The sequence below is a fragment of the Solea solea genome, chromosome 3, assembly GCF_958295425.1.
Source record: "Solea solea chromosome 3, fSolSol10.1, whole genome shotgun sequence".
Classification (NCBI taxonomy): Eukaryota; Metazoa; Chordata; class Actinopteri; order Pleuronectiformes; family Soleidae; genus Solea; species Solea solea.
Window position 1 is genome coordinate 3894156 of NC_081136.1, and position 51878 is coordinate 3946033.

The following is a 51878-nucleotide window of genomic DNA, read 5'->3' on the forward strand; positions in this document are numbered from 1 at the left end:
TGACATCCCCAGTGTATTTTCCTAAAGAGCGCTTATTGTTTTCTTGTGAATATTTTGCTGCGATCAGTCAGATTCTCTTGCATCTGTTTTTAGACGTTGCCTGGAAACAACTGGAAAACATCCTCTGAACCTTGGCTGACCACCGCTGACCATTCCGCCACCGCGATGGCAACAAAAAGAGATGGTAAACCACACAAATGCGCTGCTCACGTTGAACCAAAAACTTAAAAAGATTGAGTGGTAACAATTCATGGTGTGTTTGTTTCTGTTTCTGACAGGAAACAGTGGGTCGTCCGCGTCCTCCAGCCTCCTGCGTCTGTCCTCCATCGTTAACAGCATCACCAACGACGAGAAGATCAGCTACAGCGAGGACGTCTAAGAAAACTAGAGTGCAGACGTTTTTGAAAAATCGAAAATTCCCATCGTTTATCTCCAAATTTGTTCCATGATAGTCAGCGATTCCGGCCTCTGTTGTGTTTTTCATTTGTACATATTTTATAACAACATGATGTTTGGATTTATTTATTTTGTATTCAAAGGCAGATAAACTCGTAAATATTTGTACATAACTGACTTTGAAAATAAACTTTTGCATCACAGTAAAAAAAAAACACTTGAATCCTCATTTTTGTCCAACTCACTCTTGTTGTTGTGTCTTTGACAAACATTAGCTACAAAATTTGAACATAAACATCATGTCGTGGAAACTGAATTTCATCTCCTAGTGATCTCCATTCATTTCCAATGGAATTATTACTCTTTTTATATTGTTTTGGTAATTTTCTTTACCCTTTCTTACTCGAAACACAACGAAAAGCCATTATTGTGCCCTGACTGCTTAAACCGCATGTTTTGATCGTTCTCCTCCAATGTTTACCTAATTTGTACTGCTATCTATCTTTGTGTGTGTTTGTAGAAGTGATGTGAAATTTAAGAGGTTCCTTGAATGCATCCTGGAAGCTGCTCTCATTAGCTGTGAACACACTGTGAACCCTGTGTTACTTTCACTAGCTCTCATGCGCTGGGTATTGTCTCATGAATGCGGTTTTAGTTTAGTTTAGGCACAAAAAGGACCAAACTGGGGTTAGAAATAAGGTTCAAAATCATCCTGTCAATGTCTTTTACGTACAAATGTTCTCATAAGACTGTAGCAATCCATGTTATTGAAGCTTTTTTTAAAAACAATGTAAAAAAAATATAGAAATACCTCACTATAAATTAAAAAAAAGAATCTGGAAACCTTTAAAGGACCTCCCATGTCACAAACCTACCTAAATGTATTGCATTGTCTTGGAAAAAAAGAAAACTGGTTCCCTTATTTGAAATGCAATTGATAATTTTTCTTGATTTCTTAGATAATTTGAAGTGTGTCATCTGCATATCCATGAAGCCTCATATTTGTCCAACTGATGTTGGAGAAACATTGCCATGTCCAGCAGATGTGAATGTAAAGATAAAGTCCTGACGTAACTGATAACCATATCAATGATATAACATAAAGACAGGATGCCTCAAACCCAAAGCAAAGTAGAGAATGAGGACACTTGTGTCCAAACCCCTTGACCTCTAGTTGAGAATATTGTCTCAAATATGAAATGTCAATATGAACTCTATGAAATGAAACTCTCATATGCCAACATTTGACTTCTGGCACAAAATGTACAAATATAACTTTTCCCATTGTTTGCAGGACCAGTCTAAGAAAATGTTCACCGGTTGACTGATTCAAGCTCGAGACCCTGGTCCCCCCAACATTCACCGTTATTATTTGTCCATAAAATCTGTCTAAACCGCTTCGGCTCGTTTGCCGTCGCTGCTGCTTCTCTTTGTTGTGACTGGTATCCAGCAGCAGGTCTGATCCCACAACAGTAACTCGACTCTCTCTCTCTCTCTCTCTCTCTCTCTCTCTCTCTGTCACATGCTGGGGACATGGAAAGTTGGGCAGCAGGCATGAGTGCAAAGCCCAGCGGGATAATAAAGTTATCCGAGCCGTCGAGTCTGACTTTGTCATCGCATACATGACATTAGAAAATTGTATTAGTAAAGTTTTTTTTGTAACAAAAAGTTCCTCTCAGGTGAAAACATGGACAAAAAGTGTTAACTAATGACCATAAATTACATATATAAACACTTATCACATGTTAGTGTTGAGTTTATGTGAATTTTTTAACACTTACTGCAGGGGTGTACTACAGTTTTCAGAATTACTGCTTCTTATTTGAGCCTAAAATGTGCTAACAGTTATTTTGTGGACGTTTAACTCTCTAAACCAAACATATTATTATTGTGAATTCTAGCAAAATCTCTTTCAGAATAAAGGCTCTGAATCCAGTATGAAATTGTCAGATTTTTTAAATCACCTGCCGCTGGCCGGTATGAAGTATAATACTTTTCCCTTTGCTGCTTGGTGTAATTGTTGACGTTTATTTTCTATTTGTTGGCAGTTTTATTGTCCCGGTTTTCTCATAAATGATTGCATTTACTGCTATGCTTGTTTATATATAGCGCTGTAATGTCCCTCTGAAATATGTGCTCATTTGTGTTCTTAGTGTTTTCACCGCTGTGGCTCAAAGTGTCTGTTATTTTATGCATCGTCTTCAAACTTTGAAAATTTGTCACTAAAGTATTGCTACGTTTTTATTTGAAATGTGTCACTGATTTTAGCAAGATTACGTTGTAAAGATTCAAATTAGGTTGTTACCACTTTCTGGCAAGATCGTGCTACTGCTTAATACCCATTTTTACTACTAGTATTCACAAATGGCAGGGTTACTAATTTTTTACTGCCATCATATATGTGTTTATCATGCTAATAACGTACATAATATCTAATGAAGTGGACCAGAATGAATACAAACACATGTGGGCTCACTATTTGGCAAGCAACACAAGTCAAAATGCTTAAAAATAACCCACTTGAGATAGAAGATGATTTTTACTGAAAACAACTACACGGAGGGTTATTGTTCACTTTTTTTTTGATGAAAGATGATATGAGTGCCTTTTTCTTTCGTGCTGGGGCTGAAATACACACACACACACACACACACAGAATCAGAGTGAGTGGGTGAGTGGGTGAGAGTAGAGGAGCCCATTAAAATCACATTACTGTTTGGAGAGATCCTGTTTCTGAGAGGTTTCCATAGAAAACAGGATATTTGGTAAAAGACATGAATTGTTGTGTTGAAAAGAGTAACATAGTACTCTGTGTGTGTGTGTGTGTGTGTGTATGTGTGTGTGTCTGTGTCCTCTTGAGAACCTTTTCTGGCATCAACACTGGCCTTGTCAGGACCAGTAGTCCTCATGGAGACAAAAACCTGATCATAATGAGGCAGATCCTCATTTCTGAGTAACTGGTTAAGTTTAGGGCTAAGATTTTGAATTGTGGTTAGGTTAAAGTTAGGGTTGGGCTTTAACTAGTTGTGGTTATGGTTAATCCCCATATGAACATTTTCCCCTCTACTTTAACTTTTAAATCTTACTACAAATCTATGATTCTAGATCAGGCTTTATGACCTGGTGAGGATTTGAACCTTGAACCCTCCGTTTACAAGCCCAGTTCCCTTTCATTGTGGATCTATATCAGGGGTCACAAACTCAAATGACCTGGGGGTCACTGAGTAGGGGGTCGGTCAAGTGAAAAAAAAAGTCAAACTTTTTGGGGAAAAAAGACACATTTATGTTGATATGTCACATAATTTCAAATTTAAAGTGGTTGTTTTGATACGGAACAATAAGTAATGAACAATATAAATGAAAATAAATGGATTAATAATAAAAACAAAAACTCATTATAACTTCATATAAAGTGGGGCCACATGATATACATTGGCGGGCCACATGTGGCTCACGGGCCGCAAGTTTGAGACCTCTAAACTATATGATTAAAAGTCAGAATTTGCCTTAAAAAGTCGTGTTTGGGCATGGAAGTTATGAAGTTAGTGTGTTTAAAATGTTCTTAATGATGTTTTATGTTAGTTTCCTTCTATATTCTCATTTCATCTTTGACGTTTGTTCTATTTCTGCTCTGAAGACACAGATTCCTGACTTTGACTGATGACACCATATAATTCTCATTTGGGCTGCCAAAACGGCCGCTGTGTGTTTAAAGTCGACGAAAGGCAAGACGTTTCATATAAGACGAGGATTAATGCTCGGATTTTATCCACACTTTCCTTCCGTATCCTGCTCAGAGATCGAGTGCAGTGGTGACGCTCTCTCTCTCTCTCTCTCTGCTCGCTGCCAAACAAATGCTGTTGCCACTCAAAACTCTTTTTTTTTATGAGGATCAAGAAAAGGACGGGGATTTAGTGTGGATGAAAAACAAAAAAACACAGAGTTAAAGAGAAAAAATGCAATGGGACTGTAGCTAGATTTACTATTATTGAATTAATGTAATGATTATTTCTGACTAATGTACATTTTTACTCTCAGAAACTTGATCAATGAGTCACAAAAAGTTTATTTTTTGTTTTGTGTATTTACTTTTTATGTAGTTTACACAGTTATTATTCATGATACATGTGTTTTCTTAAACTTATGTAACTCTGTGGATTGTTTCTTATGAGAACATTTCTATATTTCATTGTAGTAATTAACAGAAAGTGGGTATATTTTCTTGCTTTATAGCCTTTTACATGAAATGCATTATATAATACATGCATTAACTATTCAAAATAATATCAGGTATTACTAGGTATATGGTCAGGTCATAGTTGCTATATTAAGTACTATAAATCTAATAAAATTAGGCCTGAAATCTTTGGGGTAAACTGTAGAATTACGTTTTTTTACTGACATGATTTAAAGTGCTTTACAGATTATAAATTTGGACTGGATTGGAGAATTTCAAAATAAAAGTGTCTGTTTTAATAATGTGATTGTTATTATGTAACAGATGTAAATGTAACAAAACGTCACAACTCTATAGTCCATATAAATAGTTGAAAAATGAAGGTGAACTTATTTTAATTTGGCAGAAATGAAAGATTAATCGATGATAGTGTTAAATCCCCTTTAAACAGGATCAGCCATTTTGGACCGACATGTTTTCACAGTAGCCCATAATTTCCTTTTTTGTCATCTTCTTCTTGTGTGTGTGTGTGTGTGTGTGTGGCATTTGTACACAGTTCTTTCTGTGGCAACAGTACAGCGCCACATACAGGCCTGGCAGATATACTACAGTGTTTAGAGACGTTTTGGGGGGTGGTTGTGTGAAATTTAAAAAAAAAAAAATGTTTTTTTAATGTGTGTGTGTGTGGATAAGACCTCAGCTACAATGTCACCAATAAATGTGACTAAACTCCACAGCGTTAGAGTCGTTTTGGGCCTTGGTTGTGACAAAGAATGTGATTAAAAGTCATTTTATGTGTGCGTGTGTGGACAAGACCAACTTTACTAAATCTTACATACTGCACCTTTAAGGTTAGTCAGTCAAGAATCATTTGCAATTTGATAATTGTGTTGTGTCAAACTGCAGAGCGGAGCATTTGCATGGAGATAAATTTACAAAGAAAAAGGGAGATTTATAAGAGAAGCAGATCCACTTTGCGGCGGACGCTCGGTGATTCATTGTCGCAAGTGACTGGCGTTAGTGCGCATGCAGTCACAGCGCGAGGCCGTTTGGAAGAAATAAGGTTTTCAGACGTGAGGGAGAGATGGACATAAAAGTTCAACCTCGTGCCCTTCACTTAACTCTGTCCCTGACCCTGAAGAACAACACAACAGCAAACTCTGCCTGTTCCCAGGGGAGAGACGCGCACGAGCCTGGTCTGTGCGCAAAAACCACTGCGCCAATATAAACCCCCAGGTTTTCTCAACGTCCAACTCGAGGTCTTTTTGATGTTCTCAGCAGCCACGGGGCGATGTCTTCTTCAGCTGTGCCTCCTCCAAACTCACACTGCAATTCACAGGCAGCAGGTACGAGCGCTGTTTTCTTAGGTGCGCGCGGTTCCCATGCACACGAGGAGAAGAGGAGGAGGAGGAGAAGAGGAGGAGGAGGAGGGAGAGCCAAACGTTTTGACACATTGTGAGAAATATCCGCATTGTATCCTTGTAAGCTGTCAATGAAAACACAGTGACCCCGAAACCTTCTGATTTCTGTGTGCAAAAGACAACAAATGCGCAAAATCCAGTCTTGTATAAAGTAAATGAAATGGATACTTCAGTAAAAGGACAAGTATGTTACCAGAAAATGACTTTGGTAGAAGTTGAAGTCACTTTTTTATATCATATAACTTAAGTAAAAGTGATTGTAGGACTTAAGCAGCACTGCCAAAATCCAGAAAGACTCTATAATCAAAAAAGTGCATAATAAAATAATAAAAGAACTATACCTGTGTTAGCAATAATGTTCTACACTGAAATCGTAAACAAAAATTGGTGATTAAAACACGTCATTCACACACTTCTAAGTGCATAAAAGCACAAATATTACACGGTGTTACCTGTAAACATCTTTTAAATAAAAGTAAAGTGTGGATGAAATCAAACATTTGCACAATAATTAGCATCAACATTTATTTCTCTTTGAAATTAGAGGAATATATGTCATATTTGACATGTATTCTACACACAGTGCTGCGTTCATGGTCAGTGTGACTGTAGGAATTTGTGTAGGAATCAGCCTGGGCCACTAACAGGTTGCTCTTGGGCCACATGTGGTCCACGAGCCGCCATTTGAATCAGCTGACCCTGTTAAATTAGATTAGGTTTCATTCATTGATCCCACACTGGGGGAATTCACTGTACTGCACTATAATATAACATAAACGATATAAATTATTAAAATTTACTATAACAATGCCGTGAGTAAACGGCGTGGATGAAAAAAACATGCAAATAAGTGTTTATAAGTTTAAAAGAGAGAAAAAAAAAAAATATATTTGTACATATCTTTAGTTCGTCAATTAAAAACAAATAATCATAAACTTTACGTGTATAGCACGTTTTAAAACAACCCCTTTTTCAACCTTAAGGCTGAAGCAATAAAAGCAGGCAGTTGTAATACAAGTAATTTATGAACTAATAAAATGAGAGTACAATGAGATAACGATATAATAAAAAAACAAATAAGACAAATGTGCAATTAAGGGCGCGTGTTATACGAAGAGGTGATTTTAATCTGAATCATCATCAGAACTGTTGTACGTTCATAATCTGTTCTATACATTCCATTCCATAAAAACACAGGACATTGAATAAAATGTAGTAAAAAAAAAAGTGCTGATAAATGGTAGAATAAATAATCTATATTTTAATCTATAATCTGCATCTGCATTTATTTTTTTGTTGTTTGAAAGATGTCACTGATTAAGCGGAGATTAGGTTGTTAATGCTTACTAAATAATTAATAAACAGCGACAGTATAGATCAGTGATAACAACATTGATCATATCGATACTGTGTCACTTTCTGGCAAGTTTACAACTGTTTACAGATGGCAAAAAAACAAGTGTGAAGTAAGGTTGTTCATGTGTTACTATAATTATATAGTTGTTTATAATCACTGGCTAAATGCTTATAACATATTTAATATCTGATGAAGGGACATGTATAAATGAGGTGAGTTCAGACACATTTGGGCCCACTATTTGGCAATCAACATCACTGTTGATGCCCTTTTTTTGCTCACATTTTTAAAACATCTTTATGATTTATACTCTGTCACTTTCTGGCAAGTGTACAAATGTTTACGGATGGCAAAAACAAGTGTAAATTAAGGTTACTCATGTGTTACTACAATTATATAATTGTTTATAATGACTGGTTAAATGCTAATAACTTATTTAATATCTGATGAACGGACGTGTTAATGAGACGAGTACAGACACATGTGGGCTCACTATTTGGCAAGCAACAAATCATTGTTGCCCTTTTTTGCTCACATATTTATCTTGTTAATTATTTCTAATGTGCCTTGGGTAGTTAGGACAGTGCGCTATAAATAATATATTAAACTATGAATCTTTTACTAAATGGAAGAGACTTTTTTTGCGGCCCTGAATTCCTCACGTCTCATCCCCCGCCAGCGCTCTGCCAGAATCAAAACCCCTGCACCCTAATGACCATCTGTTGTGTGCTGAATTGAAGCACTTCACTTGTGTCAATAACCTTTAACGGTTAAAATTTGTCCCTCTGTGGCAAACTGGTGCACAAGGGGAGTTGTCAGTCGTGTAATTGCCTGTTTTAATGAGCGCCGGCAAACATGGGATGGCCTCAGCTCACAGTCGCAGCACCTCCAGTGACGAGCCGGAGGTGTTTAGAGGGCAGCTTACCGCTCTCATGTGAACTCACTGGGCTTGAAATGTTACACCTCCCCTTTGCAGCTGGGCTGCATCTGCAACGCTGTCGTCCACGCCGTAAAGAATCGGGGCCTGCATTAGTCCTGCGAGTGCTCAACCTCTTTCTCTGAACAAAACTCATTTTTATGTCTTTATAGGGAATTGTTATGTTCATAGATGACCATGAAGTAGGCGTCTGAGGGCCTTGGTTACAGATATATATATCGAGGAAAATTACTGTTTATATGAAAGGGCGTATATATGTTCACCCCACAGTGCAGCATCATTTGCCGCATATCAAGCTTGATCCGCCCCCTTCTCAAATTTGCCGGAACAGCCGAGTCCAATATAGTGTGAGGGATTTATAAGCATCATATTGATATCAATGACTAAATTTGATCCTGTGTGATTTTTTTATATGATTTTTTTTATAACCGGCCTGCAAAAAAGTACAATACAGAATTGGATAAATACAAACTACAAACAGAAGACAGACAATGATTTTCATCCCCAGGAAAAGGAGCAAGTAAAATAAATAAGCAAACAAATAATAATAAAAAAGACCAAAACATACCAATATATACACACATATACCTCTGTGATTTCTAATCATAGATGTCAAATTTAGGGCAGCAACTATCCCGATTATTTTCGTAATCAATGAATCTTTTGATTGATGTACTTGTTTGGTTCGTAAAATGTCAGAAAATATGAAAACCAAAATGATTCCGTTTTAGTTATTTCTTTGTTATTTGGAGCAAAGACACCAGAAAAGAATGTGGTTACATCTGTCATCAGTTAAGATTTGTAAATTGTGTAAATTCGGGGTAAGATGCTAATGTTCACCTGCTTTTCCTGAAACATTCCCATGCTTTGTGAGTTCATCATGGCCTTGTAGGACAAAGGCTGTTGGAGGGAGTGAGTGGTGATGAGTGGGAAAACACCAGTAAGTGCAGATGTGGGAAACTCTGCAGGGTACTAGGGGGGTGAGAGGCAGTGGTTTGGGGATTGGGGCAGGGAGGGAGTAGATCTAACCCCTGCCTGCCTTCTAGCTGAGCCAATGGGCCATGGTAATTAGATCTGGCCAATGTGGGCCCTGGGCTCTGGCCGGGGGCATATAAGGGGGGCCCCAGGGCAACAGACCCCTCATATCACTCAGAGGTCTCCTCTCTTTCTCACCCTACTCCTCTAGTCTGCCCTCATTCCTTCCTTTGGGTGCCCATCACTACATTCTTCAGTCTTCACTAAGCCATGGAGGTCTTCTCACCGTCCCAGGTCTACTACGACAGAGCTTGCGCCTCATCTCCAGACAGCCTGGAGTTCAACTCCAGCATGGACCTCGCCCTCTCAGAAGAGGACGAACACGTCCGTGTCCCCGGGGCGCCTCACCAGCCGGGCCACTGCCTTCAGTGGGCCTGCAAAGCCTGCAAGCGCAAGTCCAGCTTCGTAGACCGCCGGCGGGCCGCAACCATGCGGGAGCGCCGACGCCTGAAGAAAGTCAACCACGCTTTTGAAGCGCTGCGGCGCTGCACCTCGGCCAACCCCAGCCAGCGCCTGCCCAAGGTGGAGATCCTCCGCAACGCCATCCAGTACATCGAAAGCCTCCAGGATCTGCTACGAGAGCAGGTGGAGAACTACTACGGCCTTCCGGTCGAGAGCGGCTCGGAGCCCGGGAGTCCGTTGTCCAGCTGCTCTGATGGCATGGTAAGACCTCTGACCCACAGCTGCAAACATCTGCTTATGGCTGTAAAAGAACATGTCCTTGAGAGAAATGAAGACTACTGCATGTGAGACAGGACTTCATCTTGTAGGAACTTAACTGGAAGGGCTGATTATGTTTGACAAAATGAATCCAAATGTACCACGCAGTGATCAAATTCAAAGTAAAACCTGGATTATAATGTGTTTCAATTGGACACTTTTTGTACTTAAGGTGAAGAAAGGAACTATTTTTTTTATTCACTGACACAGGCAAAATTATAGAAAATAGTGGATGAAAAAGTGAGTAAAATGACCTAACACCTCAATTACAAGTCCTCTCCCTGCCTTGTCATACCCATAATTCTTAAAAACAAACATCTGCGTTGTCCTATACATGTCTCTGTTCTCTGCCGCTTATTATTACACATGAGATTGAGTTAGTTTTTCCCTCGACAAGACTCTGAAGGTGACCGTGTATCAGTTAATGCCGGACGGAGTAATCGCTTTCCCACCAGCGGACGCTTTATAGCCCTATTAAACCGAGCTAAATCCACCGTACTGACGTCTGGCGGGGAAGAAAAAAAAAACTTTCTTTTCTGCATTCCATCCTGACTGCATGTTCCTGCGCCACTGCCAGGATTTTCTGCAGATTTACTAGGAGAAAGTGTCATCTTGCACAAACTGGTGTTGCTTCCACTGATACAATCGATTGGCCACGCTCAGAGGAAAAGAGAGTCCACACAGACACACACACACACGCACACATACACACACACTCTCTGCCACTTTGGCTTTAAGGTGGATGTGAAATGAAGGAGCCCATAACTTTGGAATTCAGGATTTATTAGCCTGTCCAGTGTTTCATGACGGGCATTGGTTGTTTTGTTTTTTAGTTGTTGGCACTATCTCTTCCACTACATTTACATTTATATACCAACACGTCACATTATATGTGTCTTTTTTATCTTTTGCAAACAAGAATTGAAGGTTAACATTGTATGTTTCTCATGTCTTTCTAGGTTAGCAGCAACAGTCCAGTGTGGCAACAGATGAATGCACATTACAGCAGCAGCTATTCGTACGCAAAGAACGGTAAGACGAGTTGATGTGCATTCTTGGCAAAAACGGTGTTTCAAAAAGTACAACAATTGCAATGTTTGACTACATTTTTTAAATCGTATTTGTCTTTCCTCTTCTCTCAGAGAGTTTGGGTGGTAAAACAGCCGGAGCCTCGAGTCTCCAGTGTCTCTCCAGCATCGTGGACCGCCTGTCCTCCGTGGAGTCCAGCTGTGGACCGTCCGCTCACAGAGACACGACCACCTTCTCCCCCGGCAGCACCAGCGACTCGCAGCCGTGCACGCCGGAGAGTCCCGGGTCGGGACCGGTCTACCACGTCCTGTGAAAGATTTAAAAACGTTTCTATTGTACATGACAGTGTAAATATGTAATGTAAATCCCCCCCCCATTTATTCTGTTATACCCAAATGAGACATATTTAATAATGACAGTTATGTGATATGTGATGTTGCATTATTCCAACATTAAATGGTATTTATGCATTATTTCCTTACTTTATATATATATATATATATAAATATGTTGTTGCAAACATTAAATCTTTTTTACTTTGTACAAAATGTGGAGATTTTCTTTCTGTCTCAGTTTCTTTGTATTTTTTTTAATTTTATTTTAATGTCATTATTCAAATCCTTCACTTTAGGAGCTTAAATAAGACTTAGGATAAATAGATAACCACACAGTTACAAAGTGCTTTATGGAAAATATATTGAAAGGAAAGTAGAAGCAATTAAAAGCTTTTAATTAAGGATTATGCAATTTTTTACTCCTACTTTTACTAGTACTATTACTACTGCTACTAATAATAAAGAAAGCAGGAAGCAGTAGTTGCACAGGCAGGGGAAACAATATGTTTAGTTATTAATTTATGTCGTGCTCAAGAAATGACTAAAAAAATATTGAATCTTGAATCTTCAGTTGGGGAATGATGACTCAGCACTCTCAACTAATAAAAAACCTTATTTATATAAAACACAGTGACTAAGGGCTTTATTTTAAACATAATTAGTGGTAATTAAAAAGCTGACAAGATGAGTAACACAACATTATTAATAATAATAATAATAACAATAATTGTTAAAATTTGTCTGCATATTGTAGGAGGAGATCGTTATAATAATGACAAAAACAGAAAAACATTAAATAATGATAATAAACTAGTAGCACTTTTCAAAACACATAAAAAAAAGCAGTAAAATAAGAATCTGAAAGATCAATATCATGATTTGAATAATTCCACCAACAAAACACTGATTTAAAAAGAGGATAATGACAGACCTCCTCGGGTATTTTGTTCAACAGAGTGGGTAAATAATAAATAGAAGAATCATTAAAGAGATTGTTGTTTGCTGAAATAAATAAATAAATATGAATTTCAAACAAATCCTCATTAAAAAACATCCAAAAAAAAACCCCAACAAGCTCAGACTCACGCCCATAATTACCGCCACAAACACGATTCATCATCGTGAGTTAAAGAAAATAAAATTAAAAATGACCTAATGTTGATTCATCACAGTTTAGTGGGTTTTTTTGCAGCCGTAAGATAAAAACAGCAGCAGCTCACATCCATCACTGCAGTTTTACACACTCACCGCTATTTGCATAATAACAATAATAATAGTATTAATCAATACACGTCCCAGAGTCTCCTGCTAACAAGGTGCGGACATGATCAGCTGATACTTACCAATCACCTGATCGATCACACACAAAGAGAAGTGCTGCATGAGAGTCACAGCAGCCATGAAAATAAAGAAATATAATGTGTGTGTTCTTGTATTTATTGCCTTTTGAGGACCGTGAATAAGCACTACATTGTCAGGACCAGTCGTCCTCAAGGAGACTAAAACTTGGACCTAACCTTATTTCTGAAGGAACTGGTTAATTTTAGGGCTGGTTAGGTTAGGGTTAGAGTTAGGCATTAACTAGTTATGGTTAAAGTTAGGGATAACACTTTGTCAAACTCAAACAACTTGGGGGACACTGAGTGTCCAAATATGTGGGAAATTATCTTGAAATCTTAACACAGTTTTCTATCACAATAACGATATTTATGATGCTATTTCACATAATTTCAAAGTAAAAGTGTTTGTTATGATATGGAACGATATATAGTTCTCAATAAAAAAAAACATATTTATAATGCAAATAGCTTACAATGATATTTAGTATTATATTCTGTCTATAACCTTTAATCTAGCTACAGGTGGAGGAGGTCATGGGCCAGTTCTCAACATAACTTAATCATTTATAAAGTCATTTAAATCTTCTAAATCAATGGTTCTCAAACCTTTAATATCATAAATCACCTGATGATAGTGTTTACCAACTGTACTGTACCAACAGTAGAACAGTATTTCTGATTTCCACCAGAGGTTGAACTTGCATACCACTGGTGGTACACATACCACAGTTTGAGAACCATGAATGCTGTGTGTGTGTGTGTCCATGTCTGTAGTAGGCTGTGAGGACATGTTTTGATCCACACTTATCTCTGTGACAACATTTTGTCTGGTCCTCACAATCTAAAGGGGCTTTTTTGAGGGTTAAGACTTGGTTTTTAGGGTTAAGGTTGAAGATAGGAGTTTGGTTAAGGGTTAAGTATTAAGCCTATGAGTGTCCTCACAGAGAATGCTGTACAAGAATGTGTGTGAGTGTATGTGTGTGGCTGTTTGTTCTTTGCAGCCAAATGTGAGTCATCATTAACACTCCTGATTACACCATCAGCGCTCAGAGTTGGGAGCAAATGGCCTCTTATTGTACTTATATTGTGTGTGTGAATGTGTGTGTGTGTGACGTCAGTCAGGTCTTTGATCATGATGTCGTTATAATCTGTGTTTTTTTGAATCACATCATTGAAGAATCTCCTGTTGTTTCTTTTATGCTTTGGTTTTTTTGATTAAACGTTTCCTACTCTTCATATGTTCTGTTTATCTATCTATCTATCTATCTATCTATCTATCTATCTATCTATCTATCTATCTATCTATCAGGCAGGTAGGCAGGAAGATAGGTATGTAGGTAGGTCGGTAGGTAGTAGACAGATGGATAGTTAAATCAATAGATAAATAAAATGTATATACAGTTAAATAGGTGCATTATTTATATTATTCCAGCAGTAGTTTGTGTTTCAGTTTCTTCTGTGGCTGCTCACAAACACTCTGAATGTCCTTAATGTCATTTCCCATTGCTGCTCTGTGTGTGTCTCCCCCCCCCCCCCCCCCTCTCTCTCTCCCTCTCTCTCTCTCTGTGTGTGTGTGTGTGTGTCTCTCTCTGATTCATGAGTTTGTTCCTCTCTGAGCCTCGAGCGTTCACACAAAACACTCCAAGGCTCCAAGGTTGTCGAGGTCAAGCGTGAAATAAGGTAAAAGTAAAGGTGTTATAGAGAAATAAATGAGAGTATTTGTTCTGTTTGGACCTCCTCGGGAGAAAATTGACCTATTTATTGATAAATTAAGTCTGTAATTACTCAAAGAGCAGCGCAGCCACCACTGTAGTACTCTGGACGACCACAAGGGGGTGGTGTTTCTTATTTTTTACCACATTTAAAATGTTCATTTTTATTTTTGTTTTCTTTTTTTTGGGGTCTTTATAACAATCAAACTCCAGGGAGTTATTTAATGATTATAGCCTCTGAATGAACATTATTATATTGCACCTTTAAGATTCAGTCATTCACGAGGGGAAAAAACAGATTTTAGAGAGTTTAGAGACTTGAATTTGACCGGAGGTAAAACTGTGAGCAGTTGATGATGATATATATATAAAAAAAGTTTATTTTGTTTATGAACCGTGAGATATCCTTCTCTACGTCTATAAGCTGAATAAACAATTCTTAAAGTCTTCGGAGAAGATGTGAGAGGGCGATAAAGACATAATTGTGTTTTTTTTTTTTATATAGTCACAAGTTTATAGGGTTTTATTTTGTAGTTCACTTGGCTTCCTGTTTTATTTTGTATTTCTCAGTGTTTTTGTGGTCATCTGGCATCCCCTCCAGTAGATGGCGCCCTAGGTGGCCTATGCTTGGACTGGGATGTTCTTACTGGAACGCACCAAAATAGGTGGCGTTCCAGACCTTTTCCTCTCTTTATTGATGGTTTCTTTTGTAATTCGTCTTCCAAAACCTCTGTCGTTCCCTTTACCTGCAGATGGAAGTCGACCACTGAGTCTTGACCTCAGGAGTTCTGTTGCTTTAAGGGTTGTGTCAGGGTGTCGCTGCTTGGTTTGAAAAAGTGATTGGCCACACCTGTTAAGTATTGAAACCAGGTGTTTCAACCAGGCTTTGGACTCTAACCATCTTATCCCCAGTGAAGGAGACAGTGAATCTTAACTCTCAAGACATTTTTTGACAATTCTCTGCTTCCAACTTTGTGGCAACAGTTTGAGAAAAAGGTCCTTTTCTATTCCAACATGACTGTGTCTCAATGCACAAAGCAAATCACTATAAAGACGTGGTTTGACTTTTGAGCTTGGTGTGGAAGAACTTGACCGGCGTGACCGGGACGCACCTTCGGGACAAACTGGAACAGAGATTGTGAGCCAGTCCTTCTCGTCAACGCTCCACAGAATTAATGGACACAAATTCACCATGGCAACACTTCAAAAATCTTGAGGTAAGACTTCCATGGTGGAGATGTTATAGCTGGAAAATCTCCATAAAGTCCTGTGAATGTATTTGAATACGTCATTACTTTTTACTTTCTGCAGTGAAGACAGCAGCGTCTCTCTTCACGGTCAAAGCCTTTTTCAAAAATGGCTTAAGCACTAGTGCGGTACCCACATATGTCTGTCCATCTGTGGTCAAAGTCATCTCGGGCAAGAGTCCTTCGATGACTTTGTCCGCAGAGAGACAGACAATCCTTGAGTTAATGGAGAGATTTGTGAGGGGATTAAAGTCTGCAGTGAAGAATGCGGCGCTGCCAGACCAGGTTTTCCCGTCTCAAAAAATAACAATGTGCCATCTGTTCACTGCAAAATGATTCATTTATTTATTCTTGCGTATTTGACCTTTGACATATAACCTACCAGTGAGGTACGTGTGTGTGTGTGTGGATTGTTATAAACTGCAAAATGAATCGCCCCTTTCTACGGATCAATAGCGCTGAATGTGAAAATCGATGTATTTTATTAAATAATCCAGTAAACAATTGTAAAGAACGGCCGTGGTGAAGAAAATCGATGCTCTAACCGCTCTGGACGGACACTCGAGACGGCGGTAAAGGGGACAAAGAAGGAAACGCCGACAACTGTGTCCACTGTACACAAGCACATAGATTTATTTATACAAATATATTATGTATAACAATTGCATATCAACATTTTGTTTGTCGTGTGTTTTTTTTTTTTTTTCAATCTTTACGTTAAATACAGGAACATCAGCTTCAAAAATGCAAGTCAATTAAGAAAGAGTAAAAGATACAAAAAGAGATCGGCTTTATTTTGATGAGCGAGTGAATGAGTGAGTGAGTGAGTGACGGACAAAATATCCCATTGAAACCCGAGCATTGAGGTCACGTAACGCCAAGGTTTTTAGCGTTACGTGACCTCAATGCTACTAAAGAAATGCAGCGTGTGGAATAGTTTAGCAACGTTAAGACGACGCAGGTGGATGAATCTTTCCTCCTAAAAATGAGTCTCGACTTTTCTTCCTGCTCAACCTCTATTTGGACAAAAAAACAAAAATGGAAAATAACAAAAAAAGAAGACATTTCCTAGCCTACGAGAAATGATGTGCTTTGTGTTTGTGGGATAAAGAGAAGAAGAAGAAACAGCCGCAGCTGTGGTAAAGTGTGATGAATCAAACAAAAACCTCTTACAGAAAATTGAAAAAGAAAACACAAAGATAGAGATGATGAAGATACCGGAGCTCTAGGATTGTTTGGTAGAGAAACTGATTTTCTTTACAGGTAGAGAGGAAAAAAAAAAAAAAAATAATGATGATAATAATAAGAAAAAAAGATAGAACATTCAACACAATCTCATCGTAGCACACAATGATTGTCAGAACAGAACTGCGGGGAACCGACTCACATGACCCACTGTATGTGCTGTATTATACAACTTACTATTATTGTTTTCTTTTAAATAATCTCAAATAATTATAATCTTAGCACAAACAATAACATCATATTCCGTAACAGAAGATAAAACTTTACCATAAAATATCTCTCATCTCATAAACTTTACGATAGAAAAAAATAAACGTGAATTTAGCATTATTTGACATTCATGTCGCGTTTCCGAACTAATAATCAATTTCGAATCATCGCAGTTATTGCACACGAGTTGTACACGCCACCTGTAAATCAATAATGATCTCGTCAAAATGGCAAAGAGGATACATTTGGACTCAGAAGCTGCCTGACGATGCTTTAGACCCACTTTGCTCTACAGTGTTTTCACATTTGTAAACCAATCGCACAAAACTACTGCACCTACTGAACGGGTGGAGGCTCGGAAATTGTAGCGTTGTAAAAACCGAAGAATGTGTTGTCTTATTGCTAAATCTAAAAGAAAATGTTCTTGCTACAGTGTAGAAGTTGTAAAAAAGAGTTAAGTTAATCGTTGGTCATTCGTACAGAGACACAAGCACCAGTTGAGGAATCAAATAGAAACACCACTGTACAAATGATACTGGGAAAAAAAATGGTGTCAGCAATCATACATGGATGACCGTAAACGAAAGGGGAAAAAACAACACATAAAGGGCAACAATCGGGGGAAGAACGACCTACAAAAGGAAATAAAAACGGAACGACGTTCAGCGCCAGCCTCCCTCTAAGCACCAGTTTTTGTGGCTCTCTTAGTTTTTTTTTCTCAGTAATTGGTGGAACACTGGAAGCAAGAGAGACTGTAAGTAAAAGAGTCTTTTACTTGGTCGAGTTTCTGTCCTCCGGCCGTGACAGAGAGTTTCCTTTGGGACCTTCGACACAAACGGATGGTCTTTGGAGATCCAACTTGTCCACTCGCCCCTTCACTTCTTCTTCTTCTTCTGGAGCAACCTGTGTGCGCAGGGATCATAGACAAGGAGAAACAATCTGAGAGCAACGCCTCAATGGTTTGCTGGCAGTTTAGTCAAAAGATTTTACCGATGTCAATGATGCCCCAACGTCAGACATGTCATAGCTCTACCAGGGGCTCTACAACACTTCTACGTCTACTTCTACTTACAATCTGAGTAACTTCAGCTCTGGTTGTTGTGTTCCAGGAATCACTTGTGTGTTTTGGACGCAAATACTACTCCAATGTTGTCTAAAAATGCATAAATTCTGCCTGCTGATCAAACTACTTTGACATTTTAGAGCCCCCAAAACTGAGAAGTTTGAAAATCAGGGTGCCAACACCTTCGTTGACACACACATTCAAGTACTTTTCAATGACTTTCCGGGACCAATTCCATCAAAGTCAAAGGCCAGATGTGCTGACCGAGTTAAGAACGGAGGACAACTTGCAATGGCCGCTTCATCCATGATGCCGTTTACTTTTATTGATTTGCAGCGCACTCTGCATCTGAACAACACCGCTAGTTATTGTGCTGCGTAGGCCTATTGTACGTACATCAAGCAATTGAGGGCATGAAGCAGTAGGTGGTGTCGGGAGACATTTACCTAAATATCAACTGAACTTCTTTCTTGCACAAAATGCTGTCACCTCTCTTCTGACCATTTCAAGGCCCACTGTTTAATCCCATCATGCTAACCACATGTCATTTTGACTGCACTGTATGTTTAGTGGCTTTTATGGATCCGTACTGGTCTTCTGGGACACCCTTCCTGGGATTGTCCGTCTGTGTTTTCCTCGTCCCTGCTCTGATCTGCCTGTGCTGCTGAGCGTTAACTGAGCGGGGTCCCGCTCCTCCCCGCACGCACCTGTTCCTCATCTTTCATCTAAACTCGCCTCCTGAAGCATTTAATGACCAGTCTGATTACCCCAGCCTGCGCCAGAACATTGTCTAATCTCGTAGAAATCTCACCTTTGGCCAAACTCACTTCTTTCTTTTAATGGTCCGGGATTATCTGTGCAACTCGGGTTTGTCATGCTCAGCCAAGTGCCTGTCCACACTTGATGGAAATCCTCTAGAACTTCTTTTGTCTGCTCTCCTGGAATCCCCCTCTTTTGAAAAACTGCTCAACTCTCCCCTGCAAATCTCTCCTCTCTGCTTTAGGCATCCAAGTGTTCCGCTTGTCCAGAACAGAGGCTGCTCTTTAGATTATCATCTCACGGTTTAAGATCATTGTCAAAAGTCTCAATTGAGATACATTTACAAAAACTGGCATCTATTAAAATTAGTAAATGTGTGTGGAGGAGGAAAAGACACCGGGAGTGCTTGAGAGTAAGATTAATGCGTTTGGCCGCCAAACCCAATCTCGGCAATCGGCATGTCAGCATTGATAAAACATGATCCCTGCTCTGTTCCCTGTCTGTAGCTCCCACCACCAACACACTGTTACAAGCTCTCAAATATCTTCCAAAGCTGCCTCGTGCCAAGTGCAAGACGAGAGACATGCTTGGAGGGATTTCAGATCAAATGGGCAGTGCCACGGAGATCTTGGACACATGCCCACCAACCAGTTCATCAGGGGAAATCTAATCTCACGATAAATCTGGGAGGAATTAGGCATGGCGTGGTGTGATTTCACTTCCATGGTTTGATTAGTGTCCTGCCTCGCTTTTAAATTCCACTCAGGAAATGTGTATCTTTGCTTTGGTTTTGACAGCATAAACTAACTAAGCACCTGCTTATGGCCTCCATGATGATAACATCACCCAAGCCAAGGTATGGCATTGTTAAAGGTGTATTGTCTTATACCTTGTGCCATTTTTTTGAATACTAAATCAACACAAGACCACTCTTTTGAGATTAAGATTAAAGCCAATAGAAGGGTAAAAGACATGCCAGACTGACATTGGGATGCAACTGTGCAGAATTCCCACAGAAGTATCGTGTAGTTTACTGCTTTATTATTGGCATTATTAAGGGTCCCAAAATCCAAATTTTGTCCCATGAAGGCTTGGGCCGGCCCGCATAGCAAACTACCATAGCCAGCCAATGCTTTGTTTACTTTAACCACTGCCTTTTCGGCCAACACTATTTTCTTCCAAACTTTTGTGCCAGATCAAACTAAAATCTCTTTTTTCATTCTTGACCTTGTTCTTCATCCACCAAAATCTCGAGTTTCCAACTTTGATTTCTACCAAATTATTAATAGTTCATCCATGATGATTTTAAGAAATTCCGTCCATTGTTAAGAAATCATGTTCACAAAAGTCAGACAAATACAACCCTCTGTCTGTCCACAGGTGTAGAGTTGGACCTGCTTCAAATTCATTTCAAAAGGGTTTATAATAAACCAATTAAACTTAAGTAAGAATATGCTTCATAATAACAGAACAGACCAAATATAGACTACATTTCATAGTTACCAAAAAACCCTGCAATAAATGCCACGGATTAAACATAATCTTTTTAAAGAGTCATAAAAGATGCAGCTGGATTTTCTGCCTGGAGGTCTAAGCCCTGAGGCTGTGCACATGCTCGTATGAAAAAGGTAATATCGGAAGTCACTCTCTTTCCTCTGGTTTTTGTTTTATAACATCCATGTCTTAAAATAGCACACAACTCTAATCCAAAATGAAATTCACATGAAAAAGTAAATCCATTTTGAAGCTCAAAGATAATCTGAGCTCGTCTCAATTTGACCTCCGTCAGCCGTTCAGGCTGGGAGATAAAATAAAGCAATAATTCATGACGTTCAGGGCTTCACAGTGGTTTTAGATCAAATAACAGTCCAGTATTAGTTTATCTGGAGTCAATGTTTTAGACACTATAACATTTCATCTTGAACAACTCAACTGTGCTCCCTGTTTGTTTGTCAGCAAAGATCCGTCACTAACACTAGTCACGTGCACAGATAGTCATAACAAGTGGATATTGAACATAATGCGTGTGTACATTCAATTTAGCAATTGTAATATATGCGCATAATCTCATACAAATCTAATAACTTCACCTCTAAAAGCCATTTATGATGCAAATTGTATAAAACTATAATATCGCAGGCTCACAAACACAGGTTGGATACTTCAACATTCCAAAAAATGCATTTAAAACTTTCTTTTTAAGATAATAAGCTTTTTATTTGACAGGATACATCAGGCTAACTTTTGGCTAACTTCCTGTCTGTTGCTGCCGTTAGCAATAGCCTCCTTTTATGAACATCAGTGATAGCTGACGGATTATAGAGCTATTTACCAAGTATTTCATTGACAACAGCTTTAAGTTTGATAAAGGGAAAGAAAGAGAGACATCTCAGGGCTGTGAGTTGGAATTTAAACCTACGGTGAGTAAAAACAATCATAGGCCTCAAAACATGGGGCTAGCTAGCTCTACCGTGTTAGTCAAACCATCAATCACTTTTTTAAGACTTGTTGTAGCCAGACATTTTGTTAGCTTAGCTTAGCATCTATAAGGAAACTGTTATCCAGAGGTAAGCTACACAGCAGCACTACTTACTTTTTAAGAGTTTTTCACAGCGAACTATTTGTTAGCTTGGCTTAGCATGGAGAAAACAGCAAGACTCAAAACAAATCAATGAAGTCAGCAAACACATTTGAGTTTGAATGAGAGTAAGGACAAGGTTTGCGCTCAGGAAATAAATAGTTTGTTTTTCTCCTTTAAATTGAATAATTTTAAACCGTGAATGCTTGTCCAGTAATAAATGATTACATATTTAAAGTATGTTGAATTATTACAATTCTGGATTTCTTTGACACTGTTTAAGTTTATGTTATTTCCATTTTATTTTTTTATTTTTTATGGTTTCTATCCACGTTTTTTTTTTTTTTTATTAGTTTCAGTTATTTAGACATCTTATCGCCTCTTGTCAACTTCGATGCCTTTTGTTTATTATTCTGTAGAGCACTTTGGTCCACTTTGTGGTTGTTTTAAAGTGCTACAAATGAAGTTGGATTAGATTGGATTATCTCTAAAACCGCCAAAAGCAACCAAAACACAGAGTGAGGATGTAATCAAGTGTGTCAACTAATGTTACGAGTGTGCCAAGTTCTGCTAGAAGTTCAGGAGCCTGAGCATCAGCCTTTGTTAAATAAAAGTAAAAACTGTTTTAGAAAAATGACAGAAATAATGTGACGTTTTAAATAAAAATGCTTAGTGCTGACACTATGTTAAATATGTTGATAAACGGAGTAAAGTTGATCACCTTATTATTTTGTTTAACATTTTAAAGAAGTCTCTCACAGCAGTTGATAATAGCTCTTGGCATGTGTTAAAGGAAGAAAAAGTGATTATGTTCAAAGAAGCATGACTCTGTGCCCCCACCAGCCCCCGTCACCCTTGAAGCCATGTAGCGCCTCACCTACGACATGTGGTTCTGCTGCGAGGCCAGGTTCTGCTGCTGCTGCTGCTGCATGAGGAGCTGCTGCTGCTGGCGTCGCCGGGCCGTGCGCAGCTTCTCGAAGCGCGCCTCCATCTCCTCCAGCACTTTGGGCGTGTAGCGGACCACGAGCTTCACGCTGTCCTTGGCAGCCTTCAGCAGCTCCACCGCTTTCTCGTGATGCTCGCCCTCCACGCTCTGCAGGAGGGTAAGAGACTGTTTTACCACGTTTCGTAGTAATAGTAACCCGACGTTGCTCCATTTCCCAGTCCTGAGTCATCTCATGTATAAATGCACTGTTATTTATGTCTCCACGCTGGGTGAAGATGTGTTTCTGTTCCGTATGCAAGACAAGGCAGCACTTTGATCTCAGCAGCTCTCCACGTGTCGGACACGTAACGAAACACTGCCTCATTTTATAATAAATAAATATTTCAGTTTTTCTGGGCAGGATTAGATTACAAAATGAGACGGATACATTTATCTAGACTCTCTCCACATGCGAGGCTGAGAAACTGAAGTATGCCTGGACTCAGACTGCGTATAAACGAGAGTGAAGTCTTTTGTATGGCAAAGTGAAGCCTAATCCTGGTCCTGAGGACCCACTGCGCTGCTTGTTTTAGATGTTTTAAATAAATGGCTCGTTATCAGGTTTCTGCAGAGCAGGGAAACATCTAAAACATGCAGGACAGTAGATACAAGGGACCAGGATTGCGAGACCCTGGACGAAGTAGCAGTTCGCCAACACGGGGCGAATCCACTGCTTGAATAGCGGTCTAAGGAAAAATGGGCCTTCTTGTCACTTGAAACATTTCTTAACAAGTCAATCAGCTAGTATTGTGCAATAGGTGTATGGTTGCACATGGTACCAGTCCAATCGTTAACCGGGACAGAGCGTCCACTCTCATATACAGTCTACGGTTGGACGTACCACGCCGTTGACGGACAGGAGCTGGTCCCCTCGCTTTAGGCCGCCTTGTCTCTCTGCCACGCCTCCGGGAATGATGCGAGAGATGTAGATTGGCGAGTTCTGCTCTTTGCCGCCCATCACGTTGAAGCCCAGACCTTCCTCCGTCTTGGGCAGCTCCACCACCCGCGGGTGAGAGTGACCCTCGCTGGCTGCAAAGGCCGCGACTGTGGCCTGAGGGAGGAGAGAGAAGATAAGGGACCGTAAATCGTCGTCCAAAAACATATTCCTTTACACAAATTTTGCCAAGCGGGGCTACAAAGTGTCTTGTGTTGCCATCCATCACCTTTTGAGACTAATGTTCCTGAAAACAACACATGGCTGAAGTAGCACAAGGCCGAGCAGCTACGAGGAAAAACAAACTGTGACCATAAAACTGGATTTGGAAGAAGAATATGTTGGAAATTGGAAAAAAAGAAATTAGGTACAAGACTGTGTATATAATTTATCTAAGGGTGAAGGAACTATACATCCCATAAACAATTACAAAGGACCCCTTTCCAACGATTTCCAGTGCTTCCTCTTGAATTTATGTTCTCGGAGTTTTACGGCAGTTGGCATCGGTGAAGTTGCCTTTTTTTTTCCTCCTCTTGAATTTATCTTTGTTGTTTATACGTTACAGTATGTTGTAGTTTGTGTCAACCGTGTTAGAAATGCAGGTCTGCTTTTGCACTTATAATCTGTCTTCATTACACACGTTGGAAATCTCATTGATTTCAATTTTTTTTAAAAGGCGCACAGGCGCTCCATCTTCTCATTCCAGCATTGACAACTACAACAGAGCGTTAGGATTAAGTCAGGGCGGGGACGTTTTAGATGTTTCTCAGCAACGTGGATTAAACGCATCCAAGCAAGCGCTGTAGCAGTAGCAGCTCTGTATCTCCACGCGCTGGTTGGAGTTGCTTTGAAGCACAAGCCAAGCTCCAAAGCTCCTGCTCTACGCTCAGTGCAGCAGGAGCAAATGGCAAATGAACAGAGGCGCCGCACGTCCGCTCATCCGCAGACACTCTGCCACAGGTGCTTTGCTGTCATGATATGAGCAAAACTGAGGATAAAAAAGGAAAAAAGAAGAGGAGCGGTTTGTGTCGGAGGCTTTTGCAGTATGCACATGCATTTTAAAAACTTAATCTCTTCTCTTGTATGGCCTGTTTTATTACGGTTACTGTACTGTGTCAACTTCCACTCCCTGGCTTCCTTGCCTCCCTGTCCTCCTTTCCTTTGTCTGCTCCCGCCCCCTCCTCCTCCTCCTCCTCCTCCTCCTCCTCCCTGCCCGCGCCTCTCTCGGCGTGATGCTGTGTGGAGTTGCAGTTCTTCAGCATGCACGCCGTCGCCTCCCGGGCCTCACAGCACATCGACCTTCACAACTTTATCTGTGTTTCTGCGAATGAAAAAGCAATCTGGCAGATGGCTGCCACCTTCCAAAGACAGGAGGCATTTTAAATGTTGCTACGGGATACGAGATGCTGCACTGTACGAATATGACTCCACATATCTATAGCCGTTTGATCATCAGCCTCCCTTCCCCTCCCCCACACACACGGCCTCATACTCCCCATCTCTATTAAGATCAGTATTAAGAGCCTTTGGCCAGGACTTAGAGGCTAAATTAATCTCATTAATGAAGCAATCAAAGAGAAGAGAGTTGCTCATGTGAAGTAGAAACCTCGATTGTTGGGAGATTTGCCGTCTCATTAAGCGAACACTCAAGTGTTGGAGGAACAGGAGAGTCGTCAGATGTTTCACTTATTTCGTCATTATTGCCTCTGCAGCTACAATACACACCTCTTTCACTTTGACTGTGTGTGACACTGATGGGATGCGATTCACACCCCGGATTGGTTTTAAGAATATCTCGACTAGAGAATAAAACCCTACAAAAAAGAGAGAGAGAGAGAGAGACCCCAGTTCTCCCTGGTGAACATTCTCCCAAAACTAAGCCATCTTGGACCATTAGCCGCGTGGTTAATTACCCAGAGGAAATGCAAATTCTGCTACAGATTTTTTTTGGGACTGTAACTTCTCAAAGTTTGGTGTGAAAGGGAAGAAAAGCTGATGGGAGTTTTAAAGCTGCTTAAATCACGTCTTCATGATTTTTCGAGCTTAGTCACAGTGTTTTTTGTAGAGGAGAAATTGCTGTACTTAAGTCATAAATAAAGGTTTCCTTTTTTTCCTTCAGATCAGACAAAGGTATCCAGCTGATTAATAGCAAGGGATGTATTAACACATTAGAGATCAATAATATGCTTTTAAGAGATTTTTATTTATTTTTTATCAATAATTATAGTGATGAATGATTAATATTTGCTCCTGGGTTTAAATTTAGTAATTTGTATTTTTAAGCTGCCTTATGTGTGGAAACCCCCCCCCCCCCCACTAATTACTAAGAATGGCAACATGGGAAATAAGCTAACCTAGCTCGGTTCAAATCACCTGAGTTTACTTCTTAAACCTTCAATAATATGTTGTAAAATGAACACACAACTAAAATTAAAATATATAAACAACTAGGATTTTCCTCCGTGTCCTAGCTTAAGCGACTGAGTCATAAACATGGCGCTAGAGCTTTATAGCCTAGCTTAAACACAACGTAGCTAGGATACAGCTAGCTTCAATGGCTTTGCTTCAAAATGTAACACATATATTTTTAAATTAGTGAGCTTTATATTTGGTAGGTGGTGTAATTTTGAAATGTGGACACAGCTAGGCTAGCTATTTCTTCTGCATCCCTATTGTTATGCTAATTTAACACACCTTGTTAAACTTGCTCGTTAAATACACAGATATAGAGGTAATGATCTCCTATTCTCTTCAAGAAAATCATAAGTAGCTTTATCTAAGAAAATTGAACGACTACTACAATATGTTTGTTCTGCAGAATAATCAGAAAGTCTGTCAGCAGAGCCAATAAAAGAGAAAAGAGCTGGTCAGCGAGAAGCCACAAAGGAAGTGCTATCATCATCTATCTTCCTGCATCTCATCGTCCTCCTGCTCTTCACATGAAAGCTTTCCCTCTTTGTTGTCGTTCATAAAAGCCTGAGCCTCTAACAGACGAGATCCTTCCTTCATCTCGTTTACGCGGCAGAATTAGCCCAGTGCATTAGGCTCTACATCCGTGTCGCAGCTAAATGTCTCACTTCTGATTTTTTTTCAACATGTTTTGATACTTTCAAAAATGCAGACAACTACAGAACATATATGAATTACCATCTATCTCTTGTGTACACATGGTTTTTAAGTTCTCAGATTCACAGTCTTTTGACTAAAGGCCCATTTATAAATTCTTTTTTTTTATATCCATCAAAGACGGACAACCGGACATCGCGGGTGCAGTACAGAGTAAATCATCCAATCAGTCAGGAAAACGACAAGTGTGTTTGAGAGACACACGGAGGTACAGTACGTAGGGTAGTGATGGAGATAGCGGATGTAAAACGGATAAAAATGGAGCATGCATGGGCCTTAACCACAGTATGGATCTGTTTCTTTGTTTTCTTGTTAACTAACCTAATGTTCAAAGCTACAGTGCAAGGAAGCACCATCAAATTGCATTTATGCTCAATGAATGAATGAATGAATGGATGTTTTTTTGTCAGACACACAGCAACAACAATGGACACCATGATGACACTCTTGTAGCTACCAAAAGCCCCCTACACTATGTTGGGTGTTGTACGGGAAAGTGTGACTGCTTGTTGTTATGACATTATGATTATGTTGTTGTTGTTGTTCTTCTTCTTCTTCTTCTTCTTCTTCTTCTTCTTCTTCTTCTTCTTCTTCATCTAATAATTTCCAGCAGGCTGTGCGCTATTCTTCAAGTTCTTCGTTACACGTTGAAGATCTTCACCATAGTACAAAGTTCTTATCATGTGTTTAGAACGTCTTGCTTACAAAAGTCCATTTGGGTGCACTTGAGTTCCATCCATCCATCCATCCATCCGTCCATCCTTCTTAAAGCACTTGTGCCTATTGTTCTGCCCTCAGTCGTCGTCTTCATCTTTGCACTTCATCAGTTGCACTTCTATATGGCCACTAATTCACACGGCCGGCTTGGGTTTAATTGGATGAGCTTTCATCAAGACCATAGACAGAGAGAGGTTCTTCCAATTTAACAAATAAATAAATAAAAGGCACTCACTTATTACTTAATCACACAGACACACGCTCAATGAGGGCCATTAGCAAAGTAGGACGAGAACATACTTTGTTAATTTCACGCGGCTTCTGTCAATAGAACAGATGGGAATAATATAATTGGGGCCACTGTGATTAACAGGTCGTCTTTAAATCATTAATAACAGTTGTCACTGGCCAAACTTTACATAAAAAAAGCTTCTCTTACCTTAGCTGTGGCTCTCGCCTGGTATTCTGGACAGCCGTTCACGGTGATTGTTTCGTGCATGTACTGGTAAACCTAAAAGACATGTGACAGAGTGACGGGTCATTGGATTATTATGGATTATTTACATTTCCACTGTCAATCGGTCTTGTCCCATCAAAACTGTCCATTTCTGGAACGTCAGAGATGACTGATTGGTTGTCACAAAACAACATCTCATGCATTCGCTGCAATAATGAGTTTGACGGTTACCCCATCGCGCCTTTTTTAATTTATCAGGGCCCGAATTTCCCCAAACTTGGTGGGAAGATGTTATGGACCAAGACGAACAAAAAAGTCAACCGTAACCATGTCCTCAACTCAACAGGAAGTCGGCCATTTGGACGTCCATTTTGGCGATTGGCACCCTACGTAAATGAGCGAACTAGGGTTGTAGCGACATAAAAAGTTATTTATACATATTCTTACTCTACTTTTTATTTATTTTGTATGTCATTATTGTTGTCTGTTTGGTTTCCCTTTCATTTGTCCATTTTCATTTTTCAACTATTTAATTCACCTATTTTGATTGACACGTAATGGGAGACAGTGAAACAATGAAAAACAATGTTTTTGACATAAAAACGTGTCTGTAGCTTCGTGTCTTTCTCACCGTTTACCAGTTAAAAACAAACCTTTCATACGTTCTACATCAGCCAAAATGGTCAAGCTGAAGCTGAATACACAACCAAAGAAGAATAACGTCCTTTCAGGCAAACAAAGGCCGCTGTAATTCCCCCGACGTGTCTCCGATTGTAACAAGCAGAGATATAATTAATACTTAAACGACTTGACCTTTAACGCAATTCAATTCAATTTCAAATAATAATAATACAACGTTTTTAGGCTTGTGCAGACATGGAGTTCCTTAATCAGCAGCACAGAAAGTCTGCGGGACAGACAAACAGAAATACTTCACTGCTGGACCTGAGCTGCAGCCGAGTGGTGGCTCGCTTTGCGTCCAGGAGGGTGAAAAACAACGTTTTCTGCTCTTTCACTCAGGCCGAGGGAAATCGATGCCGACAGCTGACCTTTGCCGGCTTCAGACGTGTCGTGTAAAAAGCACTTATGTTCAGAGAAGTGAGAGAGAAGACGAAGGGATGGAAAAGCAGGAGGAGATTCTGTTGGAACTATAACTCTTATAACCTCTGTATAGGTTTTAACATAATCGTGGGAAAAAACAGCCAAATGCTAAGAGTTAAGGGTATAAGACGGCAATAAACGTATGGTGGGTTAGGATTATGGTGCCTTTATAAAGCTAAAAATAAGGCATATATTATCATGCACGGTCTCTCCTGGAGGACACATGCAACTCTAGCGTCTCTCATGTCAGTCGTCTCTCATCACGGTTACACTCCTGCCTGCACTGCAAACGCCGCTTGTCCTGCAGAGGTCTTTTAAATTCCCTGTCAAGCCTCTATTTATTTTTTATTTCTCTCCTTGGCAGACGTGTTCAAAGCAGCGATGCCTTCAGTCTGGCCTCACCCTCACCCTCACGCTTCCTTCCTTCCTGCCTCATCAAACAAAGAAACCTGGGTGAAAACACACACACACACACACACACACACACACACTTGACACTTGAACTGAGAGAATAAAAACAATAATAGAAAGGAAGAGCGAGTCAGAGTCGGCCGCACTGACGTGACAGTGAAAAAAAACAATGAGTGTCGTCTTCTGGTTTCATCCTGACGCTGACAAGAAAATAAGAATATACTGTGGAACCACCAGGGGGCGACTCCACTGGTTACAAAAATGAGCTTCTAAGTTTTCGCACAAAGTTGTCCATGCTCTCTTAGACCAGAACTCTGCAAGTCTGGTTGATTTTTCTCTACGGAGCTCCCCCTACAGTTTCGGAGGACATACTTTTAAGTAAACATCTATCCGTCCATCGCCTGCATCTTTATCCTCACTCTCGTAAGAACTCACAGCTGAGTTTCACCCTTGGGAAAAAGTCCGATGTTGTCTCGCTAACACAGTCGTTTCCTCTTCCTCACTTTTCCCCGTTTTCTCTGCTTCTTTTTCTCCGGCTCCGCCACGATGAACATCTAAAATAAACCTCGATCTTATCGCCGGTACCTGGCTTAAGTTCCTGAGGACTCCGGTAGGCTGGCTTTTGCGCTAACAGACCAGTAGAGGGCAGTGGAGACAACCCCCCTCAATCGCCCTGTAACGAGCCACTTCACCACACCATCAAATTGACTCTGGAGTTAGTTCTGGGAGTTCAAGTCGACAGGATTTTACTTTTCCATGAAAGACCTCTGTAGGAAAATTCCTACTTGATTTACAACGTCTGTAAACGTTCTCCTGAGGATTTAAAGCCTCGATCTAGTTGCAGAAGACTAGTTTTAGGGTCTTCTGCAACTGAAGTTTAAAGTAACTATCGTCCGATAAAAGCCTCTGGAGTCCGAGAGACAAAAGATCGGATAAAGGGTGAACGAGAAGTCATCGCGACTTCAAATTCAGTTGGAGACGGGTCCCCCCTAATCTCCCCACAATGACTCTGAAGTTGTTAAATTAAATCCTGCATAGGAGTTCATGGATCGGCTCAAATCTTTTACTTTCATATATTAAAACAACAACAACCAAACACAGTCTATTAGGATAATTGAAAATCTCCACTGGAGTGTAAAATCAGTCGCTCTGGTTTTTTCCTCCCCCGCTGTGTTCGTCAAACGAGACTCAGCGAATTCCCTCTCTCCATCATTTCCAGCTGGTTAGCGCTTTCCACTCTCGTGTCCTTCCTTCCTTCCTTCCCTTCCTTCCTTCCTTCCCCATTTGCAAAGGCTGATTGACCCTGACAACTGTTTTCCCGCTGACGCAGTGGAGACGAACGCAGGGACGCGAGACTCGTCCAACTCATCTGACTCTGTCTCTGTTTGTCCAAACTCCTGCTGAACGGCCTCTTTCATCTCTCTCAGAAAAGGTCACTGTGATAATGAAGTGAAACGACACGGACATGAGTGTTTGACGAGACGGCGGCACCTAAAATATGTACAATTTCTGCGTAAAATTATGCACAAAACGATGACATGTTTTTTGTTTCTTTCCATCACTCGTTAAATCCCAATAATATTTACCGTTTTATTCGTTTAATGACGTCATCCACTTTGCCTTTGTCTCTGAAAAATCGCCATAAATAATAACCTTTGAAATAAAATCCTCCAGGATCCATTAGTCTTGTCAATATTTCACAATAAAAGCCCAATTGAAAAGACACGAATGGACGCCTAGAGTACGCTAGAGTGCTTTTACTTTGAAACAGGTACATTATGTCATGAAAACTAAGTCTTTTGTTGCTGTTGCTATGAGTTGAGCGACCTCTAGTGGCAGGAGCTGGTGTGAAATTGGTTTCTAACAATCTTTGAGTCTCTCCATACAGAATTTCTACGTCATACTGAAATAACTGACCTCCGCCGGCTCTATAAAGTATACAAAAGATACTTTCAAATATTCTATTCTATTCTATTCTATTCTAATTACATTAAAAGTATAATGTAATTTGAATCCTCTCTCTGTAGGAGAGCTTCCTGGACTAACATTAACTTTGTTAGAGGAGATATTTTGAGGACACGCATAGAAAATGAAAAGCCTGAGAACTTTTATAAGACTCTAAAAGTCTTTGTAAAATACAAACACTTCCAACAGGGAGTGAAAGATTTTTTTACAGATCTTTTGGTACGACGTACAGAGAGCGTAAAGTGGCTGAAAATTGGACAGAAACACCACTTTGACTGTGAGGAAAAAGTGTTTGACAGACGCTGCTGTGCGGGACGGACAGATTGCACATAAAGAAAATCAACCTTCTGGCTGTTACTGCCGCCATATTCACAGCAGGCGTGTACATCAGGGCATTAAGAGCTGCTCCCCACTCAACCCCCCCACCCCCACCCCAAGTCTGCTGCTTAATAACAGTCAGACTCTGTCGTTAGCCGGAGCCAGCACTTTTCTGCAGGTCCTCTCTCAGCAACGGTCACCCCAAACCTGTAATTGACCACCACAGTCAGTTTCCCTAGTGACACTCAGCAGCAGCAGCAGCAGCAGCAGCAGCACATTGTCATTGCACACGAGTGACCGTGGCTGAGTCTGTGTCAGGATGTACCAGGCTTCACTGGGCCGACCAGAGCACAGCTCGACCCCCGCGAGCGGAAAGGACTGAGGCTTCCTTCATTATGGGTTTGATGTGATGTAACAGCCGGTTGTTTAAAAAAAAATGACTGCAGTCCTACATTTACGGAATAAAACCTTCTGCTGAAACCGTGACGACAATGTGAGAGTGTAGGAAAAGTGTGGCTAAACCTTTCGGTTATTTTCTCGATTAATTGAGTACGGCAACATGTCAGAAAATGTTGAAAAATGGTGTTTACCAAGCCTAGACATTTTTGTTTGTTTGTTTTATGGAGCAAAGAAACCAGAAAATATTCACAATTCAAGAAGCTGAAAAATCAGAAGCACTCAACGTGATTATCAAAACAGTTTGAAATTTGTTTAGCCATCAAATTAATTGTCATTTTCTGTTCTCTGTTTGTTTTTTGTACACTGCAAAAAAATTTAATCTGTACGTGCGTAATTGACTTGACTTCATTGTATTTATCAAATCACTTACTGAAGATTTGACTTGTTTCAAGAAAACTTAACTTAAGTGCCACTTTCTTGCTGCACTGGCAGATAATTTAGCTTGAAACAAGTAGTTTTCCCTTAATAGAGGCATTTTTTTGCAGTGTAAAGTGTAAATAAAATGTATTATTATTATGTTTGAATATTGGAATTACATGAGTTCTTAGGCTGATTCTGGCTGTTCCAATTCAATTCCAACAACTTTATTTGTCCATCAGGGGGACAATTCAAGACCCATAGAGCAGCTGTCCACAACAGAAAAAGTCAACTAAGCTCTGATGAGTTATAAATAAAAGACAAAAGTAAAAAGAATAACATACAGGTAGTATTTAGATACTTCTTAAATGCTCCATGTAACAAAGAAATCATTAAAACTGAATCATTTTCCGTTTGTGGACATGATAACGTCGTCATTTCAAGGTTTTATCGACATTTTCTGATCTTTTATGGACCAATTAATCTGGAAACTAATCAACAGATGAGTCAGTTATGAAAAATAATCGTTAGCTGCCGCTCTAGCACATGAGTTTGAGATCAAAAAGATTACATTACGCGATTCTCACAGTTTGTACCCAGTCATTTCTTCCAACTCAGTGAAAACTATTTTAAATTCATTTCAACGTAAATAAAAAGTGGCATAAATTTGCCTTTTACATCAGTTTTTAATCAAAACCCATTTTTCCCTCTTCAAATAATAACTCTAAAGTGCTTCAGTGTCTTGTGTTTAGCATGCACAGCCTCTCCTCTCTCTATCACTTGTCATGCAAACGCTGTAAAACAAACCTCCCTTTTATCTCCAAACTTCAAAATGACCAACAACGACTTCCCCCCCTCCACCTTTTTTGTTTACCCCCTATAAATATTGAAGCCGCGCGGAAAGTGTCCGACTGAGTTTTTAGAACCAGGCACGAGACGCGACAGAGAATCTGGAGTCGCTCATAAACAACAAAAAAAAAGGTGTGATATGTACGCGGCGCTAAAAACCATGTCCCGCTCTGATTTACGACTCCAACTCCCTGCAGGAAACAAAGCACGGCTCCTCTCGCTGACAGACTGATTAGGTCGGTTAATTGTCCGCTTTCATTCCAGGACAAATTACATGTTCACTTTGTTTACAATTAACTCTCGACGTCGAGGCCGCACCGCAGTCGAGGCATCTGTCATCTGTTTCCCCTTCTCGCGCGCACATGCTCTCCAATTTCTGTTCGCTTGTAACTCGTAACGAACGCCTGTCGCCGGCGGACGGTTCGGTGTCTCACAGCAGACAGGACGGCGGAACGTGGAAGAGTTGTTGTGATCGGCTCGTGTCGCTGGTGTCACGTCGAGTCAATGAATGGCGGTGAAAGGATGACGGAGCGGCGGAGTCTTGTGGTGTGAGTTTTGTCTCATTTGGACCCAAACTCCACCAACAGATGACGGAGCTGAGGCTTTATATAGAAAACAAGGTGTGAATCTCACAGCAGCAAAAGGTGAAGAAGCGAAAAGACTATGAGTGATGACGATGGCGAGTCGGTCCTGGACGACAGCAGCAGCTGTGACTCACCTCTCTGATGGCTGTGCAGAATTCACTCTGAAGGACTTTCTTCAGAGACTGGAGCTTGTGGCCGGGGACATCGCCCGACTCCTGCAGCTTCTCCAGCAGCTCGATAGCCCTCGCAACATCTGGAGGAACCAAGCAGAGAGAAAGAGAACTGGCATGAGAATGAGGAGGAAGCGTGATTTAAGTGACGTCGAATGTGACCCAGTTGTTGGTCTGAGCACAACTATTTCTACTGCCAGAGTTCTCAAACTTTAGTACGTGTACCGCCAGTGGTACAGAAATGCAGAAATTATACTGTGTATACCAGAGACGCCATAATCTCGACCTCTGAGGCGATGAGCTACTTCAGCCCAAAGAACACTCCTACCGCGTTATATTAGCTGTACCTAATAAAGTGGCCAGTCAGTGTGCCGGTGTTGGGTTTAAATAAAAAAAATAAATAAAAAAATCTCGATTCAATTGCATTAAGGGCACAGCCATGATAAATGTGCTGGAGGTAATCAATAGGCAGGATAATGGAAATAGACTGAGTGGAGGCCTGCGGTCACAAGACCGATCGAGTCCATGGATCCGTTTCACTGGCTTCCACTCCCACGCATGACAACAGAGAAGAGAAGAGAAGTGGGAACAAAGTCGGAACGAAAGGTTCACACTTTTAATTACGAGTGGATGCGATAAACAACATTCAAAGCTGCGCTGTGCAATGTTTAAATATAACTGTTGTCAATCAGCTCCACAGGGCTCAGAGTCGGTGACATTCTACTTTTATGTCAAGACTTTCACACAAGGGTTAATATCATTTTTTGTAGATGAATAACCCTAACCCCTGCTCTACTGCTGTATACACACAAACGCTCTCTCAGCCACAGTTTATATAGATGTTGCTTGACAAATAAATAACAAGGGACAGGGACCAGAGGCAGAAAAATATGGAATTAGATTTGCGTCAATATTTTCAAACGACACTTTTCACGAAACAAGCAAACATTTTATGAATTGAGCCAAGAAAAATTATCGAAATGCACAAATTGCAAGTGCAATATCAATTTAATCGTTCAAAAAAAATAATGAAAATACACTTTTTGTTTACAATGATCCAAATATTGTTTGCTCCGTGGTTGTTTTGTTTGTGATTCTGACCATGGGCGGGGCCATAGGAAGCTGCCTGCTGATTGGCTACTGAGTTTTGGTGCGCCAGCTCAATGGACCAGAAGTAGACACGGGCATGGAGTCGCTGTCCGTCTGAGTTGTAAATATCTAACGTTTGTCAGATAATAAACGTTACAATTACTTTGTCGGATGTCGACGGGGAAAACTTAAAATAATAAAATAATAATATTTTTGAACGATTAAACTGATATTTTATTTGCAATTTCGATTGTGCGGTTCATTTCAAGTGTTGCTTGAAAATATTCCATAGAAAAACAACATCCACAAACAAAAGTCACCCAAAAAAAAATAAAAAATGACGAACTGCAGCTTTAAGTGCGAGGCAGTGACTCTGCACTTCCTCTAATTAGCTCCTCTGAGCGACTCCTCCAGCGCGGTTGATTAATTTCTTGCCCTGTGAAAGTGTGTCTTGTTGAGCAGAGATGAATAATGGAGGGAGCAGGGAACGATTGTTCCTTCACCCCGAAACACATTTGCTTTGGTTTGTCGGCGCATGTTCGACATGACTGATGGCGGCGAGGAACGGATGTTTTTACAACGCGTTCATGTGTTCATTATTCGTTGATTACACAATAGTCCGGGTCCATAACGACCGATAAATTATCGTTAAATCATAAACTAATATTAAGGCGAGGTATAGAAATACATAAAAGATAAAAGCAAGACATTAAAATCAACATAATTCAAATTGTAAGAGATATAAAAGGGTTATTTGCCAAAAAGTGTATTTTAAAGACAAGAATTAATCGATGACTACGATGATTGTTTGAGAATTGAAGAAAAAGCTCAAATTAATTTTACATTTAGCAAAATGAAGTAAATTTGTCTATAAGAAAAACCAGGATACAACAAAAATTATGTATTAAATTGAGAAAATTTTATTTTATAATTAAAGTAACGTACTGTCACTTCCTCTTTCCACTGGTGTTACGCCGTATGTTTCTCCTGCTCTCTACTGTCGGACTATCTCTGCGATTATTTGTCTACTGTTGCGATCAATTCACCGAACAAGCACTCGTATTTGTATATATGTATATGTATGTATATGTATGTGTATATATATATATATGTATATGTATATATGTGTATATATGTGTGTTATATATATGTATATGTGTGTGTATATATATGTGTATATATGTATATGTATGTATATATGTATATATATGTGTGTGTTATATATGTATATGTGTGTGTATATATATGTATATATGTATATATATATATATATATATATACATATATATATACACAAGAAAGTCCAAACTATCTCCATTAATCTAACAATTACCTAGATAAATTATATTTTTCTAAGTCATTTATCAAGAAAAATACTGGAGGTTTTGCCTCTTAAATCAATACTTTTCAACATTTAAAGGACAAAACAATCAACACTTTGTCCAATAATTGAACATAATTATCTGCTGTGGCCATAATCACAATCAAATATTATTTAAATGACTAAAATAAACTGCAGTTTTTTTTTGTACAAAGCACCACAGTGAATGAATCATTGTCAATGTCAACCTCGTACCAGTATCTGTGTCACAAAACACGGCGATAAAACACAAATTCTATTTCAAGACGTGACCCACACACACACACACACACACAATGATAGAATTGTGTGTGTTTGAAGAGTAACTCAGACAGAAGAGAATGTGCCGTTCACAGACCTTTGGGAGAAGAGAAAGAGCATTCGTCTGGAAACTGACTGTGAAATAAATAAGGCCGTAAAATAAGAGAAATGTGAACTGTAACAATGTGACTTTTATTTTACTTTCTTCTTTTTTTTAACTACAAAGGAACAGGAGTTTTATTGGCAGACAAACAAGGATAATTGGACTTCAATTCATAAAACAAAAAAATTAAACAAGTCAATTCAAACTCACTAACAAATGAATGTAATTAAATTGTTTTAGGGTTGTCAACAGTGTAATTCATTGTATATAAAACTAAAGTGGGACTGTCATGGTTTTATAGTATCAATGTTCATACACTGTAAAAGAGAAAATGGTTTGTAAACTTAAAAACATTTTTTATTTCAATTGGTAACACACACATTAAATAAGTTAGTATAAACTAATCAAATACTCTTAATATAACCGTAGTTTGAATGAACTTAATTCAATTGTTTTTATTTTTGTTTTTAAAGACCAAAAAAGTTCAGTGAGCATTTCATTCATTCAAGTATTTGCCAAAAATCTACTTGATCCGCACAAATCAAAGTTAATTAAGTGCATTTAGCATCTAAAAATGTAATAATTATGATTTATTTTTTAAAGGCTATGGTTCAAAAGTACAGATACATGATAAATAATAGTATTTCAACTCGCACCTTAACTCATATTCCAGAAAGCTTATGAAATAATAGTCTTTGTGTAAGAGAAACCTGATCCTGTAGTTATTTGTGCGTTTGAGAAAAGCCGCTTTATCAAGTCACTGACTTGACCTTCTTTGATTTCTAGTGTAGGGTGAAAATTAAACTCACTGAGCTGTTTTATAAAAACGGATATGCCGCTGGATGCAAGTATTCTCTAGAAATATCTTCTATAAAGATGAATAGGTTAACATTTTGTAAGTGGACTTTAAAAAAACACAGATTGTGAATGGTTTGTAATAAGCTGGTTCACGTCCACGCCGCGAGGTCGTTGCTGCAGCGTTTCTTCCTCATTAAACAGAGGTCACGGCTTCACGTCGGAAGAACTTGTTTTCTTCACGTGCTTAATATCACATCGGTGATCGGATCGTAACTCCAAAGATTGATGTTTTTTTGCGTCTGGCTGATCAGAAGCAACATCTGCACATTTACATACATATTCATCACGGTTGATTGCTGTACTCGGTTACACGGCACACCTGCATTACATATTCAGTGTTGTTGATGTTGTTTGTTCGTCTGGTTGCATTTTAATTTTCTGCTCTCTGTACAGCTGTGTTGTAAGTCCCCTATATTTTATATTTTATTCTAATATGTTTTTTATAGTTATATTAATATAATTTTTTTCTGTGTACATGTATATTTTGCATTCATCTAATTTATTCCATTTTTTTTTAAAATACCTGAAATTGTGTTGCTACAACGGAAAAATTCCCAATCTGATCAATAAAGTACACCTACCTACTGTTTATCGACTAACCGACCTACATTTTAAGCTACCAGCCTATCTACTAATCAATTTATCTGCCTAACTTCCTACCCACTTACCAACCAAACAACCAACCTTCCTACCAATCAACATACAAACCTACCTGCCTAACTTCCTACCCACTTACCAACCAAACAACCAACCTTCCTACCAATCAACATACTAACCTACCCACCCAACTCCCAACAAACCAACCTACCTTTCTACCTTTCCACTAAAGACCCAACTTACCTACCTACCTACCTTCCCACCAACCAATTTACCTAGCTACATACCTTCTTACCTACCAACCAAACAACCTACCCAATTACATTCCAACCTTACTACCCACCACTGACCTACCCTCCCACCAACCAAGCAAATTACCTTCTTACCTACCTACCTTCTTAACTACCTACACACCGACCATCCTACCTCTCTACCCTCCCACCAAACAACCTACCTAATTACCAACTTTACTACCTTCCACTGACCTACCAATTTCCTGCTTTTCGGCATCAATAAGGGTCAATCTTAAATTTCCTATAAGATGTTGAATTCACTGAATGTTTATCCTATCGTGACTCCATCGTAATGACTGAAATACAACAGCTCTTAGAGCTCATACGTCAGTCAGAATGTATCAGGTTCTGTCGCAGCAAACAGCCCAGCCCAACACAATCAGCGATTACAAGACAAGTGCAATTGCAGGTGTCCACGCAAAGATGAATAAGGGTTGATGATATATTGTCGCTCTCTATCTCTCACTGAGCAGCTGAGGTGGTAATGAAACATCCGCTGACACGGGACTGGCACATTTCACCTTTAGCGCTTGCCGTCATGTCTAATCTGAGGCACAGAAAGTATGTCGGGAGCTCTTTCTGCTTGGCTGTTTTTCATTGGCGTGGTGTTACAAATCAAGGTGTTGTCTTTTCACAGCATGAAAACAGGCTTGATGAAGTGGCGCACATCTGAGCAATTATTTCCACCACATATAACACAAGTGCATAAAATGTCCCTACATTTTGTTTATGTCTTTAGCTCCACCCTGCAAATCACTGTGGTAAGCGGGATCACTGGAAGGAGTGCCACATTCAGGACGTTACATATTGACATTTTGAGATTGATCATCATGAAGTACAATAAAGTACACCTAGCTACCTACCAACAAACTAAACTACCAGCCTATCTACTAACCTACCTACCAGCCTATCTACTAACCTACCTACCTGCCTAACTTCCTACCCACTTACCAACCAAACTACAAACCTTCATACTTACCCACAAACCAACCTTCCTTCCTCCCTATCTATTTGTTTATCATTCTCTGAAACCAAACAGACCATGCAATTTGTTCAGATTTCCTCTGCGCCACATCCTTAAACCTAAAAATGACTAATCAAATAAAAACAAGTACAATAAACAAAAATTATGCTTGTGGCTTTAAGCCGAATTCTTTACACAGAAACTCAAAGTATTTGTGCAAAACTGTCCCTTTGACACGCGTTAATATGTGCTCTTGATGTCAAAGTGAGCCATCCGTCCGACTTTGTCCAATCATGTGTGAAAAAAACGGTGCAGTGAAGAGTGATTGTGCTCCGGGACACTGCAGCTGAAATGACTGCAGGGAAATCACAGTTATGTCACATTATTGGACATTATTCCCCAGTCAGATGTGCAGATATATTACGTACTGCATTACCTAACAGTCAGGCAGAGAGAGATAGAGGGATGACTTTGTGCTCTCTGACATAACCACAGACAAAGACCACACTCCGTTAATACCTTCAGCTGGGGAGAGTTCATGTGCGCAACACCGAGACGGTGAGCGTGTTAAACGCACGGTCTATGATTAGCTTCAGCTGGAGGGGAAACAGGAGAACGTGATCCCACCCTTGATCGACCAACTCTGGTCGATCAAGAGTGAGCGCCGCAGGATTACACACATTTCCCAATATTATGCCATGAATAAACAATAACAAAACTTTTAATGAAGCAAAACTATCGACTCGAGAAAAACCTGTGTTATGCAAAATGATACCAGTGCAGACACTAATATTATTATAATATCATACCTGTATATGTATAAAAGTGAGTTCTGCAAAGAAATCCATAAAATACTAAGCGGAAGAGCTTTGGGACCACGGCACTTAAATTATATTAAGGGTGGGAACTGAAGGTTAACTAATGATGTTAAGTGCTTTATCGCAGTAATATCACAGTGCAGTGACTCCTGTGATAATCACTTTGCTGCGAGACAATTAAACAGCAAATTGTGTCACAAACTGTGTCAAAATTCGCCTAAAATGGTGCAGTCCTCTTTTTCTCCTTAAGTAAATTGGTGGGAAAATCGAGCTATATATTTTTTAAATGTAAATATAGGGTAAGGTACCATTGTACCATTATAGGTAACATGGAAAATTTTAGTCAGGTCACCTGGTGAATATGTCCATTTTTCAGTCTCATTTTAGATCTGTTTTTGGTCTCCACCATCCCCTACTCTCCTACTCCAGAGGCATTTCCACCCCAACACTTACCCTCATCTTGGAACTGAGTTACAAAGGGTATCTACCCTTACAAAATGGGACACTGTCATGGGGTCAGTGTCAGCGGGACAGGAAGTCAAACACTGATACAACATTTAGCGGCCGTTTTCTTGTAGACACCTATACTTGTTTTTCTATGTGGAAGACTAGACTACACTAGACAGTTGGGAAGATCTGATCGGATATGCTTACAAATGTCTAAACAAGGCCTTATACACTTGCTTTTCCCTTCACTAGCTAGCACCAGCCTTCATGTCCCTGTCTGCCTGACTCTTGTGTCTCTTTGTCCTTTTTTGTCTCGTCTACCTGCTTTTATCTGTCATACTTTTTATAAAAACAAGAAATGCTAAACTTCACACGCCTCCTGACCTAATTACTCACTGGAAATGCAGAGGAGGGAAATTAGCTTATCGCCTTTGTTTTTTTTTATTTTATTGTATTGTATTGCCTTTAATTTAGAGCTAAATACCCAGAGTGTTACGCTCCAGGGAATCCAGCGGGTCCAGATGTTTGCAACATCTGTGCGTGTATAATCCACAAGCGCGAAACTTTAACGGTGACAACTTTTTTGCCTAATTTAGCTCATCTCCGAGGCAAACAGGCAGACTGCAATTAGGTTGTGTTCTTCCTGTGTTGTTTTGACAGATTATTCTGCAAAAGTTTGTTGTATTAAAATGAAGGAAAGTATCCTCTTTTTATCTGCCAAAAAAAAGTGTAAAAACAAAAAGAAAAAACTAAATTAAGTGCTCAGTGGAAGATGATTGGCACAGGGTAATGGTCTGCACGGTGACACCGCCGCCAATTAATTTCTCCCTGGTGTATATGTGATGAGGTCACTCTCATTAGTGATACTCACTGATTACATTAGGTCCGTTTTAATTACGTGACTATCAAGACGTTCTCTGAGCAGGGGGGAAAAAAAGTGAGTTAACGACAGAAGCATAATATTTATGGAGGCTCGCTAATTAAAAAAAAAAAAAAGCATTAACGTTAAATTTAAAAGAAGCATTTAACTCCCCCTTTTTCTTTTCCGCCCGCACTTCCCCTCACTTTTATGCTCTCACACCAGCAGATCAAACGGAATAAAAACACTAATACAGAAGCTGTTTTACTTTCTCAAACATTCAAGTGTGTCATCATATATATATATATATAGAGAGAGGGAGGGAGTAAACAAACAGGTGCCTTTAAGTGGAAGAGTGTTGACTAGTGTTTTGCAGGAGGCAATTAAAAAGTTTGCCCAACAACTTTGGGTTCATGAGCGATGAGGAGCAAGCGCCTGTAGTTGCCCGCGTACGCTAGATTCAAACGATAAACATAAACAAAGACACTGACCCATATAAAAGCAAGTAAAAGGGGGCTTAAAGAAAGAGGGGTTTCCCTTTGACAGTAAAAGCGTGAAACCCAACACAAAGCAGACCAATTCAAGCGCCACACTTGGACAATTAAAAATTGCTCCTTGAATGTTGCTCAAAGGAGATGCCCTAATTAAAGTAGAGAAATGAGCGCGCATCTTTCCGTCATTGCCGTAACACCGTCACAGTCGCTGAACATCCCATTGAAGAAAACCATATTGACCATAATAGTGTACGTGGCTACCTCGTGTTGCCTCAAGGAAGCACAGTGAGATTGAATGAGGGCTGGGAATACACGGCGAGCTCAGCGACTTGTATTACTATTGGAATATTAATCACGTTTATTTTTTTCTCCCACTATGTAAAGAGAGCAGCGGCACAGCAACAGAAGACTATCAAACAAAAGATGAAGCCGCATGTTTGATGTGAGTTCAGGCAGAGTGACAAGGAAAACAGCACAAACCCTTTCATTCTCAATAAAACCAGGCGCATTAAATATCTAGAGTCGACAAAAAACGACTGTTTACAACTGTTTACGGATTTATGTTGTTGCTGTATTCTTCACGGGAAGGAAATGTAGCCAAACAACAAGGTTTAACAGACTTTTGCAAGTGATCAAATGGGATATGTGTGTTTTGAGACATTGCCAACTATCTATATAGGTTGCTTTGGTAGCGATGGGAAAGGAAGAGCATTTCTTGGTTTGACATTTTTAGTCAAACCAAGACAACAATTCGGTTTTCTTAATGTCATGTAAAGACATTCGTCTGAGTGAAATCGAGCTAGTCTTAGTCGGACTAACATACCTGGATAATACGATTCATATCCCGATTACTCCTGCATGTATACACTTAGTCGGACTGGGGTCGGACTTGGCGTTCTGCGCTTTGACCCAGAAGAAGAAGAAGGAGACGACGTATAAAGAGTCCACAAGAGTTGTGCGCCATCTAACATAAAGAACCACAGCACGATCAATCTCACCGCCAATCTCGCTGTTTGTTTTTCTGTGAAATAAACAAGAAACTGATTCAATACGCACTAGCTTATAGAGAGACACAGCTCCACCTACACACCTCCAAACTGGTTTGAATCAGAATTGAGAGAAAATCTGACTCCACTCGTGTTCATGCTGTCCATTGGTCCAAAAACCATATGGCTAAAAACCCTGGATATGCAGATCCATATCTGTACCACCAACATGCACGAGACCATGCTGCAAGTACAGTATGTGCTGTGGCTTGAGTGTAGTTGAGCTTCTAATGTTTTTGCTGCTTCCTGTGGAAAACATATCTTGCTTCTTAGTGAGCTGGCTGACTGCAACAATTCCCTTGTCTCTCATCTCCCTCACTGGAGGCTGTGGTAAGGTTTTCTTTGCTAACAAGGGCTGGAGATAAATAACATAAGGAAATGTAAGTTTTTCGTGGAAGGAACAGTGTTATGGCTCATAATTGGTACCAAAGTTTCTTGCAAAAATAGGAAAATAATGAAAAAAAAAAAAAAAAAAGGAGTGACATTGTGTAAGTGACATTGTCTGTGTGGCACAATTCCCCAGTGACTAATTTTCTTGAGCTGTTCTAACATCAGGCTGGCTGAGTAAGAAAAAAGGTCATCCTTATCATTTGCTGATTACAGAAAAAGGGACAGCGATGAATAAAACCCATGGTGACACATAATGAAGGCTTTGACTCCACAACATTGTTGTGGGGATGTGTTTCGCAGAGGGGGGGGGGCAACGATCCAGTTTTTCTGGCATAATTAGTCTGTTTATAATAGTGGCAGTACAGAGTGTGAAAGAAAAGAAAGAAAAAAACTGCAGTGATGTAAATAAACACGTCCACATCACAGGGCCAAGCTCAGTCAAAAACGTGCAGTTTGTGATTTCAATCTCTGCAACCTGAAGATCCTCTTCTCAAATTCTGACTTTGAGTATTGATTGAAATGTCACTTTCCAACTCAGGGAAAGGTTTAGCTGACCTTTCTCTTACTCTGCTTCTACCTTTTGTATTTAGAACGATGCTTTGTCGATGTCATGCACACCGGAAAAAAAATGTCATCTGCCACGACCACTTCACCCCCGCATGTCCTTGGTGCTCTTGGCAATTCTGCTGTGAATACCACCGATTAAAAATAACTGAAATAATCACACTATGTGCATGCTACAGATTACCGTTAATTTGAATTTAGTTAAGATGGATATATTTTTGGGTCCATGTTCATGCTAGCATGCTAACTTAAACCTGCTGTTGGTGAACTCCTTTTAATTAAAATACATGTTAGATAGCGCTATACTCCAAAAGCTATCAATCAGTACGTTTAAACATGCTCAAGTTAAACTAGCTACAGTCATAATCCAACTAAGCTAACTTGCCAAGTCAGAGTATACATGTGGAGGAGAAAATCGATTTATTGGCGGGAGGAAATTTTGGTACAAAGCACAGAACGCCAAGTCCGACTCCAGTCTGACTAAGCGTATATATGCAGGAGTAATCGGACTATGAATTGCATTACCCAGGTATGTTAGTCTGACTAAGACTATAGTTCGATTTTAGTCGGACTAATGTGTTTACATGACATTAAGATAATCGAATTCTCCTTAGTCAGACTAAAATCTGACTTTTAACCAGCATGTAAACAAGGCTGTTTGTTCTGTGACAGTCTCTGTGATGTCCTTTGCCATCTGCCACGACCCCTTCACTGGATGTCCTTGGTGCTCTTGGCACTATGAATAAGTAAAATTGGACAACAGGGCTTTACCCCAAAAAAAAGTTGCATGACCACAACAGCAGAATTTGCTCTAAAATGCCTGACAGCAATGATCCCATTGAGGCACAGCAAATAAATCATTCCTCGAGGGTTAATGGTTCCTGCAAGAGTCTGTGGTCTAAGTCATTTAGAAAACATCATACTTTTATACCCCCATGCCCACTGGTCAAAAAAACAATTTAATCACGGGTTTAAACTTTTTTATTTTACTTTTTTAACCGCTGGGAATGAGTTTAATCGGCATTCACTCATGGGTCAAATGGCTCCGCAATAGTTTTTATAGACTTCGGCTCTGATTGCCATCAAAGGGAATGAAAGACTCGAGTGAACATGTTAATTTATTCTTTGTCTCCATTATATTTTTTTTGCCTGCAATGCGCCATTTCCTGTGCATTGCTACGACGTGCATCTTTACTTTTTAAAACTCCGGACAGCGCAACATTTTATGGAAGCATTTCACTCATTCGATCATGTAACGGTTCAAAGATTAACTGGAGTAAAAGATGCAAAAATGGTAACCGCCATAACATTATCACTGAGAGTTTTGGAGTTGTTGTTGTTGTGTTCATCTTCCCGTGACTCCTTTTGTTCCAACTAACAATGGGAAGGGTGTTAAGCTGCATCTCCCATGTCCCAGAATCCCAGAGTACACCCGCTACTTTCACTGTGAAAGAGGCTTTAAAAGTCTTCTTCATCCCCTCTAATTAGTGGACAATGTCTGAGAGCCTTAATTGTATGTGCTTAAAGGAGGCAGGTTGAAATATTAGTAATGTCAGCTTGTCAGCACAGCTTTAATCCGTCAAATACCTGGCGTGACCGAGAGCATGTGATTTGAGGTCTCTCAGAGGGGGAAAAACAAGGTGCTACAGTCATTCCACCTCAGACAGCTCACCAAAGCGTGCCACAGAAAACCACAGGAGTCATGCCTGAAGAAGCACTTCTCTCTAAGGTTAACTTTCCATCTGACTGATGTTTTTTCCTCCGACAGTCCACCACCTTCAGTGCAGACTGGAATGTAGTCAGCAGTTTGGCTAATAAACACAGATAAACACAGTTGTTGGTAGTCCTTAGCTATATATTTGTGTCTATGTTCATGCTAGCATGCTAACTTAAAGCTGCTGTCAGTAAAATCCTTTAACTAAAATACATGTTAGATACTCCAAAAGCTAGGAATCAGTATGTTTACATGCACAGTTTAATCGAGCTAAGGCCGTAGACTAAGACAGGCAACCAGACAACATGCACAACACCAAGTCCGACTCCAGTCCGACTATATGCAGGGGTAATTGGACTATGAATCGCATTATCCAGGTATGTTAGTCTGACTGAGATATAGCTTGATTTTAGTTTTTTAGACAAATGTGTTTCCATGACAAATTCTCTTCTTAGTCCAACTGAAATCTGACTATTAACATGCATGTAAACAAGAGTGTCTGCTGGGTGTCGTGGGACTGTCATTCTCAGAGGACAAATCTGGGGAAATACTTCTTCAATATCCAACATAGTCCAATCAGGAGCAACAAGTGTACGCTTGTGAGCTTAGGTTAGCTAAGTCTGTACATAAATGTCTTCCATCACCATTCTGTTAATGCGGGTAAGAAGAAAGAGAATGCTAACAGCAGCAATGGACAAGAAGTTAGCTAACTTTTGGCTAAATTAATTTAAATTTAAGCTACATAACTAGCAAAAATAAAAGGTTAGATAACTATATAAAACATTATCTAACTTTTAGCTAACAACATTTAGCTAAAAACACAACATTGCCCACAGCAGCTTAGTGAGCGCAGGCAACATTTTACCCACTAAACATTAGCGTACCAAATTTCATGAGAGGATATGGCGCATGTTGGTAGTAGCATGACCTTGAACTTAAAAGGTCAAGTGTGTAGCATTTAGAAGATGTATTGGCAGGGATTGTTGCTTGAAATTAATATTGTTTTGGTTTTTGTAGCATTAAAATAAGCTTTTTATAGCGTATAGTTTAGGGTAAAGGGCTTGTTTTGCATCTTGAGCTAACATATTGTACACAAATGAATAAGTATGGCTTTGTCCACATAAACCCAATGAATATTAATGAAGAAGAATGAGGAAAGGGTAGTGAGACTGCGAGAGAGTTGTGGAGTCGTGTATATGAAGGCCACAATTCTCCCTGACGTGCTTGCGAGCTACAATGTGTTTCTCTGGACCATTAAATATCACTAATTTCCATTCATCCTTATTCACTGGACATTTAGTACCTCGCAACAACTGCACGCAATCCATCCTGCCGTGTCTCGTGTTACTCATTCTCCGATATTTGTGACGCATCCACAGCACGTTCCGTATTTCAAAGTTCAAAGTCACAAGTCTGGCAGTTATTGTTATTTGCGGTGAAATGCCAGCTCCACAGAGAACGCAGCCCGGTTCTGTGACATAAACAGAATCCACCGTCCTTGATGGGGCACTAGTTCAGGCTTATCACTGTCATTTCCTCTGACAACAACAGGAAGAGCGGTGTTTTCATCCCGCTGTGACCCAACGAGTCAAGTGGGAGCTCTGGAAATGAACATCGCTGTCTGTTTCCTCCATGCCTGCAAGTCCTCTGCACACGTAAGGCAGCCAGAGCGCACGCACGCACGCATGCATGCACAGAAAAAACAAAAAAAAAGCTTTTCATTAGCAATTACAGTGTTTTTGCCAAAGTGGCGGCAGCTGAGGAAAAGAGCCGATAATGCTGCGTCTCACCCCGCGTTAAACTATCATTACCTTCTCGTTGCATTTACAGCTGACAGCTGCTGACTGGTCAAAACTCTGCCACAGCATGTGAATATATGGTTCATGCCCGGCAGCGTGCAGACTGAGGTCACGTCTGACTGCCCCAGAAAGATCTGATAAGGCTGCCGGCTTACATTTTATCAGTTCATGCCACGGCCCCCTTTGTGTAACTCTATATATGTCGTGTGGTAGATTGGTAAGCACTCTCATCTGTTTGCCTGCTGCAATCTTATTTTTATTAACTCGGCATCGGTAAAGCACTTATGCACACGCAACAGATTGTGCATCAGTGAAGCTCGGCTGCCCAGGGGCTATAAACTTTAGCTGAGGACAAATTGCAATTGAGCCCATGGACAAAAATCTAATTCCCCCTGTTTTTTCTTTTTTCTCTCCATGGAAACTGATCGATAAGGACTAATGACTTGAAATCCACAAAACAAGTGACAACTGTCAAATTACTTCCTGCATAATAACTCACGTGCTCCATGCCTGATATTTATAGTCTCGTCTTGAAGAGAGTGCAGAGCCGATGCTAGCCTCAGAGGAAATAGCTATAAGGTGTCTCCTTTCTCTATATTTAATTTGACAGCATCCATTTCCTATGCAAGGCTTGTGCAATATTACATCTCGCCATCAGACGTGCATTTGATCTGAATGTGAATGTTTTTTAGTTGATATCTAAAAATAGACACGCAGGGATTTAAAGTGCTTCTCAGGAATGTATAAGGGAGGCTTTGTATTTTTAAAGAAAAATAAAAAAATAAATCTGCTGCTGCTGCACTCGTGGGACTTGTAGGACTGCTGGACGATTTGTTTGGTATCCTGAAATTTACTGTTGGATTAAAGTTGCTTCCGTTGAAGGTTGACAGTATTAATTAATTCACCCGAGAGGCTTTGAGATCAGAGGATAGCCAAATGTGTGTTTAAGTCACACGGGATGAAATTGCACCATCGGTAACAGTAGTGTTTGTTTCACGGTCCTCGGGGAAAAACATGCGGTGTTTACGAACCCAGCTCCCCATAACAACGCGAGAACTCAAGAGATCTTGAGATGTCCAGTGGGAAATCAAACCAAAGACTCACAGCGTACATAATTCAAAACACATATATCAGTAACAAAATATCGCAATAAATATAATCACAATATCGCAATAACTATTGCACAGTGTATACTATCATAATATCGCAACACATTTTTATTCATAGACACAATCATGATTTCACAGTAGCTACTGTACTGTCAGTATTGCAAAAAATATTCTACTATGCGTACTATCAAAATCCCAATAGATACACTGTAATAACGTGGACACTCGTGGTGTTGCAATTAATATCGTACAGACGATACTGTCACAAGATCACGATAAATATTGTACCGTGAATACTATCAAAACTTCACAGTATTATGATAAATATCGTACTATGGGTAGCCTCAGAATATCGCAATTAATGTGGTAACGTGGATACTATAACAATAACATTGCAATAAATATTGTGCAGTGGTAGTTTTAAAGTATCGCAATTCAAATCATATGGTGGAGAATTTTACAATATCGCAAAAAATATCATACAGTGGATAGTATCAGAATATCGCAATAAATATAGTACAGTGGATAGTATCACAATATCGAAACAAATATGGTATCGTGTATACTACCAAAATAATGCAAAATATACTGTAAACAAAATATTGTACTTTAGGTGGTATTACAATATCTCAATAAATATGGGATGGTGGATACGAACAATATCACAATAAATATCGTACTATTGGTCTTATCAAACATCGCAAAAATATTGTATGGATATACTACGAAAATATCACAATAATTATCGTAGTATCAAAACATTGCGATAAATATTGTATGGTGAATACTATTACAATATTGCAATAAATATCGTACTTTCGGTAGTATCACAATATCGCAATAAAATCGGATGGTGTATAATAACAATATCACAATAAATATCGGTATAAATATTGTATGGATATACTATAAAAATATCAAAATAATGTTGTATGGTGAATACTATTACAATATCTCAATAAATATCGTATTGTAAGTAGTTTCAAAATATCGCAATAAATATTGTATGTTGAATATTTTCACAATATCGCAGTAATTATTGTACTATTACAATATCAAAGTAATTACAATATGTAAATAAATATCGTACTGTGGACTTTTTACCGTGGTATTAGCGTAGATGTTTTGTAAGCAAATAAGGATGAGGAGATATTATTGTTTATATTATTATTTGCATGTTTCCAATAACAAGATTATAAAAAACACGCTTTTTCTTCACATTCCCAGTGAACGTGTTAATCCGAATCACAAAAGTTGTCTCCAAAGTGGATTTTCCTGCAGCCTGATGGGTTTTGTTTACAGACGAAGAGGAAGGAGGATGAAGGAACAACATCACCCGAGGAGGCTGCACGAGGAAAGAAGAGAAGATTTTAAAAAAAAAAGGAAAGAAAAGAAAGAAACCCGGTGTGGAAATAAGTAGATTAAAAAAACAAAAAAACGATAGCGATTGAAGAGCAGAGGCTCCGCTCAGACTGGACTGACTCTGATTTCAGCTCGTCGTGCCCCGAAATAACGAAGCGGTAAAAAAAAAAAAAAACAACACACAGAAGCTGGAGGAAAATAAACACCTGGACCTAAACCAAACCAGATCACCGGGGTTGCCAGGTCTGAGCCGAAGTTTTCCCGAAATTGGGAGAGGGAAGAAAAAACAGCCAAGTGATGACATAAGCCGAATATGCGCGAAGCTCCGCGCGCCTTACCTCGATCCAGAGTGAGCGGTTGGACCACTGTCGCCATGTCTGCTGTTAACTGGAGACTGTGGAGAGAGAGAGGAGAGGCTCGAGCTGCAGCATCACACACACACACGCACACACACACGCAGGGAGAGAGAGGTTGGGAGTGGCTTGGAGGAGGAATAATCTACCTCCATCCTCATCATTTTCACAGTATCTCCATCACCTGCTGTTGTTTGTGCGCAGAAGAGGACTTAAAAATGCACATTTTGGCACCTTAAGGCAGAACAACCTGTATGAAAATGCATATTTAATCATTAAAATATATATTTCATAAAAAAAATTAAATGCAAAAATATCGTACGGTAGGTGGTATCACAATATCACAATAAATATTGTATGCGATACTAAGACAACATCGCAGAAAATATCGGATGGTGAACACTAGCAGTATCACAACAATTATCGTACTGTTATAGTGAATACTATTACAATATCGCAATAAATATCTTATTGTAGGTAGTATCACAATATCTCAATAAATATTGTATGCCATACTAAGTCAACATCGCAAAAAATATCGGATTGTGAACACTAGCAGTATCACAACAAATATCGTACTGTTATGGTGAATACTATTACAATATCGCAATAAATATCTTACTGTAGGTAGTGTCACCATATCGCAATAAATATTGTATGGCGATACTAAAACAATATCGCAATAAATGTGGTACTGTAGGTGGTATCACAATATTGTAACAAATATCGTACTTTAGGTGGTATCACAATATCGCAATAAACATGCAATCAATACTATGACAATAAATATTGTATGGTGATGGTAAGACAGCATCGCAATATATATCGTACTGTAGGTGGTATCTCAATATTGCAATACATATTGTATGGCGATACTAAAACAATATCGCAATAAATGTGGTACTGTAGGTGATATCACAATATTGTAACAAATATCGTACTGTAGGTGGTATCACAATATCGCAATAAACATCATGCAATCAATACTATCACAATAAATATTGTATGGTGATGCTAAGACAGCATCGCAATATATATCGTACTGTAGGTGGTATCTCAATATCGCAATACATATTGTATGGCGATACTACAACAATATCGCAATAAATGTGGTACTGTAGGTGGTATCACAATATTGTAACAAATGTTGTACTGTAGGTGGTATCATAATATCGCAATAAACATCATGCAATCGATACGATACACAATTAATATTGTATGGTGATGCTAAGACAGCATCGCAATATATATTGTACTGTAGGTGGTATCTCAATATCGCAATACATATTGTATGGCGATACTAAAACAATATCGCAATAAATGTGGTACTGTAGGGGGTATCACAATATTGCAATAAACATGCAATCATTACTATCACAATAAATATTGTATGGTGATGCTAAG

The 51878-nt window shown here is 39.5% G+C and overlaps 3 protein-coding genes across 4 annotated transcripts in view; 2 read left to right on the plus strand and 1 right to left on the minus strand.

Annotated features, from left to right (window-relative positions):
* myf6 (myogenic factor 6) overlaps positions 1 to 601 on the plus strand; it is a 1235-nt gene extending 634 nt beyond the window's left edge. The window contains exons 2-3 of the mRNA XM_058626241.1: positions 94 to 184; positions 279 to 601. Coding sequence (XP_058482224.1) covers positions 94 to 184; positions 279 to 379 — 192 coding nt within the window. The 3' untranslated portion in view covers positions 380 to 601. The remainder of the gene's footprint in view (positions 1 to 93; positions 185 to 278) is intronic.
* An 8817-nt stretch (positions 602 to 9418) lies between these two features.
* On the plus strand, positions 9419 to 11620 carry myf5 (myogenic factor 5). The gene is made up of 3 exons (XM_058626240.1): positions 9419 to 9986; positions 11003 to 11075; positions 11186 to 11620. Exons 1-3 carry the CDS (start codon positions 9534 to 9536, stop codon positions 11383 to 11385), a joined length of 726 nt encoding a protein of 241 aa, XP_058482223.1. The 5' UTR covers positions 9419 to 9533; the 3' UTR covers positions 11386 to 11620.
* Positions 11621 to 16314: 4694 nt separating this feature from the next.
* Positions 16315 to 50543, minus strand: lin7a (lin-7 homolog A (C. elegans)). Of its 2 annotated transcripts, none has more exons than XM_058625898.1 (6): positions 50460 to 50543; positions 33959 to 34077; positions 27763 to 27834; positions 23388 to 23597; positions 22443 to 22654; positions 16315 to 18064 (listed from the first exon to the last, which is right to left on the minus strand). In XM_058625898.1, exons 1-6 carry the CDS (start codon positions 50494 to 50496, stop codon positions 18037 to 18039), a joined length of 678 nt encoding a protein of 225 aa, XP_058481881.1. In that variant the 5' UTR covers positions 50497 to 50543; the 3' UTR covers positions 16315 to 18036. The 2 variants fall into 2 exon arrangements, with proteins under 2 accessions (XP_058481881.1, XP_058481882.1); XM_058625899.1 differs by having other exon boundaries at positions 22439 to 22654.
* Positions 50544 to 51878: the final 1335 nt, after the last annotated feature.

Bases quoted from the DNA above. Each gene is read 5' to 3' on its own strand.
- myf5 (XM_058626240.1), top strand. From the start codon at position 9,534: ATGGAGGTCTTCTCACCGTCCCAGGTCTACTACGACAGAGCTTGCGCC. The intron at 9,987-11,002 runs GTAAGACCTCTG...ATGTCTTTCTAG, and splicing joins CCAGCTGCTCTGATGGCATG to GTTAGCAGCAACAGTCCAGT. The intron at 11,076-11,185 runs GTAAGACGAGTT...CTCTTCTCTCAG, and splicing joins CTATTCGTACGCAAAGAACG to AGAGTTTGGGTGGTAAAACA.
- lin7a (XM_058625898.1), bottom strand. From the start codon at position 50,496: ATGGCGACAGTGGTCCAACCGCTCACTCTGGATCGAG. The intron at 23,598-27,762 runs GTAAGAGAAGCT...CTCCTCCCTCAG, and splicing joins AGGCGAGAGCCACAGCTAAG to GCCACAGTCGCGGCCTTTGC. The intron at 22,655-23,387 runs GTACGTCCAACC...ACCCTCCTGCAG, and splicing joins TCCTGTCCGTCAACGGCGTG to AGCGTGGAGGGCGAGCATCA.